This window comes from Pelobates fuscus, chromosome 5, assembly GCF_036172605.1.
Source record: "Pelobates fuscus isolate aPelFus1 chromosome 5, aPelFus1.pri, whole genome shotgun sequence".
NCBI classification, from domain to species: domain Eukaryota; kingdom Metazoa; phylum Chordata; class Amphibia; order Anura; family Pelobatidae; genus Pelobates; species Pelobates fuscus.
The window spans coordinates 169248377-169320465 of record NC_086321.1 but is presented as its reverse complement, the minus strand read 5'-3'; the positions used below and the strand labels follow the sequence as shown (position 1 = coordinate 169320465).

Genomic DNA, 72089 nt, shown 5'->3' with positions numbered 1-72089 from the left:
GTGCCCTAGATCGCGTTCCCATGCTGCCATAAAGGATGGTGGTTTGGCTGGCGCCTCTGTGTTTTCAGAGGTATAAATTAGTGAAATTAGTCTCTTTGCCGGCTTCGACTTTGCGCAGATCTCGGTTATTCTAAGCCAGTATGGGTCAGAAGGGACTGCGGGTTGTCTCTGTTTTTGGAGATTTACCCAGGATTGCAATTGGATGTATGAGAAGGTCGCCGTCGTGGGCAGTTTGAATTCGGTGCAGAGATCAGGGAAGGTTTTGAGGCTGTCGCCTCGTATTACTTGTGATAGTGTTGAAATGCCATGTCTGAGCCAGAGGTTGTGGCTGAAGTCTGGGATAAGTCGTCTGATTGTTTCTATTGGGGTTGCTGGCGTAAGGAGTGATGTTGCTCCCCTCTTCTTGCGGTAACTGTCCCATATGGAGAGGGTTAGTGCAGTTGTTGGTAGTAGTTCCGACGGTTTGGGTCGTTGGTTCGCCGGCAGCCAGGCTAGAGTAGTGAGCGAGAGACCCCCGGCATGGGCACCTTCGATTTCAACCCACGACAAGGGTTCCCCGTGCTGTGAGGCCGCAAGGAGTGGGGCCATCTGCGCTGCTCTGTAATATTTCTTTATGTCTGGCAGGCTCATCCCACCCTGGGCGTGAGCTTTAGACATCGTGCTCATAGCCACTCTAGGTTTTTTATAGTTCCATACATAGTCATTTATGGCGTGTTGTATATCCCTCAGGTATATATTGGAAAGTTTGAGAGGGAGCGTTCTGAACATGTATTGTATCTTAGGCAGGATCACCATTTTGATAGACGCTATTCGGCCTGTCCAGGATACATATTTACCCTTCCAGCTGTGTAACAAGGTTTTAATGTCTGTGAGGAGTGTGGTGTAATTTGGTTTGTGTAGTGCGGCCGTGGAGGGGGTGAAGAGGACGCCTAAGAATTTTATATGGTCACGTCTCCAATCATAGCGGAAGTTTTCTTTGAGGGTACTCATTTCCTGGGTCGGGACATTAATACTTAGGGCGAGAGTTTTAGAGACGTTCAATTTGTAGTAGGAGCAGGCGCTAAATCGGGATAGAATTTTATGGAAGTCAGTCAGGGATATGTGCGGTTGTTCCAGGGTGAGTAGGATATCATCCGCAAACAAGGACAATTTGAATTCTCGGCCCATGGCTTTAACGCCGTGTATGTTTGGGTCATCCCGTATCATTTGGGCGAGAGGTTCAAGTGCTAAAATGTAAAGTAGAGGGGACAGGGGGCATCCTTGTCTGGAGCCGTTAGATATGAGGAATGGTTTGGAAATGAAGCCTCCGTTTACAACTCTGGCCGTTGGGGATGAATAAAGCGCTGTGACGAGGGACAGAAATTGCAGGGGGAATTCAAATTTCCTAAGGACTGCCATTAGGAAAGGCCAGTGGAGCCTATCAAAGGCTTTCTCAGCGTCCAAAGATAGTAGGACGCTGGGTGTTCTGTTTTGTTGTATCTTATATAGTAGGTCCAGGGTTTTCCTCGTACCATCTGCTCCCTGCCTGCCCCCCACAAATCCCACCTGGTCCGCCTGTATCAGGGAGGGTATTATATGTGTTAACCTATTAGAGAAGATCTTTGCTACAATTTTGACATCTGTATTTAGTAGGGATATGGGACGGAGATTTTGGCACCTATTCGGGGGTTTTCCTGGCTTAGGAAGTGTGGCAACATGGGCCATCAGCATCTCGCTTGGAAATTATCCTGTTTGTATGGCTTGGTTATATACTTTCTGTAAATAGGGGGCTAGTAGCGGCGCAAACTGTTTGTAATAGGCGTTGGTCATGCCGTCTGGGCACGGTGATTTCCCGGAGGGTAAGGCGGCAATGGTTTCTAAAATTTCTTGTATGGTGACCTGAAATTGTATAGTATTTTTTTGTGTGGTAGATAGAGTGGGGAGTTTTGTGTGTGCGAGAAAGTCTTCTATCTCTGTCAGAGTCGGTTGGTGCAGCGTTGGGTCTGATTTAAGGTTGTAGAGAGAATGGTAGTAGTCGGCCATACTGTCGTTGATGTCTTGTGGGTTATGTATTTTATCACCGGAGGTGGTGACTAGGTGCGGAATCTTAGAGTGTGCTTGTTGTTTTTTAAGCAGGGTGGCCAAGTATTTCCCTGCTCTATTGCCCTGAGAGTAGGTTCTCAATTTCAGTTTAGATAGAATATGGGCCGTTTTTTCTAAGGAAATTGAGTTGATTTGATTGGTGATGTTCTGTATTTCTTCTGAGTGGGCTTGTGAGGGCTGGAGGAGATAGGCTGTCGTGGTGTCCCTCAGTCTTCGTAGAAGGTCTATGTGTTTCTTGTCCTTCATGCGCTTCAGGAAAGACGCGCGGCTGATTAGTAGGCCTCTGAGAACAGTTTTATGGGCTTGCCATATCGAGAAGATGGATGCGTCTGAGTAATCATTTGTCTCAAAACAGTCTTTCAGGCTAGACTGTAACGTCGTTAAAAAAGATTGGTCATAGAGTAGCGAGTCATTGAGGCGCCACGGTGGTTTACCTCGGTGTTGGTAGGTGGAATGCAACGTCAGTGTCAAAGGGGCATGATCCGACCATACTATGCTGCCTATGGAGCAGTCTTCTATATGTGGAAGTAGTATGCTGGAGGCTAGGATGTGGTCTATTCTTGAATAAGTCTTATGTACTTGTGAAAAAAACGTGTATTCTTTTCCCGAGGGATTCTTTGTTCTCCAGACGTCATAGAGGCTGTTTTCATGAATAAGTTTTACAAGTGCCTTGGCGTGTGGTTTGAGCGTGAGATGTCTGTTTGATGTACTAGGAGCAGTGGAGTCCAGGCGAGAGTCCATAGTATGGTTAAGGTCGCCGCAGATGATCTTGGGGTCTGTTGCATCTTCAGGCAGTTTGTTGAGGACTTTATGTAGGAAATTGCGTTGTTGGTCATTCGGGCTATAGAGGCATACTATGATGTAAGGGTGGTCATTGATTCTGCATTGTAGAATGATATAACGTCCTTGGGTGTCTGTTTTGATCCTAAGCGTTTCCACTGTCAGAGAATTGTGGAGCAGGATCGATACCCCCCTGGATTTGGAGGAGTGTGTGGCATGGAATTGTTTAGGGTATTCTCTGGATGCGAATGTGGGGACTCTTCCTGTAACAAAGTGCGTTTCTTGTACGCAAACTATGTCTGCCTTGGTTCGTTTGATATCATCCAGTAGCATACGCCGTTTATGTGGAGTATTGAGGCCTCTGGTATTGTGTGAATAGATGATCATGGTTGTGAGTGCGGGTTGTGAGTGTCCGGGGGGATGTCGGAGTATTATGATTCCTAGGCAGGTATGTGTGGAAGTGGGCTGTGTTGGCGGGAAGAGGACGGGAGTGTGTGGGGAGATGGGAGGTGTCTTTCGGTAGGGAGGGTGAGCTTTACAAGGACCTAACGGTCTGGTACGCTAGTCGCACCGTGGGGTTGAGGAGCAGGAGCTTCCAAATACGTGGCTGAGTGGGCTCCATTGTTAACAATTGGGTAGAGCTGAAATCTCAAAGTTGAAGTCAGTAAGTCAAAAAGATAAAACATAAGGCAAAGGCATAGGAACATGAAAATATAACAATTAACATTGAATGCGGAAGGGCAAGCAAATATCATATCTTTACTTGGCACAGCAGGTCTGTGTGTACCCCTTTGGTCATCCCTTGAAGGCCAATATGTCCTATCTGGCCTACTTAGGGTGGGCTGTTTACCTCTATGTGAACGTCATTTGGTTTTATACATTGTTCCGTACATTTTGTAATTTACATTTTTTTTTTTTTTTTTTTTTTTTGTGCATTTCTTTTTATCCAGTAATACTGTACAAACAATAATGCTTACAACACCACATCTATCTTACAGGCGTCTCTAGGTTAGTCACAGTTGTTTCTGTTTGATGTGTTCACTAATCACATTTTTGGTACCAAAAATACTTAAAAATTAAAGCATTGTCACAATGCCACAACTTGCAACAATTAAAAACTGCTGTTTTTGGGTTCGCTTTCTAAGCCCTTGAGTGTAAAAGGGGTTTGTGATATATTGCACATGGATAGACAATTTGGAAGGGTCTCCAGTCACTCGGAAAGAGACAAGCAAGCCTATATAAAAACGTGCTAATTAACTGTAACATGGATGGCCAGCCATGCCCCCCACCCAGAGATGACCAGGTCATAGATCATATTATACCCTTACAGCAACCCTTTAGGTTTGTCGAGCATTCATTAAAACGTATTCACAAACCTCTGGAATGCCAAGTTAGTCGTCATCTGCCTAGAACCCTGGAAGGACTGGTAACACGCCAGACTAAGGAATAGTAATTTCTCTAGCTACCAGTATCCTCCCTAGAATAGGGCTGAGTGAGAAAGCTATGCGTATGTATCCACCTAGTGTGGTAGTTAAGCCGGAGGTTTGTCATATCTGTATACAGATTTCCCATTGTGTTTTCATATAAAGGGAAAAAAAGAAAGTTAGAAAATTTGCACAGTGAAAACTCAATAGTGTAAAGAGGCATTAACTGGGTATTTGCTGATATGACCTTTAGCCTCTAAAATACAGCACTTTGGTAACGTCTGCTTCGTTTAGGTGTTTCCAAAAAAAACACCATTAGACTCCACCGCAAAATATACCACCAAGGTAGGCAAGCATCACATTATCTGTACTTAGTACTTACAAATTCAATGTTGTTTAGTTTAAACATTAATCTTCTTAGAAAGGAGTGTAGCTAATGAGAACATTAAACAGTGCTGCACTGCCTCCCGTGTGGGATCAGGTGGAACAGTGGGTTATGGTGTATGTATTTACATGCCAGATGGTGTTCCTGGTGTGGCGGGAAGGCAGTCAAAATCTCCCGCACAATATTATCTTAGGCATTAGCGTTAGTGAGACATAGAAGCACAGTACCTGACGCGAGTTGTAAGCTTGCTTTACATTACTAAAGTACTCTGCAAGGTTAAGATATGCGCATGTACAGGGGCAACATTCCTCAGAGGCGCTTAAAGGACCACTCTAGTGCCAGGAAAACATACTCGTTTTCCTGGCACTAGAGTACCCTGAGGGTGCCCCCACCCTCAGGGACCCCCTCCCGCCAGGCTCTGGAGAGAGGAAGGGGTTAAACTTACCTCTTTTTCCAGCGCCGGGCGGGGAGCTTTCCTCCTCCTCTCCATCTTGATCGCGACGTCATCGGCACAATGCTTTCCTATGGACGCTTGCGTGCTCTCACTGTGATTTTCACAGTGAGAAGCACGCAAGCGCCTCTAGCGGCTGTCAATGAGACAGCCACTAGAGGATTTGGAGGCTGGATTAACCCTTATTATAAACATAGCAGTTTCTCTGAAACTGCTATGTTTATAAAAAAAAGGGTTAATCCTAGAGGTACCTGGCACCCAGACCACTTCATTAAGCTGAAGTCGTCTGGGTGCCTAGAGTGGTCCTTTAAGGGGTAATTAATATATATATACAATTATATTCAATTAAATAGCGCCTGGTGCTGTAAAGTTAATAAAAGCAAAATTATTAGTAATCAGTTCGTGATACTTCCGCAAGTTTGCCTGCCGCTTCCAGACAACATATTAGTCCGTATTAGTTGTGCGGCCGGGGCGACGTTTGTTAGGCCGCGGGTTCTCAGACGGGTCTTCCGGGAGGTTCCATTGTTCAAGGAATCGCAGCCCTTCTTCTGGGGACGATATAACGGTCATTTTCCCATTCTTGGTGATAAGCATTTTCGTGGGGAATCCCCACCGGTAGCGTATGCCGTGGGCGCGGAGTGCCATGGTGGTTCGGGTGAAATCCCTTCTGCGACGGAGAGTGGCTGAAGAAATGTCCGGCATGATGCGGACTGTGGGGAAGTCGTCATGAGGTTCCGGCCTGTTCCTATGTGCTCGGAGGACCAGTTCCTTTATATGAAAATAGTGGGCTCTAAGCAGGACATCCCGTGGTACAGAGTCTGGCAGATTCTTTGGTTTCATGACTCTATGAATTCTGTCCACTAAAAGCATGTCTGCCGGGATATCAGGGGCATACGCCCTCATGAGGTCTCTTGCATAGGCCTGCAGATCTTCGTGGAGAACCGTTTCAGGGACGCCGCGGAGCCGGAGATTATTCCTGCGTGCCCTGTCCTCGTGGTCCGCCATGCGCTCTTCCATTGTCTCCATTTTCTTTTGAAGATCGTGGAGCTGTTCCGCGACAGTTGCCTGGCTGGTCTCCCTCTCCTCTCACCTCTCTGGATTTGGACAGCCGTCTTTTGCCAGGTAAGTATTAGTTTTTCAGCCATAGTCTCCATGGCTTGTTCGAAATGGCCCTGTGTTAGGTAGTCTGTGGGTCGGGAGTCAGCCGGCAGTATCAGAGAGGGGTTTGGAGTGGCGTCGTCCAGGCCCTCGTGCGTGGCTGCCTGCGGTGGGTCCGCTAAGATGGGGGGTTTGTGCCCGAAGAAGCTCATTTTGTCGGCTTTGGAGGTAGACTTATTTTTTTTGGTTGCTGCCATTACGGTTTGGTGGAGGTATTAGGGTTTCAGCTCAATTAAGATGAAGTGTAGTGGAGCCCTCATGCCGGAGCAGGGTATCAGACGTCCATCTTGCTCGGCGGTCGGCCACGCCCCCTAGGCTATATTATATTACAACTAACAGCAAGTTTTTGACAGGTTCATCAAAGGGAAACAGCCACATAAGCAGCCTCAACTGGAAAGGTAGTTAAAGGGACACTATAGTGTCAGTAATACAAACATCTATTCCTTGCACTTTAGTTTTAAAATCACTATTTAGACTCCCGACTCCCTCACTTTACCGTAAAAAAGGTGATTTTACTCAACTTTTTTTCTCTGAGAAGGCAGTGTTAACATTAAAAAGCTGACCGGGACAGACTGTAGACACCAGAACAACTACAGCTTAATGATTATAGTGTCCATTTAAAATCTACGCTTTACACCCATATCCAGTTGATCCATGTTCTATAGCTTTGGTTACTTAGGTATCTTCTACTAATGTACTCACATCTGCATGATGGCGCACAATAATGGGATTGTCAGTTCCCAAACAGCAGTTGTTTGTGTGCATGCTGTTATTAGTGATGTACCGAACTGTTCGCTGGCGAATAGTTCCTGGCGAACATAGCGTGTTCGCGTTCACCACGGCGGGTGAACACATGCGCGGTTCGATCCGCCCCCTATTCGTCATCATTGAGTAAACTTTGACCCTGTGCCTCACGGTCAGCAGACACATTCCAGCAAATTAGCAGCAGACCCTCCCTTCCATACCCTCCCACCTCCTGTATCCATTTTAGATTCATTCTGAAGCTGCATTCTTAGATAGAGGAGGGAAAGTGTAGCTGCTGCTCATTTGATAGGGAAATTGAAAGCTAGGCTAGGGTATTCAGTGTCCACTACAGTCCTGAAGGACTCATCTGATCTCTGCTGTAAGGACAGCACCCCAAAAAGCCATTTTTAGGGCTAGAACATCAGTCTGCTTTTTATTTATTTTTATTTTTTTTCTGTGTAATGTAATTGCAGTTGCCTGTCTGCCTGCCAGCTTCTGTGTCAGGCTCACAGTGGATACTGTGCCCACTTGCCCAGTGCCACCACTCATATCTGGTGTCACAATAGCTTAAGCTTGCATTTAAAAACAAACTGTTTTTTTCACTGTAATAGATTGAATAGCAGTTAGTTGTCTGCAAGCGTCTGGGTGTCAGGCCTTCAGCGTGTACTCTGCCAACTCTGCAAGTGCACTTTGCCACTCATATCTGGTGTCACTATAGCGTGCCTTTAAAAAGAAAAAAAGGTTTTCACTGTAAGCTAATAGCAGTCAGTGTCCTTAAAGCGGGTGTCAGGCCTTCAGCGTGTGCTCTGCCAACCTCTGCAAGTGCACTTTGTCACTCATATCTGGTGTCACTATAGCGTGCCTTTAAAAAGAAAAAAGTTTTTCACTGTAAGCTAATAGCAGTCAGTGTCCTTAAAGTGGGTGTCAGGCCTTCAGCGTGTGCTCTGCCAACCTCTGCAAGTGCACTTTGCCACTCATATCTGGTGTCACTATAGCGTGCCTTTAAAAAGAAAAAAAGTTTTTCACTGTAAGCTAATAGCAGTCAGTGTCCTTAAAGCAGGTGTCAGGCCTTCAGCGTGTACTCTGCCAAACTCTGCAAGTGCACATTGCCACTCATATCTGGTGTCACAATAGCGTTGATTTAAAAACAAAAAAATTTTTTTCACTGTTATAGATTGAATAGCAGTTAGTTGTCTTCAAGCGGGTGTGTCAGGCCTACAGCGTGTACTCTGCCAACCTCTGCCACTGCACAGTGCCACTCATATCTGGTCGCACAGTAGCTTGCACGCATAGTACCACTAATCCAAAAAAAAATGACAGGCAGAGGCAGGCCACCCCGCAGGGGCCATCGTGGTCGTGGTGCTGTGATTCCCTTTTGCCCTAGAATAATTCCCAGTTTTCAGAGGCCACGTACCCTGAACTTGAAAAGTTCTGAGGACATAGTTGACTGGCTAACACAGGACACCCAATCTTCTACAGTTTCCGCTCGGAACCTTGACGCACCATCCTCCTCCAGCTTAGCTTCGGGCACCTCTCAAGATACCACTCACCTGCCTGCCGCCACCACCAACACTAGCACCACAGCCGCTTCACTTGGTATGTTAGAGGAGTTATTTACACATCCGTTTGAAGAAATGAGTGATGCGCAACCATTATTGCCAGAGGATGTAGATAACAGGGATATATCTCAGGCAGGCAGCATTACACACATGGACGTACGGTGTGATGATGATGATGTTGTACCCGCTGCTGCTTCCTTTGCTGAGTTGTCAGATACAAGTGAAGCAGTTGATGATGACGATGCGTCCATGGATGTCACGTGGGTGCCCGCTCGGCAAGAAGAAGAACAGGGCGAAAGTTCAGATGGGGAGACAGAGAGGAGGAGGAGGAGACGAGTTGGAAACAGGGGGAGGTCGTCGCAAGGAGCTAGTGGCACAGTCAGACAGCATGCATCGGCACCCGGGGTCAGCCCGACAGCACGCCAATCAACGCATGCTGTGTCCACCACCAGAATGCCGTCATTGCAGAGCTCAGCAGTGTGGCATTTTTTTTGTGTGTCTGCCTCTGACAACAGCGATGCCATTTGCAACCTGTGCCAAAAGAAACTGAGTCGTGGGAAGTCCAACACCCACCTAGGTACAACTGCTTTGCTTAGGCACATGATCGCACATCACAAACGCCTATGGGATCAACACATGAGTACAAGCAGCACACAAACTCAAAGCCGCCATCCTCCTCCTGGTCCAGCATCTTCAGCCACGTCAACCACTGCTGTCCTCCTTGCCCCTCTCAACCATCCGCCACTCCGTCTCTCGCCTTGAGCAGTTCCCGCTCATCTGCCCACAGTCAGGTGTCTGTCAAGAACATGTTTGAGCGTAAGAAGCCAATGTCAGAAAGTCACCCCCTTGCCCAGCGTCTGACAGCTGGCTTGTCTGAACTATTAGCCCGCCAGCTTTTACCATACAAGCTGGTGGAGTCTGAGGCGTTCAAAAAATTTGTAGCTATTGGGACACCGCAGTGGAAGGTACCCGGACGAAATTTCTTTTCACAAAAGGCAATCCCCAACCTGTACTCGATTGTGCAAAAGGAAGTAATGGCATGTCTGGCACACAGTGTTGGGGCAAGGGTCCATCTGACCACTGATACCTGGTCTGCAAAGCATGGTCAGGGCAGGTATATCACCTACACTGAGCATTGGGTAAACCTGCTGACGGCTGCCAAGCATGGAATGCGTGGCTCTGCAGAGGAGTTGGTGACACCGCCACGACTTGCAGGCAGGCCTGCTGCCACCTCCTCTACTCCTCCTACTCCATCCTCTTCCATAACCTCCTCGGCTGAGTCCTCTTCTGCTGCTGCGTCGTGCTCCACATCAACGGCACCCCCCCCAGCTCCCCAGGTACTATTCCACATCCCAGATACGGCAGTGCCACGCCGTCTTGGGTTTGACTTGCTTGAAAGCAGAGAGTCACACCGGACAAGCACTCCTGTCTGCCCTGAACGCACAGGTGGAAAAGTGGCTGACTCCGCAGCAACTGGATATCGGCAAAGTGGTTTGTGACAACGGAACAAATTTGTGGGCGGCATTGAAGTTGGGCAAGTTGACACATGTGCCGTGCATGGCACATGTGTGTAATCTGATCGTACAACGCTTTGTGCACAAGTACACAGGCTTACAGGACGTCCTGAAGCAGGCCAGGAAGGTGTGTGGCCATTTCAGGTGTTCCTACACGGCCATGGCGCACTTTGCAGATATCCAGCGGCGAAACAACATGCCAGTGAGGCGCTTGATTTGCGACAGCCCGACACATTGGAATTCAACACTCCTAATGTTCGACCGCCTGGTCCAACAAGAAAAAGACGTTAATGAATATTTGTATGACCGGGATGCTAGGACAGCCTCTGGAGAGCTGGGAATTTTTTTGCCACGTTACTGGACGCTCATGCGCAATGCCTGTAGGCTCATGCGTCCTCTTGAGGAGGTGACAAACCTAGTCAGTCGAACCGAAGGCACCATCAGCGACATCATACCATTTGTTTTCTTCCTGGAGCGTGCCCTGCGAAGAGTGCTGGATCAGGCCGTAGATCAGCGTGAAGAGGAAGAGTTGTGGTCACCATCACCACCAGAAACAGCCTTATCAGCATCGCTTGCTGGACCTGCGGCAACGCTGGAAGAGGATTGTGAGGAAGAGGAGTCAGAGGAGGAATGTGGCTTTGAGGAGGAGGAGGAAGACCAACCACAACAGGCATCCCAGGGTGCTCGTTGTCACCTATCTGGTACCCGTGGTGTTGTACGTGGCTGGAGGGAAGAACATACCTTCATTGAGATCACTGAGGAGGAGGAACGGGAAATGAGTAGCTCGGCATCCTACCTTGTGCAAATGGGGTCTTTCATGCTGTCGTGCCTGTTGAGGGACCCTCATATAAAAAGGCTGAAGGAGAACGACCTGTACTGGGTGTCCACACTACTAGACCCCCGGTATAAGCAGAAAGTGGCGGAAATGTTACCAAATTACAACAAGTCGGAAAGGATGCAGCATTTGCAAAATAAATTAAAAGGTATGCTTTACACAGCGTATAAGGGTGATGTCACAGCACAACGGGAATCTAACAGGGGAAGAGGTAAAAGTCATCCTCCGGGGGCGGAGCCTGGCATCCAAACGGAGCGGTTGTGCTGCACCTCAGCTCCTGCTCAAAACGGCACAAATTGGGGAATTAACCCCCCAAATAACGACACAAAGGCATGCAGGAGAGGTGCCATTAAGTAGGGAACACCCGGGTGACACTTGGGTGCAAAAACGAAGCGTGTAACCCATCGAGACCCTGCATCAACACCCGAGGCCTACCAGAGATCGGGCGGTGGAGAGACGGCCGCTCTCCACGCTGCAGACCTGAGTATGGACTCCCAGGGGTTCCCAACGCCTACCCCCCCCCTTTGGACCGATGGGGGTTATCTCGGTCTAGCTTGGGCAACCGGAGAGACAGACGGAGCCTGAAACCACAGCTCACAGAAGAGAAACTGAAGAGCTATCAAGCACATGGCCTGCCTAAGATGGCGCCGACAAGCGAGACAAACCACACACAAGGGGCAGTCACAGCTTTATTCCCGCAGCCCGGGGAGATTACAGCGAGATCCACCGATTGCCTTACCGAGCGATCAAATTATTCTGCAAGGCTGGATGAAATATTCGACAACTTCTGGAGAAACCTGGCCCTGCGCCAGCGGCAGCAAGCACAGCCTCGGCAGGCCGACAGCCCACCTCACGGCACCAGCAAAATGGCCGCTGCGCCTAATGGTCGTCCCATACGCCTTCCTGGGCCGAAGACCACCCGGAACAAACCTCCGAGGCACCGACCACAACGCCGCAGGCTTGACCGCTGCAGGCGGCGGCAGAACACCCAAGCTGATAGTGGCGCCCAAAGAAGGGAAGACCCGGCCTCATTGAGACACCGAGTCAGTGGAGTACAGGTGCAGGCCTTCACCACGACCTGGGGCTGGCTGATGGCCATCGAGCAACGGCGCCCCGCTGCCTTCCCGCGGTCTCACCTGGATGGGGGTGTCGTCCTGCCAAGCAAGGGCATCGGCTGAGAAGGGACTCTCGACCCCAAGGACATTATATGGTTAAACTAGCCATGTTTAAACCGTGCAACCGACCATGTAACGTACTGACAAAATGTTTCTTTATCCTGGGAGCGGCATATTGTCTACCCTGTCTACTGTGTTACCAACTACCTAAATGCTTAGCACTCTTAGGCTTGTGTTTATAATGTTACTGTTTAGACCCTAGCATTTAAAGGGGGCTATCCCCCATACACTTGATCTCTAGCCTGTAAATAACCATGTCTTTCCTGAACATAACCTAAGTTGATCACGCGTTTCTAACGCTTGCAAGAAAGCTAGTATCAGCCTATAATGATTACCCTGCAAGTCGCATTAGACTACTCGTAACTGCTTATTTAACTTCTTAACCTTGTATGTGTTTGCGCACCTAGAGTTGTATGTCCACAGCCTGTAATACAACGCATAGATTAAAAATAATGTGGCGCCAGAATGGCCGATAAATCCCTTACAATTGAACGAATGCATCATTGTAGGCTAGCAGTTGACCTGTACTGTCAGTAACATTATGTCTCTTCATGTTTCATCAAGCGAAGATATACCGTGTGTTATAATAATACATACCAAGCGTTACTCATTTACATTATCACATGTTATTTTACCTCATGACACTTAACTAAACCTGTAACGTTGTGTATATTCATGTTCTAAAAAAAAAGAAAATATGGCAGTCTTTCTTAGGAGAACCATCCTGTTAGTATTCACGTATGTTATCCCTATGTACCTCCTTTCTTTATTCTGTACCCCATAACGCATATGCCATAATAAAAGAAAGATTTACAAAAAAAAAAAAAAAAGTCATCCTCCTCCTCCCACGACCACACCGGCAAGGACAGGACGCTTTAAAGATGTGTTGTTGATGGAGGACATGCGGAGCTTTTTAAGTCTTACGCATCGCCACAGCCCTTCGGGATCCACCCTCAGAGAACGACTCGACCGACAGGTAGCAGACTACCTCGCCTTAACTGCAGATATTGACACTCTGAGGAGCGATGAACCCCTTGACTACTGGGTGTGCAGGCTTGACCTGTGGCCTAAGCTATCCCAATTTGCGATAGAACATTTGGCCTGCCCCGCTTCAAGTGTTCTGTCAAAAAGGACCTTTAGTGCAGCAGGAGGTATTGTCACTGAGAAGAGAAGTCGCCTAGGTCAAAAAAGTCTAGATTACCTCACCTTTATTAAGATGAATGAGGGATGGATCCTGAAGGGACTGACAGTGGGCGATACATTCGACTAATGAGATGAGCTGCCTTGGGCTAAAAATGGTCCACATGCTGCTGTATTTTAGCTCTGAATGCCGGTTGACTTGCGTGACTTATCCGCCACCAACTAGGGTTCAAGCCGCAATGTTTTAGGGCACTTTCTGCCTGGGAAACAAACATCAATTTTTATGGCCGCTGCTACAGCAGCGGCTGCAACAATACCTAATTTTTCAGGCATGTGTACATGCCTAATTTTTCGACCCTCTGGTGCTGCACTGTGGCTTCAAAAACCGAACCAAAAAAAAGGCACATAACAGGGATTAAACTGATAGGAATAGTACTACTTAACACACCACTCCTATCTGGTAGCACATTAGATTGCACGCGCAGTGCCCCAAATTTGAAGTAGGAGGACCGACCAAGCATCTTTTTCCATCTCCCGGTTCCTAAAATCGATGCCATATACACGTCCCCTGATAGGGCGCCAGCTCGTTATTCTCTTGGGCGCCAGCTCGTTATTCTCTTTTTCACTTCACTAGGGACACTTTACTGCACTATGGGCACTTAGACCCACTCTTTGTCTTGCACAGTGTTATTCCTAGCCAGCATCTGTGATGGGAAATCAGGCAGTCATCTAAACGTTTAGATTGAGCTTTAGCTTAGAACACCCTTGAAGGTGTTTAAGGAGATTAGGGCTAGTTTAGAGGATTCTTCTTAGACCTCTCTGAGTCTTTATAGCCCTTCTACCTATCCAGCATTTCTGGAAACTAGCTAAGAGAAAGGGTGGCTGTGTGTCTGTGATACATTTAACTTTATATCACCTTATTGACACTTTATCACTCCGGTCTCCATACTCTCTGCCTATACCCATCTATTTAGAGGGAATTTCCTTGCCCCTGCCAATATTATATAATAGGTAATAGTATTACCATTATTACACAATTAGCCACTATAGGGGAATGAGTATAGTATCCCTTTGTTATTTATAAATGATACAATAAAGACTTTTGTCCATTACTCAATTTACTTTAACAAAGGGTACTAACCACGGTATTAGGAAGCATTACTCTGCTTTCCCTTTCTCCCTCAATTATACACCTATGCTCACTAGGATTTGTAGGTATCACTTTATTATAGTTGTCTAACCTTTTCCTATGCCAGTTTTAGATCTCCTTCTTGGGAGATTTTTTCTTTTTTCAGTTTATTAGCATACTTTCAGTGACCCTTGATGTTGTACGTGGCTGGGTGGAGGAAGAGACCTTCAATGACATCAGTGAGGACAAGGAACGGACATGGCTAGCTTGGTATCCAACCTTGTGCAAATGGGGAGTTTGCGGTTGTGCAAATGGACTGTTTGCGGTTGTTTGCGGTGCGTTAAACGGGGAGTTTGGTCTGTCACTGTGAAGCGGGCGTAACCCTTACACTACCTGATCGATACAACATCATACAGTAGGTCCCCCCCTCATTATTTTTATGGCCCCCACCCACCACTCACGGGTGGGGGCGGGCGGGAGGACGGTAGGCCCCCCCCCATTGTGATTTATGGCCCCCACCCACCGCGCAGGGTTGGGGGCCGGGGGGGAGGACATTAGGTCCCCCCCTTATCCTTATTTACTGAATATTCCCCTGCATAACAATGTTTGGCATTTAGTGAATATTCACTATTCTGCTTTGTGTCAGTGTGTATCAGGGTCCCTGAGGACAGGTGTCAATCCATATCTGCCAAGTGACCCTATGTAGGGGGAACAGTCCCTATTCTGCTCTGTGTCAGTGTGTATCAGAGTCTCTGAGGACAGGTGTCAATCCATATCTGCCAAGTGACCCTATGTAGGGGGAACAGTCCCTATTCTGCTCTGTGTCAGTGTGTATCAGGGATCCTTAGGATAGGTGTCAATCTATATCTGCCAAGTGACCCTATGTACGGAGAACAGTCCCTATTCTGCTCTGTGTCAGTGTGTATCAGGGATCCTTAGGATAGGTGTCAATCCATACCTGCCAAGTGACCCTATGTAGGGGGAACAGTCCCTATTCTGCTCTGTGTCAGTGTGTATCAGGGTCTCTGAGGACAGGTGTCAATCCATATTTCAAGGTGTCAATATGTCATATGTCAGGTGTCAATCCATATCCATTGTGATTTAGGAATGTTAGGTGATTTATGCCCTTTATGGATTAAAACCAGACTCTGCATCAACTGTGTAATTTTCCATGTGAGTTTTGCCATGGATCCCCCTCCAGCATGCCACAGTCCAGGTGTTAGTCCCCTTGAAACAACTTTTCCATCACTATTGTGGCCAGAAAGAGTCCCTGTGGGTTTTAAAATTTGCCTGCCCATTGAAGTCTATGGCGGTTCGCCCGGTTCGCGAACGTTTGCGGAAGTTCGCGTCCGCCGTTCGCGAACTGAAAATGTGTTCGCGACATCACTAGCTGTTATAACACACAATCAGACATCTTGATGCTAGCTAGGAGTATGCTTCATTCGGAACAGGTTTATTATTTTTCTTACAATATGGATATATAATGGGTGGTTTGCAGAGAAGGTCATCTAAGACAGGTATTGAATTTACTAATGATTATAAATAGCCTGGTGCCAATAAGATGAATGCTGAGTAATCTTGTACTTGTCAAGACCACTCCAGTGGTCTATCCCAGTCTCCAAGAGATCATGAATCTCCTAAATTCCCCAGAGACCACTAGATCATTCTGCAGAAGTGCAGTGAATTTATGCCAGGGATATCAAAGGTGTTTGACTATCTTGAACCTAAATAGTAAAACCAATAAGTATCTACTCATTCATCAACATATCAGCAAAAGAATGGTTACGAAAGAAGGAATAATTCTGTGTTTCTAAAGGACCTACTTAAAATCCATAGATACAGAGAAACAATTGTGCAGAGTTCAAAATTCAAAGTTTAGGAGCAGCAGCGGCTGCCCATCCACTACATTAGGAATCCTTACATTGCATAAGCTCCTTGAACATTCCTTTCCAAAACCACAAAACCATTGGAATTACTATGCCCCCTTTTTGCTGTAACAGCTGCCATTCTTCTGAGAAGGCTTGCGCATTCAGCCAAAAGAGCATTTGTGATTTCAGACAAGAATATTGGATGAGTCCATAGGAACTTATTGCAAAGGTGTTGGGTGGCGACACTTACCTGTAGGACCCCCGCTGCATCTCCGCCTGCGGCTTCAACAGTCTCCTCTCAATACACGCCAAGGACTCCAGTGTACCCAGCGACGTGTGCAGTCAACCAGCATCCCTGCAACACAAAGACGTGGTACCGCAGCTCTCCACACCATGCTGTGACCCGCGGGAAGCTCCAGCAGAAACCATGTGTAATTCTACTTTCAATAGGCCCGTGCAAGCTCCTGAACGATGACCTCTTAAAGGGACAGTACACCTGAAATTGTTTACAGGACTAATCACTTTTTAACCAATAGAATGTGAGAGGTGGACAGGGGCGGACTGAGAACCCTCAGGGCCCCCGGCAAAATAAATCAAGGGCCCCCTTACAGGCCCCACCCATACTCCGCAGCAAGCGCCACCCATGTCCCGCCTCCATGCACCGCCTCCAGCCAAACCCTACACAATCTTTAGACACAAGGAACAAAAGTGCAATAATCCCTTCAAGGCCCCAGTAGAGACTACAATTGAGGGCTAATGGGCCATGGAGGGGGGTCTTTCTAGCAGAGGCTATCTCAGTGTCCTTTAGAGAGTGTGTTAGAAAGAATCCCCTCCAGGCCCTATTAGAGACTACAATGGAGTCTAACAGGCTTGGAAGGGGGTCTTTCTAACAGAGGCCATCTTAGTGTCCCTGCTGGAAACAGTCGCCTCCAGGCCCCAGTAGAGACTACAATTGAGGGCTAATGGGCCATGGAGGGGGGAGCATTCTAGAAGAGGCTATCTCAGTGTCCTTTAGAGAGTGTGTTAGAAAGAATTTCCTCCAGGTCCCATTAGAGACTACAATGGAGTCTAATGGGGCCTGGAGGGGGGTCTCTCCAACACTCTGGTTCCTATTCACAATATAGCAACACAACATAGCTGATACCTAGGCCAAGTTGGCTCCTCTTACCTTAATTACTGTTGCTGGCTGGCAGTCTGTGGGCTTGCTGGAAGGCTGTGAGCTTACTGGCTGCGGCTGGCAGGCTGTGGGCTTGCTGGCAGGCTGTGGGCTTGCTGGCTACTGCCGGCAGGCTGTGGGCTTGCTGGCTGCGGCTGGCAGGCTGTGGGCTTGCTGGAAGGCTGTGGGCTTACTGGCTGCGTCTGGCAGGCTGTGGGCTTGCTGGCAGGCTGTGGGCTTACTGGCTACTGCCGGCAGGCTGTGGGCTTGCTGGCTGCGGCTGGCAGGCTGTGGGCTTGCTGGCTGCGGCTGGCAGGCTGTGGCTTGCTGGCTGGCAGGCTGTGGCTTGCTGGCTGCGGTTGGCAGGCTGTGGGGTTGCTGGCTTTAAGCCTAACTGGTGGCCTGTAGGCTGGCTGTCTGTCTACTGGCCAGCCTGTGGGCGGGCTGGCCTGTGGGTTGGCTGGCTTGCTGGCTACTGGGGCACTCGTAGATTATTTAAAGAAATAATCCATGCACAATAACCACTACTACTCTGTGTAGTCGTTATGGTGCCAGGAGGGCCGGGCCCCCCTCCCAGAGTAAGTAGTCAAACCGTTTAAGAACAGTTTGACAACTTACCTAGGGTCTGCTGGGATATGAGGCTGTAGTAGGGTATAGGAGCAGTGGTGCAATGTGTAAGGGGTGCAGTCTGTGTGAAAGGTTCAGTGTGTGTGAGGGGGTGTAGTGTGTGAATGTGTAGGGTGTGTGGGGCAATGTGTGTACGAGGGGGCTGTGTATGTGTGTGGCAATGTTAGTATGGGGGGCTGTGTGTGTATGGGTGGGCAGTGTATGTGTGTGTGTGTGAGGCAATGTGTGTAAATGTGTATGGTGTGTGTGGGGGCAGTGTGTGTGTATGGTGTGTGTGAGGGCAGTGTGTGTGTATGGGGGGCAGTGTGTTTATGGGGCTAAAGTTCACTCTCACCACTGCGACCACCAGGAATACCTGGTGGTCACAGTGTTCAGAGTGAACTCTAGCCCGTAGCTCCAGGGCTAGAGTTTACTCTTGCAAGAGCCGTAACGTTGCCGTGGTAACCGCGGCAACGATCTGTGCTCACACAAGAAGGACCCAGAGGAGCTGCAGGCTGAGCTCCCGGGTCCTCTCTTCCTCCCTCCCCTGCCGGCTGCCCGCACGGTGCCTGCGGACAGGGGAGGGGGCAATTGCCCTCCTCTTACTCCCCCCTCCCCCTCTTCTTACCCCCCTCCCCCTCTTCTTACCCCCTTCTTACTCCCACTCTCTTCTTACCCCCATTCTTACTCTCCCCTCTTCTTACTCCCCCCTCCCCCTCTCCTTACTCCCCCTTCTTACTCTCCCCATCTTCTTACTCCCCCTCCCCCTCTTCTTACTCCCACCTCTTCTTACTCCTCCCTCTTCTTACTCCCCCTCCCCCCTCTTCTTACCCCCTCCCCGCTCTTCTTACCCCCCTCCCCCCTCTTCTTACTCCCCCTTCCTCTTTTTACTCCCCTCTTCTTACCCCCTTTACTCCCCCCCTCTCTTCTTAATCTCCCCTCTTCTTACCCCCTCCCCCCTCTTCTTACTCTCCCCTCCCCCTCTTCTTACTCCCCCCTTCCTCTTTTACTCCCCCTCTTCTTACTCCCCCCTCCCTTCTTACCCCCTCTCTCTCTTCTTACCCCTCCCTCTTCTTACCCCCCCTCTCTTCTTACCCCCTCCCTCTCTCTTCTTACCCCCCTCCCTCTCTCTTTTTACCCCCCCTACTCCCCTCTCTCTTTTTACCCCCCTCCCTCTCTCTTTTTACCCCCTCCCTCTCTCTTTTTACCCCCTCCCTCTCTCTTTTTACCCCCCTCCCTCTCTCTTTTAACCCCCTCTCTCTTTTAACCTCCCCTCTCTCTTTTAACCTCCCCTCCCTCTCTCTTTTAACCCCCCCTCCCTCTCTCTTTTAACCCCCCTCCCTCTTTTAAACCCCCCTCCCTCTCTTTTAACCCATCTCTTTTAACAACCCCCCTCTCTTTTAACCCCCCCTCCCTTTTAACCCCCCTCCCTCTCTCTTTTAACCCCCCTCCCTCTCTCTTTTTACCCCCCTCTCTCTTTTAACCCCCCCCCTCCCTCTCTTTTAACCCCCCCTCCCTCTCTCTTTTAACCCCCCTCTCTCTTTTAACTCCCCCCTCTCTCTTTTACCCCCCCTCTCTCTTTTAACTCCCCCCTCTCTCTTTTAACTCCCCCCCTCTCTCTTTTAACTCCCCCCCTCTCTCTTTTAACTCCCCCCCCCACCCCTCTCTCTTTTAACTCCCCCCCTCCCTCTCTCTCTCTTTTTACCCCCTCCCCGTAGCGTGGCCGAGAGGCTCTGCGTCCGCGGTGCCGACCGGATTGATAGGAAGGTGCACACACACTGAGTGTGCACCTTCCTGTCAGTCCGGCCGGGTACAGGAAACAGAAACTCCTGTTCCGCGCGGAACAGGAGTTTCTGTTTCCTGTACCCGGCCGGACTGACAGGAAGGTGCACACTCAGTGTGTGTGCACCTTCCTATCACTCCGGCCGGCACCGCGGACGCAGAGCAGCTCGGCCACGCTACAGGGAGGGGAGGTGAGAAGCTGCAGCCGCCTGAGCGCTCTTAAGAGAGAGCGCTCAGGCGGCTGCAGCATTTAAAGGGGCGGCCGGGCCCCCTGATGGCGGGCCCCCCTCCCGGCCGGGCCCTCGGACCATGTCCGAAGTGCCCGACCGGTCAGTCCGCCCCTGGAGGTGGATACCTCTCCCCTATATAATCTCAATCTACCTCTACCTCATTGCTCAGTTTTACCGCGTTTACTGTGGTGTGAACTTCAGTGTACCTATCCTGCCTTGTTTGATTTATCTGGTATCTGATCCTTCGCCTGTTCTATCGTCTCTGAACCCGTACCGCCTGGCTTTCCTCGACCCCTGGCTTTCCTCGACTACGACTTTGGTTTTCCCTTTGATACTTCGTCTTGGCTGATTCCTGCCTCCTGGACTCCTCCTGTCAAATATGTAGCAGACGTAACAAGGCCACTCGAGTTTCTTCTTTCAAACTCACCAAATCATGTTTTCATTGACCTTGCTTTGTGCACAGTGACACAATCATGCTGGAACAGGAAATGGCCTCCCACAAATTGTTGCCACAAAGTTGGAAGCACCCAATTGTCTAAAATGTCTTTGTATCTTCTAATATTAAGACTAGTTTCCAAAAATAGACTGCAGACCATTATCCTTCCTTCACACAACTTTACAGTAGTCACTTTGCACTACAGTAGTGTTCTCCAAACATCTACCACACCCATCAGACTGTCAGATAATAAAACACAATTCATCACTTCAGATAACCTTTTGATGGCGTGCTTTATTCCTATCTAGCCGAAACTTGGAATTGAGCTAGTTGATGTAAGGCTTATGTACAACTGCTTGGCCATGGAAACCCATTTCATTAAGTTCCCAATGCACAGTTCATGTTATAATGTTATTTCCAGAGCAGTGTGAAACATTGAAGTGAGTGATGCCTCAGATAATTTGTATGAACAATTTTTACACACCACACAACTTCAACACACTGCAAGCTTATTTCGTTGCCGGGCTGTTGGTTCTCCTATACAATTACTCTTCTCATCAATAGCACATACTGTTGACTCAGATCTAGTAGGGTAGATATTTCGCTAACTTGCGGCAAAAGGTGGTTTTCTATGACAGTGCCATATTTAAAGTCACTGAGCTCTTCAGTACGACTCATTGTTTTATCAGCGTTTGCCTGTGGAGATGTCATGTGCTGCATGTTATGTATCTTTTAGCAATGGCTGAGGCTAAAACATGAACTCAATAATTTGTAGTAATGTCCATATACGTTTGGCCTTTAGTGTATTTCTATACATTTGTGTATCTGGTAGTGTACATCTGAATCTGTGAATCTGTACATAAGTGTGTTACTGTGAATGTGTTAATTGTCTCTGGGTCTGGCAGAGTGTATCTATGTGTGTCTAGAAACGTGTATATATTAGAAATGCTGTTTAGGAACAGCACCTGGTTAAAATGAAGTGGCTATAGTCGTACAGTGTGTCTGAGACTATACTTGAATTTTCATTTAGAAACTAAATGTAGAAAGATCCAGGCACACATAGACCATTAAAAGCAGACTTTATTTCGAAATCGGAGCAGGCAATGTTTTAGCACTGAAACAGAGGCTTGATCAAGCCTTGATAAAGGTTCAGTCAGTGCACCTCTTGTTTGTTATATGAATTTGCAGACTGGCAATTCAGAATTTGAGACATCAAGTGCACAGCCATGGGATATGGAATGAGGTGGGGGCTTGTCAGAACTCGAATTGTAGTATGTCACTCACATAATTTGGGAGCTGGCTGCCACTCTGGCCATTTTAGGAAACCATGCCTGTTTTCCGTACATATTTCCTTGTTTTCAGCTAAATTCCAAATTAAAATATTAATGGCAAATATTGGGTAGCTCTGACTATAGTGTAGAATAGATGGATTTTTCCAAATCGGTTATACACTTTTGCTTTTGTCCCCATTTCTCATAAGCTGAACTCTAAGACTTTTTCTATGTACACAGGCCTATTTCTCTCAAATATTGTTCACAAATCTGTCTAAATCTGTTAGTGAGCACTTCTTCTTTGCCGAGATAATCCATCCACCCCAAAAGAGGCTGGATTAACCCTGCAGTGTAAACATAGCAGTTTCTCTGAAACTGCTATGTTTTCAGCTGCAGGGTTAAAACTAGGGGAACCTGGCACCCAGACCATTTAATTGAACTGAAATGGTCTCAGTGCCTATAGTGGTCCATTCAATTTAACGTTTACTTGCTGCCTAATATATCCCACCCTTTAACAGGTGCCATTGTAACAATATAATCAATGTTATTTATGTCAGTGGTATTAATGTTGTGGCTAATCAGTATGTAGGTTTGTTTCAGTTAATGAGCATATGTTTTATTCTATAAACTACTGACAACATTTTTACAAAATAAGAATACTGTAATTTTTTGTATTTATTTGCAGAAAATTACAACAGGTCAATGTCATAAAAGAATTACTCTGCCCAATTCCAGCATGCTGAATCCAACCTAAAACATCACCAATCCTCCACCAAAACACTGTGGCTTGTAGACCTCTCCAGGTCTGCGTCTAACCATTAGATGACAATGTCAAGGGCAAAGCAGGAAATTGGACTCATCGGAGAATATAGCCTTATTCCAACAGTCTACGGTTGAAACTCAGAATGGCTCTTCTTTGCTTCTCATTGACCAAGGGCTTTTTTTCTAGTCTTCCACAACTTCCACCCAGACCCCAGGAGTTGATTTCAATTCACCCTCATAGTGCACTTCACCCTAGTTGCGATTTGTCATTTTTTTTGTTGGCCACTTTACGTCATCCTATGGTTGCTGTGTCACATTTGAATAAGTTGGTAGTCATTCCAGTCAGCGTAGTCTTTTTTGCCCTATGCAGGTCTGTACCATTGTTATCTCCCAGTGTCTGCTGCTTGACTTTGTTCTTAAGAACTGCGGTCTTTGAAATATAAAGGATGGAAGAAACCTGGCTCTCTGTTTCCAACTGCCAGTAAAATTAAAATGAAACCCATCTTTTCCTCACTCAAGACCTTTCTTTCCATCTTTTTCATGGTCAATAGTTATTTTTTTATTCTAAATACTGTGGTACTACTAACACTGTTTTTGCCATCCAGCCGGTTCTATTGTAAGAGGATCGTAATGACCACTGCAGTATTTTTTTTTATACTTTTGCTCATTAAAGGGACATTATAGGCACCCAGATTACTTCAGGTCATTGAAGTGGTCTGGGTGCAGTGTCCCTTTCCCACTTTGTCCTGCAATGTAAAACATTGCAATTCTTGCGAAACTGCAATAATTACTATGCACAGCCACTAGGGTCGCTTCTAGGATTCTAAGGGACTGAGTCCCTTAAAAAAAAGCTGGATGTCCTGACGCTCTACATGAGGACATCCACTGTCAGTGAAATCTCCATAGGAAAGCATTGAGGCTCCTGTTAGGTCCCCACCCACCCATCGGATTACGTTAAAGGCGTAGCAACGAGCCACACAGGTGCTGGTGTCGGGTTTGAAAAATAAAGTTTTTTTTCTTTCTATGCTCATAGAAAGCATAGGGCACTATAGCACTAATAGTACAGATTTGTATTCCTAACACTATAGAATCCATTTAAATAAGATTTTGGTTCAGGTGATCACCCAATCAGTACCTCATTAAGTAGAATGCCTGGAACGTTATAGCTGCCAGCCATGTAGAGATAATGATTGGGGGTGAGGCAGAGAGCTGTATTATATAAAGAAACTTTGTAATTCAGATCCAGCTCTTCTATATTTATCAACAAAAAATGGCAATACTGCCAACAATCAGACACTGGACACACAACGAGCAGTGACTGAGCCCGCTCTACAAGTACCAAGCCTCGTTTTCAAAATATTCCTCACTAATGCTTCCTGTCTATATTTGACCTATGAGCATCGAGCACACCGCTCCGCTGTCTAGAGCGAGGTTTGACACGCAAGATTTGGAACGCAAAGTTTCAGTTTCCGCATACAGGTCCGCTTGTCAGGGAAAAGCTGGGGTTGTGGCTGTCACTACGGCTACCGAACGGGACCATTTATTGTTTTCCTGTTTGAAGTCACGGAGCACCTGACCCACTCAGGGGTGGACCTTTCCCTCACCCTGCCTGTGGGCTGGTCTATTGGCAGGTATGCTGCTGTCACTGTGTGTCAGTGAGAGGTGCCGTGTCAGGGCTGTCGGTCCCCGCGCTCAGTGACACTCACACACAGTGACTGGTTATTCCAGGACTGTGTCTCCATATCACTACAATCACAATCCTCTCTGCCGTTACATGTCCCGTGTCAGGCCCTCCCCCCCCGTTACTGTGTGGTACAGTCCGGGTACCATCCTTGGACTGTACCATGTGCAGCGCTCCCAGGGGTGTCCTGCGTGCCGGGCTGTGCTGTTAGTGCCGCAGCGGGCCGGTGGTAGGCAGTGATTGCAGCGCTGAGCCTTGTATTGCCGGCAGCAGTTCCGGGCTGAGGTTACCGCTCTGTGTGCCGGCTCTCCGTCTCCCCAGTGACGCTGCTTTCATGTCGCTCCCCCGCAGGTACCTGCGCTGAGCCTGCTGTCGCTTCCCTGTTTTGAAAAGTTGTCTCCGCGGAGAGTCCTGCGTTACCCGAACCGTGAGATCCGCGAGAGAGCCGGCGGCTCCGGCCTCCCAGCTCGGCCGGCAATGATGAACTCCGAGGAAGACCCTCCGGCCGCCTGCCCTCTGCATGTCCACGTCTGGAATAACGACTACCGGGCTCTGGAGAGTGAGCTGCCGGGGAAGGTGAGGTCAGCCGCCGCACCGTGTGCCTGGTAATGGGCTGGGGTGTGTGTGTGACAGTGGGTGTAAGAGAGCTGTGAGGAGGCCATTTCCCTAATGTTACAACATGATCTGTGCCTGAACGTATGCCTATCACATGTACATAACAAGGCAACCATGACACCCTGATTCAACCATGACACTGATTCACAAACACACTGCACTCAGTCATATCTTGCTATCCTGGATGGCTCTGAACCCTTATTCTCTCTCAGGGCCCCTGACATGGCTAAGCATTATGGGAAATGTAGTTCATAAACATCTGGGGAGCTAAATGTAGCCATCACTTTTATACAGAGATTTGGATCATTATATAAGGGTTCCTATCTGGTTGTCATATATTTGTCACATCGTCTTTAAATTGGACCCATGGCAGCCTTGATGTTCGCTTTGCACTTACAATAATATGTCACATCCAGCAGTTTTACTCAAATATATATATATTTTTTTTATTCTATTTTGTGGAGGAATCATCAATGGCAACATTAGAAATTCGTGTGCTAAATGGTTTATTCACCAAACATTGTGATGAGCTGAAAGTCAAATTACAAAATCTTGTCGAAAAAAAAGCCACAAAGTGACAACAACAGAATTGGGGAAAAAAAAATAAAAATATATATATATATAAAACCATGTAAGCCTTTTGAAAGAAATATTGCAAATCTGTTTTTGGTTCAATGCAATTCAATGAGTAGTGCTTAAACCCTAAAGTCTTTTGTTCTGTTCCTGCAGCAGTGGCTTCAGCTGTTATATGACAAGCACCCAATGCAGTCAGATTGTGTACTGTATTATTGCTGTCATCAGCCCTGATTTGTATCATGAGGATAGTGGATAGGCTGATAAGTATATTATATCTGTTGCTGACTGCAGCTCATATCTATAGTATACTTATTTGTAAACATGCCATCCCCATTTAATTTTTTTTTTTTTTACAGCACTATGCTACATAAATGTAATAATTTCAAGCTTATTAGCTTAAGTGTACTAAATGCCTGAAAGTAAGTTGCATGGTTTATTTCATTACAAAAAGATGAATGCCTTGGATGGAAGTACAAATTTGGCTAAAACAATCAAATTTGCCCTTTGACTAGCCAACTGGATTTTATATAGCAAATGGTTGGTTGAAAATGCTGAATTTGAACAGCTGGGTCTTTTTCCATGCTTAGCAACCAGATCCTTCAAAGTCTCTTTTAGTTATGCCTGTTCATTGAAGGGGCTTTTGCTTTCAAAAGGTTTGGCTAAAATTGGGAGTCACTGAGGCACCCACTGCCTGACCCCTGCTTGTCAGATATCCAAATACAGACATATCACTTCTATATTAGCAATATTAGTTTTATCCATATTGAATTTGTAATTGAAACTTCCAACGAGCAAGGTCGGAACCTTGGTTACCCAAGGCTTGACCAGGAACCAGGTAACACGGCACACATCCCCGTAGTACCATCACTAATACATCAGTGTATACTGGTTGTTACACTTATACTGCTCCTTTAAAAGGACATTGTACACTGATCAGCCACAACATTTTTATAAAGAGATTATATTGTTAATATGGTATGTGTCAAATGGTGAGATATATTGGGCACCAAGTAAAGAGTCAGTCTAAGAGCCAAATAGTGATGGCTAGACTACTGGCGCAGAGCATCTCTAAAATGGCAGGTTTTGTGGGGTGTTCGTGCCATGCAGTGGTTAGTATTTCCCAAAAGTGGTGCAAGAAAGGTCAACGAGTAAGGGGCCTGGGTTCTCAAGAGTCATTAATGCATGTGGGGTGTGAAGACTAGCACATTTGGTTTGATCACACAGAAAAATGACTAGCTCAGATTGCTAAAAAAAAAAACTTAATGCTGACCATGATAGAAAGGTGTTAGAACACACCATCATAGTTTGGTGCAGAGCGGTCAGAGTGCCTTTGATGACCCCTGTCCACTGCCGAAAGCCCTTTCAATTGAGACGTGCACGTCAGAACTGGACCATTGACCAATGGAAAAAGGTGGACCTCCAAGTTCCCCAGATCTCACTACGATTTAAGCATCTTTGTGATGTGCTGGAACCAAAAATACAATCCATGGAGCCTCCACCTCGCAACTTGTAGGACTTAAAGGATCTGCTGCGAATGTCTTGGTGACAGAAATCACTGAACATGTTCAGAAGTCTTGTGGAGTCTATGGCTTGACTCATCATGTTTTGCAGCACAAGGTGGGCCTACGTGATATTAGACAGATGTTTTAATGTTGTGTGTGTGTGTTGAATCAATGCATCTCTATGAGGAACGTTAGTGCCTCCATGCAGATCGTGGAGGTGCTGAATGTCAGTGCTGTACATTGTGAAATACTGGCCCCTGAAGTCTAAGTGATTGCCACTAGAGGTATTCCTAGGCCATAATGTAAACACTGCATTTTCTCTGAAAAGACATTGTTTGAAATTTTGCACCTTCCACAGTCTTATCAAAAACAGTATAACCACCTCTACGTTGTCTAGGAATTGCAGTGAAATTTCAGGGGAATTCCAATACAGTTGGCATGAGATATTCCTAAAGATTCTATCTTGAGTAGTGACTTCACCGTGTCGTAATTGTTGCTACAAAGCTTGCATTACTCAGTATCTCAGATACAACTTCCTCACGTGATTCTTATGCATTAATGTCCTAGGGTTTACAGGAAGTAGTGCAGTAAACAAAAATCACCAAGTGAGTTTCATTTATGTGTGAGATAACCTTGTTAAAGAAACACTACAGCGTTAGGAATTCTAACCTGTCAGAGTGACAACCACTAAAGGTGGTTTTAGGCACCAGTTTAAACATTGCCAAGGCCGCAAAGTCTGTCTGTGTGCCCCAGGACCATTATTTTTACACTGTAGTGATACTGGTGCCTATAGTTTCCTTTTAGTTAGAGACTCTTTGAAGTAGATAGACAGCAAATCCTTAACCATTCTGCAAATTATGTACTTTGCATCTTAAGCAGAGGGTCTAAATAGAAACTGGAGGAATATCACATTATCCTAGCAATAAGTTCTTATGGTGCTTGCATTGTCCCTTTAAATCATGTATAGTTGTAAATTGAGAAGATTTATACAGATGTTATGTGTATGTAGTGACGATATCACATATTGATACAAAGAGACAGGCTTCCATAAAGGGATACTATTGTATCAGAAATAAAAACATGTATTTCTGACACTATAGTCCTGAAGTGGCTGTTTAGGTGACCTGCCCTCTCTCTTTGCAGTAAAAGATTATTTTACTCACCTTTTCATCCATGCCATGTTGGTCAATGATATAATTTTTCACTGTAGAGTAATAGCTTCTTGATCCAAGGATAAATCTGACTGCCATTCTGGGGTCAAGAGGGAATTTTTTTCCTAGTTTGTTGCAAAATTGGAAGTGCTTCAAACTGGGATTTTTTGCCTTCTTTTGGATCAACGGCAAAAAACAAATGTGAAGAAGGCTGAACTTGTTGGGCACATGTCTCTTTTCAGCCTATGTAACTATATGTCTTGCTGTGGCTTGGCCCGCCTGCCTCTGCCTCCATGGCTGAGATCATCAATCTTGATGATCCCAGCCAATCCGATGCTATCCCACAGGAAAGCTTTGGAAGGCTATTGTTCGACAAAACGCTGCGTTGCCTCTGTAAGCTTCTCCTCATTTAATCAATGCATCTTTATGGGGAGCGTTCAGCGTCTCCATGCAGTGCGTGGAGATACCGTCTGTGTGTCTCTGTGTTAATCTGAAAAGGCAATGTTTACAGTGCTATCAGTACAGGGACATGCTATAGTCACCAGAACCACTACATTAAACTGTAGTGGTTCTGGTGACTATAGGGTCCCTTTATAAAGGACACTATAGGCACCCAGACCACTACATCATAATGAAGTGGTCTGGGTGCCAATGCATTCTCATTTTAACACCGTGTATCTGATCTCCGCATAGATGCAGAGCCTGTCGCACAGGGGCAGCTGAACATGGGCTAAAAGGCAAGTAAAAACCTTTTTAAATCATGGGGTCCTCGCCTAACAGGTGACTAGAACACTATAGTGTTCTTTTAATAATCAAAGTTATACAGATGCCTTGAATACCCCTTTTCTGAGCAATTTTACCTTTACATCATTCTCTTAGTATAATTTTCTCACAACAGTGAAACTTAGGTCCTAGGACATTACACATAATATACGTTTATTTTTCTAGCAGCTTTGTATGCTTGAACTCAGAGCATATATTTCACAGCTGATGCAGTTCCTGTACAAGCAGTAGAAGACCTGATCACTTTAACCCCTTGAGGACACATGACATGTTACATGTCATGATTCCCTTTTATTCCAGAAGTTTGGTCCTTAAGAGATTAAAGGAACACCATAGGGTCAGGAACGCAAACATGTATTCCTGACCCTACAATGTTAAAACCACCCTCACGACCCCATCCTGGCTCCCTCTTGCCTCCCTAAATATAGTAAAATCTTACTTGTATTAAAGTCTGCAATTGCTGCTGCCTCTGCCCCTGATCTACTTGCATGCCTGACTTTCTGTCAGCCAACCACAATGCTTCCCATAGGATTGACTGAGACTGTCAAGGAGGCAGATCAGGGGCACAGCCAGCACTATTCAAATCAGCATCTCATCATAGAGATCCATTGAATCAATGCATCTCTATGAGGAAAGTTCAGTGTCTGCATGCAGAGGGTGGAGACACTGAATGGCAGTACTGCACAGTGTGCAGCACTGCCCTAGGAAGTACCTCTTGTAGCCATCTGAGGAGTGGTCAATGGAGTTATCCCTAGGCTGTAATGTAAACACTGCATTTTCTCTGAAAAGACAGAGTTTACTGCAAAAAGCCTGAAGGGAAAAAATATACTCACTAGAACAAATACAATACGCTGTAGTTGTTCTGGTGACTAAAGTGTCCCTTTAATTTCAAGAGGCCTGCCATTTTATGTACCTGGGCCTACAATCAATCTGTTAGCTTGGTCCTAGCGGGTATTCATGGTGCAATATCACAAGTCATCACATGTACAGTCTGCAGAATTGTAGTCTGCACAATCCATGCTGCTGAATAGTCTTTGATATGGGAAAATGTTCTACAGACCTCGCTGTGGCTAAGAAACAAGTTAATTCTACCAGGGAGAACAGATCACAACATTAAAAGTGAAAGTATCCAGGTCGCCCAAGGTAAACACAGGTGTGCACATATAGATAGGCATTTAAACAAAGGCGCACTGTAGTCTTCATTTCTATTTCTATGTATTTTTTATGTACGAAGCACCAACTTATTCGGCTGTGCTGTATAATAGTGTGTATGTCACCAGGTAAAAAAATAAAATAATAATAAAAAAAGAATTACATTTGGTCATACCATCAATTTCTCAACAATTCCCCCGTCATTTTACTAAGATGGTAGTTAAGAAATATACATTTGTCTGGACAGAGGAATTCCACTGCTGTGAGAAAGCAGTTTAATTAGCCTTGTATTTGTATGTGGATAGACCACTCTGACCTGCCCACCTGTACCTACCCACTGTAACTGTACAAAGTCTGCTGTTTTGCACTGCTATCTTCCAGTGCATTATCCTGAATAACAGTCATTCTTGAGGAAAAGAACAGAGTTGATGTACTCTTGAGCCTGATGTAAGGAGTTTCCAATTGCAAGGACTAGTATCTGAACTGAACATTGGCTGCAGCATTCTTGAGTGCTTGGAGAATGTGTGCAAATATTAGGATGTCACAACACTGAGTGGGAATGAATACACATTGCTTGGAGTAGGTGTACTGAAATTAAAATGTCACAAAGCTGAGTGGGAATAGATACACATTACTTGGAGAAGGAGTACAGAAATTAGAGGTTCTGTAATGCCATACTTACCTTTCTTAAATTGATTCTGCTTCTCTCTCTATCCAAATCAGGACTTCATTTTTTCCTTTCAGATGTTCTTCGTGTAAAATACATAAGACAAAATAGGAACTATTTGTCTTCTGTATTTTCCTATGTTCAAGCTCCACTTCCTTTGTCAAGCTCGGTATTCCCTAAATTTTTTACCTGTCTGTTGTGTCCCTCAACTGTATTGTCGCCAGGTGGTCACATAACCATGAATGAGTAGTCTACAGCAGGCATGTGTAGGAATTTGTATGCAGGTTTGGAGTGTGTGCAGGCGGGGCAAGGAGATTTCATCATTGAAATTGAAGTGACTTCGCATTTATTTACTGTTTTTGCATGTCCTTTTAGTTTTATGTAATTTTTTGCACTGTCACTTTTGTGTGTTGTGTGGTTGTTGTTTTTTTTTTTTTAATTATTATAATGTTAATGACGATATTTGTATTTTGGGATCAAGAATCTGGATTCACAAACCTGAAGACCGTAATAGTATATATGGAAACATGTTTTTCTAAATAGTTTTTTTTATGTGTTGGTTAATCTAATTTGCATGGGGAACTAATACATTTTCTTAGTGGTGGCAGCTTTTGATAATAGAGTTAAGTGTGGGTGGTGTTAAGCAGGATTTGTTTATCAGTATTTTTGGTGTATTGCAGACAAAGTGATTTTTAACCCTTCCACCAATAGAGCCAAGTCGCATGCACGCTTGGAGTAGTGTTTTCTCTGACCAGAATATAATAAAATTTACTAGACGTGCAAAAAGTCCTTTGGTGCAGTGCATCTGAAATATATTTCTTTAAATTTATGCCAGAACGAATTCCCAGATTTTACTAATAACATGACGTAAAGTCATGATTTTATTAATGACACGGAGGCGGGTATTATGCTATCTCTTTCTTACTTTACTCCTCAGCAGCAAAGAAAAAATATACTGAAAGAGAAAAATATGTAGAATATGAAATATATAACCGATACAACCATATCTGCCTAGTAACAGGGCAGCCAATCAGTCTCTAGGAACAGTCCATAAATCTCCATCCTTGTACTTCCACTTCCTCTTCTTTGCCTTCTGAACCGAAGACCCAAACCGAAACATCCATATTAGTAACGAGTAACTTTCCAACTGGTAACTTCCACAAAACGAAATCAAGCTGTAAAACAAAGAAATATGTGGTAAACTCCAAACTTAGGACCTGAGTGTAACATATCGTATACATAAAACCTGTACATCACGAGTATCCTAGTTAGATTAATAAAGATATATGTCACACCCGACGAGAATATGCATTCAAAACAAGTAAACCAAGTGTACTTACCATGAGTGAAAAAAAGATCACCCCGATTGAACCATAAACAGAAACTTACCCCAGATCCATGGGCGGGTGGGTGGGAATAATACTCGCCTCCGTGTCATTAATAAAATCATGACTTTACGTCATGTTATTAGTAAAATCTGGGAATTTTATTAATGACACGGAGGCTCCTATTATGCTAGTTTAAAGCTGAGCCACCACCAACGAAGAAACATGTTCAATCGGGCGGAAATAGAAATCACGGAACGTAGATTCCTTAGACCAGTCCGCCGCTCTCAAGATATCGTCCAGACGACATCCCATCGTAGAAGCCTTCGATGCCATGGCACCCCTAACCGAATGTGCCGAAAAAATCGAAGTATCAATTCCTGCAGCGGAAAGCAGACCCTTAACCCAGCGGGCTAACGTAGTCGAGGAGACAGGTAGAAACGGTGCCTTAAAGGAAATAAATAGTGGAGGCAAGTCCGTTGACCTCAACTGACGAGTATGAGCCAAATAGACCTGGAGACAAGCCACAGGGCATAAAGCCGGTCTGACGGAGCACCTAGGGTAGTCCACCGACTTGGAAGCCGACTTAGTCCTCCTTGAGATATTAAACGACACACCTTCCGGGGTGAACGAAATCGCGTTCCAATCCAGAGCTCTGACGTCCGATACTCTTTTGCACGAAAGTAAGCACAGAAGCATGACCAGTTTCCATGACAACTGTTTGAGAGTCAGGTCCTCATTACAGGGCCAGGAGTCCAAAAAACCAAGGACAACGTTAACGTCCCAGAATGAAGAGTATCTAGAGCTTGGAGGCCTAGCGAAACGGATACCCTTCAACAGTCGACACACAACAGGATGTTGTCCAATCGGAGATCCATCTAGCCCTCTGTGTCCGGCCGAAATAGCCGATCTATAAACATTAAGGGTACGATAGGCCAAACCCGAATCGAAACGTTCAGTCAGGAAACTGAGCAGAGCAGTTAGAGGGGCAGAAAGTGGATCCAGCAATCTTCCCAAGCACCAGCTAGACCACACGCGCCATGCGGACTTGTAGGCCTGCCTGGTACCTGGCGCCCAGGCATTTTCCAAGAGTCGAGCAGTCGCCTGCGAAACGTCCGTGACACACCAGGGTCCCCTGAGATCAGCCAAGCCGTGAGTTGGAGCAAGTTCTGATCCACCAATTCGTGCGAGTTCCCATCCGGGTCTAGAAGCACATCCGGCCTCATTTCGATCAACCGTGGGAAGTCTATGGCCATTTCCAGGAGACGGGGGAACCACGGTTGAGATTGCCACAGGGGAACCACCATTACCAGCGTGCAATCCTGTCTGGTCGCGTACGTCAGCGTCCGGGATATCAGATTGAACGGTGGGAACGCAAAGTGGCGCCCTATCGGCCACGTCTGTAAGAACGCGTCCACCGCAGCGGCTGTCGGGTCCGGTCTCCAACTGAAGTATTGGGGCAGTTGGGAGTTCAGTCTGGACGCGAACAAGTCCAGGTGTAGAGGACCCCATAGTCGGTCCATCCTTTGGAAGGTTGAGGATAGTAAATGCCAGTCTCCTGAATCTTTCAGGTAACGCGAATTCCAATCCGCCCATTCGTTGTCCAGTCCCGGAATATGTTCGGCCGTAACCGATATAGCGTTGTGGAGGCAAAACTGCCAGAAGTCCCTTGCCAGGTTCGCCAACTGTTTCGATTTCGTACCCCCCAGGTGGTTTATGTACCTGACTGCGGACACATTGTCCATGCGCAGTAGTACGCAGCAATTCCCCTGAGTCGGAGATAGACTCCGAATGGCGAACGAACCCGCCAGAAGTTCCAGGCAATTTATGTGTAAGGTCGACTCGACCTCGGACCATCTTCCACCGGTGGAGATACTGCCACAGCGAGCGCCCCAACCGTGTAGGCTCGCGTCCGACTCTATAACCATGTCCGGCGCGGAGCCGAAGATGGCCCGGCCGTTCCATGCCTCCATGTGGTCCAACCACCATCGTAGCTCGTCTCTGGAGTCGTCGTCCAGGGTCAATACGCTCTCGTACGAGCCCCCGGCCCGAAGATGGGAACCTTTCAAACGTTGTAGGGCCCGGTAATGTAATGGGCCTGGGAAAATCGCTTGAATTGAAGAGGCCAAGAGGCCGATCACTCTCGCCAGTTGCCGGACGGAGAGAGAGGAGGCCCGTAGTGCACGCCGTATCTCCTTCTTCATCGACCGAAGTTTGCTTTCCGGTAGGAACAGAAACTGGGTGATTGAATCGACCTCGAAGCCCAGGAATTCTATCTTCTGTACTGGTTCCACAATGGATTTTTCCCAATTCACGAGGAAGCCCAGGCCTTCCAGGAGGTTTACCGTCCATCCCAGGTGTCTGAGAAGTTGGTCGGGGGACGAGGACATAATCAATATGTCGTCCAGGTAAATAATCATGCGGACCCCTCGGGCCCTGAGGAAAGCCACCACAGGCTTCATCACCTTCGTGAAACACCATGGAGCCGAAGATAGACCGAACGGCAGACAGGTAAACCGCCATCGACGACCTTGCCACGTAAAGTGCAATAAGTCCCAGTGCTCTTTTGCCATGGGTATAGTCAAGTAGGCATCTTTGAGGTCCAATTTGACCATCCAATCCCCTCGACGTAGCAGGTCCCGGAGACAGTGTGCACCCTCCATCTTGAAGTGATGGTAACGGAGGAAAAAATTCAGGTGTTTGAGGTTTATCACCGGGCGGACACCTCCGCCTTTCTTGGCGACAAGAAACAAATTGCTCAGAAATCCTGGGTGGTCGTAAGGGATTTCTTGAATGGCCTGTTTGGCCGACAACTCCGCGATCTCCGCGGTAATTAGCTCGGACTGATCGTCCGGCAGTCTCATTTCCTGTGGGATAAAAGTCTGGACAGGGGGGGATAACAGATCCAGACGGAAACCCCTGACCGTCTCCAGAACCCATACATCTGTGGTGATCATACCCCACATTTCCAGAAATAGTGCTAACCTGCCCCCCACACTCGTTCTGCAAGACATACGTTTTGGGGTACTCACCGTAAGGGCGTCTGTATGAGGGTTGTCCACGACCTCCTCGACTTTGCCAAGGTCTCCCACGTGAGGGGAAGAAGGGTGTTGGCTTATACTCCTGGTAGGTTCGGGGGGCGGAGAAGGAACCTCTGTGGGTCCGCGAGGGACCTCGAGCTCCACGGCCGGGCGGACGGCTCCTATACCTCCCGGCCCCATGGAAAACCTTAGGGCCAAAGACCCGCTTTAGATTAGACTGCGCTTTATCAAGAGCGGTGAAGGTACGCACAAAGGAGCCCAAATCCTTGACAAAGCACTCCCCAAAGAGCATACCTTTGGCCGAGGCACCCGGCTCCTTCACAGCGAGGTTCACTAACTTTGGCTCAATCTTGAGCAAGATCGCCTTGCGGCGTTCGGCCGACATGGCCGTATTTGCGTTGCCAAGGAGGCAAATCAACCTCTGGACCCACCCAATCGCCTCATCGAGGTCGATGGGTTTTGTCCCAGCTTTAGCTGCCTCCAAAAGCTCATAGAGCTTGGCAGCGGGGCCCAGGGTGTCCAGGATCTTGTCCTGGCAGTTATGCAGTGAAAACTCTAGCCCCTTCCTGGGTTTCCAGCCTGTTTTAGCCAGGAATTGGGAGATCTGAGGGTCAACCTCTGGCGTCTTGCACGCCGCATCAGGCACGGAAGGCCTCGGGCACTCGGCCCTCAATTTATTGCGCCCCTCTTTGGAGAGAGGGGTACGCATACGAAGTGCCAGATAACTGGCAATGTGCGCGGGCGGGTCCCATTCCGCCGAGCGAGGATGGCGGAGATCATCGGGATCGAACAGGGGGTAACCCTGAGGATCACAGATGTCCTGCCCCTCACCCGGAGGAAGTGCCGAAGCGTCAAACTCCGCCTCATCGCCGGAGCCCCCCTCCTCATAGGAGGCGTAATCAGGGGGGTCCGAATCCGACTCTCCAGTCTGATCGGTATCCGATCCATCATCACGGGCACGCGCCCGTTTCCATTTTCTGGCCGATTTTGCCCGGCCAGCGGCTCTCTTGCGCGGAAACGCGCCATCTTGGACGGCCATGGGCACGTCAGTCAGGGCAGGTAACACCTGCGTCACATCTGGAGAGACATGTTTAACCTTAGTTTGAGCCTTGCGACCCGCCTGAGTCTGAACTGCAGGCATGGGAGCAGGCAACATGACAGGGGTCAAAGGCAGTGTTAACGCCTGTTGGATAGTGTGGGAGAGGGACGAGGACACGGTCCCCATGGCCGAAGCCAGAGCCCTCTGCATAGTAGAATCAATAAGGGCCTGGAACTCCTGGGAGGGAGTAAGGCCTAAGTCCCCTGCATTAGGAGTCTGAGAGGGGTCCATAATGGGGTAACTGGGGCTACCAGAACCCTCATCTCTAGCCTGCATGATAAGCAGATTAAATTATAAAATCCAAGTACTGTACCTTTAAATATTTATAACAGGTACAGGGCAGTAAACGAAGTTAAATATCTAAACTGAACAGGAATTAGGGAGAACAAATAACCTAAACGGTAAAGGGGTTGAGTAACCCACTAAGAAAAATACCTGCACAGTAAATACAGTAATAAGAGAGGTAAAGGGAGCCGACCCGTTGAACCGACCCAGCCACGTGAGTGTCGATGCCGAAAATGGCCGCCGTGCAGAGCGCGCCGCGGCCGCTCCCAAGCTCCTCCCCCGCCAATGGCCGAGGAGAGCGTGAAATACACGCGGCCGGGAACTCCCTCGCACCAGCGGGTGCAAGGAGATAACGGTCGGGTCGGCAGATAAACGCGGCCGCACACGCGGCCGCGAGGGGAAAGGGAAGGGAAACCAGAGAGCCAAAGCTCCGGTGCAAATCTCCCCTGTTAGCCGCGAACCCTGTCTGGGTGAATAAAAGAGTAACACAGACAGGGGAAGCAGCGGAAAAATGCAGGGGAGGCGAATAGCAGAATTACCAATAAAAATCAGATAATAATACCAACGCCAACATACAGAAAATGAAACAGAATAATACCAACAATAATCAATCATCAAAAAAGACACAGGGTGCATAACCCTAGCAAATAAAATCAATCACAAAAATGCAAGAGAGAAAATAATACTTAGCTGGTCTGAGGACAGCAGCAAAGAAAGAGGAAGTGGAAGTACAAGGATGGAGATTTATGGACTGTTCCTAGAGACTGATTGGCTGCCCTGTTACTAGGCAGATATGGTTGTATCGGTTATATATTTCATATTCTACATATTTTTCTCTTTCAGTATATTTTTTCTTTGCTGCTGAGGAATAAAGTAAGAAAGAGAGCATAATAGGAGCCTCCGTGTCATTAATAAAATCGTCTGTCCATTAGAAGATTTAATATTTATTTAAAACCCTTGTATCCCTGTGATCTCCAGGTCACCAGATTTCATAAAGTATTCCACTGGGCTCCACTGTAACTACGCACCCCCTTTCTTAGACTAAAGGTATAGGGGGTGCGGGAACTCTGAAGATTGGGAGACATCAGACTACAAGAGATTCTGGTCCCCTTGTCTGATATTTTCATTAAAATAGGATTAATTTAGAGAATATTATAAATACTTACCAATTTGAAATTACCTATCCTTTTCTCCAAAGCTAGAGACTTCTCAGGGCTCTCTGGTACTCACTTAGCTACTAAACATACCTTGGCCAAAAATGAATCTCACAATGCTATTTTTACTTTTTAAAATTTCCTGAACCTTGTTCATACAAAGCACAGTGGCCCACTGACCTACATAGAGAAAAAATGGAGGAGTGAATATCATCAAGAGGGCTAAAACATTGCAGTTACTCTATAAAATGGTAATGCAGGGCATGGCAAATTCCAGGCAGTGGGTTGCCTCAGCATCTAAGACTTTTGTTCTGGTGCCTGGGATTCCAGCCCACACTCATTCCTCAAAGCCGCCCTCCAGCCTGTCCCATTCCGCTGAGCGGGCCTCCAGCCTGTCCCATTCCGCTGAGCGGGCCTCCAGCCTGTCCCATTCCGCTGAGCGGGCCTCCAGCATGTCCCATTCCGCTGAGCGGGCCTCCAGCCTGTCCCATTCTGCTGAGCCAGCAACCTCAATTTAAATCCCTGCGCCACCCTTCTGAGTCCAAAAGGTAGGAAACAGGGTGGCTAAAAATATTGTGTGTGTGCGCGCGTTTGCACGTGTATCTGTTATGTTGTGTATGTCTCTATGTGCATTTGTCTGTGTGTATCTGTAAATCTTTGTGTGGGTATGTGTATCTATTTGAGTATCAAATAATAAATACTTTGTGACTGTGTGAGAGTCTGTCTGTCTGTCCTGTCTGTCCTGTCTGTCCTGTCTGTCCTGTCTGTCCTGTCTGTCCTGTCTGTCCTGTCTGTCCTGTCTGTCCTGTCTGTCCTGTCTGTCCTGTCTGTCCTGTCTGTCCTGTCTGTCCTGTCTGTCCTGTCTGTCCTGTCTGTCCTGTCTGTCCTGTCTGTCCTGTCTGTCCTGTCTGTCCTGTCTGTCCTGTCTGTCCTGTCTGTCCTGTCTGTCCTGTCTGTCCTGTCTGTCCTGTCTGTCCTGTCTGTCCTGTCTGTCCTGTCTGTCCTGTCTGTCCTGTCTGTCCTGTCTGTCCTGTCTGTCCTGTCTGTCCTGTCTTTACATTGAAAAGCCTGCAGGGACAGGCTATAGATAATAAAGCCACTGCATGCTGTAGTAGTTCTGGAGACCATAGTGTCCCTTTAAGAATATTTTTTTTGTCATAAAAAACAAACAAAAAACTGGCTCCTAACCTTTTTAGTTGGCTTCTAGATTGAAAGCAAATTTGTCAAGCCCTGTTGTAATGAGATGTTATGTTGTGCCAGCAAGGTTTTCTCATGTGTTTGGTTTATTGATACATTGGTGTTGGAGATTCTGTGGCAGTAGATGAACATATCTTCATGTGTGATGGGACTGACTCTTTTTAAAGACCCTTTGGTCTTTCAGCTGATTTCAATATGAATTGCAGTTTCTGTCCACTTGACCCAGGCATGGCTTTACTTAATATTTTCTGCTCTAATCTTCCAAAACCATTACTGTGTAATTTATTTGTAGCCACTGAAAAGCAATAGTCAAACACTGACATAGTGTCTCTATTCCCTTCCTAGCCCAATCCATGGAGATTTTAACAATCCATCGAATGCAGGAAAAAATATTTCATAGAAGGAACATTCTATAAATTCCATGAGTTTTGAGGCACCCTATCTCTGCCTTCTGATTGAATCACATACTCTGTACCTGTGTTGCCTTGGTTCTCAACCTCTTGTTGCAGCACATAATATTCAGTGTATTATTTAATTTCTGTTATTATGTTTTGAATGATTTTTTTTCCTGCCATGTTTGCATAACTCTCTATGTGGCAAAATGCATGAATGCTAAATCCTCCCTAACTTATAGCTCTCTTATCACACAATACCTGCATCAATGACAACTTTCATTGCCTAACTACTGATAAACTTGTCACTCTCTTCTGGTGTCACATCAACATTATCTGTTTCTACATTGATGCTTGAAAAGTCTCCATAAACTTTCTTCAAGTGGGGAGAAAAAACATTTCCACTGGCTAGTGATAATTTATCCCTGGGGAGTGTGACCCCCCCCCCCCCCCCCCCCCCCCCAAGCTTGCAGTGGCGAGTAACTTTGAAAGCCTGGCTAGTACTTGGCATTGGACTTTAAATTCTAAGCCTTGTTTATATTACTACATGATGATTTGTCTGCAGCATGTTCCAGGCATCGTACTTGTTACAAGAGAAAGTGACTTTAAAAAAAATATATAAATTTTTTTTATAGCATTATTCTTTTTTTCCCTACAGGATATTGAGCAGCTGGATCCCCGAGGAAGGACTGCACTGCACCTTGCTGTTTCTTTGGGACATCTTGAATCAGCCAGAGTTCTTCTTAGACACAAGGCGGATGTCACCAAAGAGAACCGCGAGGGCTGGACAGGTTAGCTACTTCATTATCACATGATCATCAAAATGTGCTAAGTAGTGAAAAACCTATTGTCATCTTTGAATTGCACAACTCCCAGTAAAAGTAAAATTGTTATGAATGATACATGGATGCATTTACTTTTAATGGGAACACTGCTTTTTATTTCCGTCCTGCAGCAACGTAAAGGGACACCATAGTCACCAGAACAACTACAGCTTAATGTAGTTGTTCTGGTGAGCATAGACTGTCTCTGCAGGCTTTTTAATGTAAATGGCTATAAGAGGTACTTCCGGTGTCAGTGCTACGCAACATGCAACACGGTACATTTCTTAAAGTGATACTTTATATTACTTTGCTTATTCAGCCCTAGCCACACCTCTCCTGGCTGAGACAAAAAATATTAGCCAGTTTCTCATAGTGTGTTTAATTTAGAATTTCTTATATCTTGCTCTGTTAGCCTGTAAAAGCCTCCCTATAAGTTCAAGTAACAGAACAAGAGATGAGAACATCTAATGTAAAATCTGATTGAAAATGTAACTAATTTTGTGTGTTTTTTTTTTTTATCTCCTGCTCTGTAAATTGAACTTTAATTACATACAGGAGGCTCCTGCAGGGTCTACCAAGCTTTAACAGAGCAGGCGATACGAAATTCTAAATTAAACAGAATTTGCAATAAAGTGCAAACATTAGACTTCACAGGAGTTGTTTAGGAAGGCTGTCACATGCAGGGAAGTGTGACTAGGGCTGCATAAACAGAAACAATGTGCTTTAACTCCTAAATGGCTGATAACTGCGCAGTGAGCCTGCATGGACGTGATCTATACACCAAAACTGCTTAATTAAGCTAAAGTTGTTCATTTGGTGACTATAGTGTTCCTTTAAACAACAAAACTTTCTGTTGGTGCACAGCTAAATGAAACCTAATCATGTATATACATATTAGATGTGCAATTTCCACCCATAAACCCTTTTATGCTGCATTTATTCTTACTTCTAGTATTCAAGCCAACAACAATTTTAAGTGAGATTTTATGTGACTAAATGTTCTACTTGTGTGAATTACATACCAACAGCTGTATGGTCTCCGCAAGAATTTTCAAAAATATTCCACTGTGTGTTTTACAGTTTTACATGAAGCCGTGAGCACTGGAGATCCAGAGTTAGTACAGATGGTCCTACAGTATCGTGAGTTCCACAAAGCATCTACAGCCCTGGGAGGTGTACCTGAGCTTCTTACAAAAACCCTACAGGTGATTTCACTTTCTTCCTAATCCATAGTAGCGTACTGATGATTTAAATTATATATAAATATAGTGAAATGGCACTAGATAAATGAGTAAACCCAGTGCAGCTGTACAACATCCGTGAATTAAACTAGTAAACTACTCACAATCAAAACAAAAGTGTAACCAAATACAAAGTGCTAGCATACTGTGAAGCACATTTACAGTTGTAAGAAAAATTATTGAATCCACATTGAAAATCTGATTTATTGTCAAAATCTACGGACTTTCAGTTGTTTGCAGTGAGCAAATCAAACAAATACAATTGCAATAATGTAACACAACAAATGTTTCAAGTGGTCTCATCAAATACAACTTAAAATGCAACTTTTAATATAATCATATAAATAAGCACAGACGTTTTGGGATTCTGTCTTGTGGAGTAATGAAACAAAATTGGAACCTTTCTGCCCAATTGATCAGCCGTATGTCTGGCGGAAGAGGAACGAAGCATTAACTAAAAAGAACACTCTGCTTACAGTTAAGCATTGTGGTGGCTTGGTGATGCTTTGGGGCTGCTTTGCATCCTCTGGCACTGGAAACCTGCAGCGTGTGTAATGCCAGATTCATTGAAGTATCAGGAAATCCTAGGAGAAAATGTCTCGCTGTCTATGAGGAAGCTGAAGCTTGGGCGTCATTGGACCTTCCAACAAGACCATGATCCCAAGCATACCTCAAATTCCACCAGGGCTTGGTTGTGTCAGGGTACCTGTGGTCTCTACCTCCGAAAGAGGTAGAGACTTAGCTGTTCCTCCATCCAGACGTTCTGATGGCTCCCTTCCCCGCGGTCTATCCGGTCATGCTAGGCCGTCCGCGAGGGAGTGACTGCCTTTTACAGCATCTAGGCAGGAAGTAGTCATCAGGACACTCCCCCGGAACAACCTGTCAGTCAATGGCTGCAGGACCAATCAGGACGCCTTGGAGGCGTGGTTACTGCTCTGAACAGGGTATTTAACAGAGCTTCTTTCATTAGCTCATTGCCCTGTCGTGGTTCTAGCTTGTTCTAGTCACTCAGTGCTTGTGTATTCTATTATCCCTTTTGGTTTTGACCCGGCTTGTTTACCTTACTCTGCTTATCTCTGTTACCCTTGATTCGGCTTCTCTCTCGCTTACCTGTCTTCTGTTACCCTCGACCTCGGCTTGTCTTTGACCATTCTATACTGTACTACTTACGTTAGTCCGGCCATTCTAAGGTCCGGTATACGTATCTGGCTACTGTTTGTACTCTGCGTGTTGGATCCCTGTCCCGATCCTGACATTACGACAGGGCCAATGGATCCTGCAAGTACAAACAGTCAGCTGGCTGCTCCTGATCCTAGGTTTGAAGCCATGGATCACAGAATGGATCAGATGGCGCTTGCGCTACAGGCTCTATTAGCTTGTGCCAATAACCCACCAGAGGAGATACGTAATACCCCTGTTTCTCCTGTCTGTTCAGGTCTAGAGGTAACCACAGTGGGTGCTTCTTCTCGCATTACCCCCCCAGTACGCTATGGTGGGGCTCCTGAGAAGTGTCGTGGTTTTTTAAACCAAATTAGTATCCACTTTGAATTGCAACCTCGCTCTTATCCTACAGATAGGGCAAAAGTAGGATTTATTATCACCCTACTCATTGAGAAAGCTCTGAGATGGGCCAACCCACTATGGGAGAACGATAACCCATTAGTTTATAACTATAACGCATTTGTAGCTGCTTTTAGAAGAACATTTGACCCTCCAGGTAGAAAGGTTAATGCAGCCAGATTACTGTTGCGCCTGAGACAGGAGAACCGAACACTGGTGGATTATGCACTAGAGTTCAGGTCTCTGGCGGCAGAAATCAAGTGGAATGAGCAGGCGTATATGGATGTATTTTTGAATGGCCTATCTGATGTAATCCTTGATGAGGTTGCTACCAGAGAACTCCCTGAAAATTTAGAGGATTTAATTTCGTTCATCTCTCGTATAGATGAACGTCTAAGAGAGAGACAGAACACTCGAGAGAGGAACCAGAGACCTTCTTTTAGGTTAGCTCCTGCTTTTCCAAGTCCTGACTCCACGATATCTTTGCTTACTGAACCTATGCAGATAGGGTATACCCGCCTCTCTGAGGAGGAAAGACAGCACAGGAGAAGAGAGGGTTTGTGTATGTATTGTGGAGCCAAGGGTCATTTACTCTCGAACTGTTCTAACCGCCCGGGAAACGCTCGCACCTAAGTCCCTCTAGAGGACAGGCCTTGGGTGTTTCTATTTTGTCCTCTACTCCTAATTATAAGGATCACAGGCTTCTGCTACCAGTTTCCTTAACTTGGGGGAAGGAAGTAGTAAGGGCTATGGCATTGATAGATTCCGGTGCTGCTGAGAATTTTATCGACCAAGCCTTTGCTAGTAAGAACAATTTTCCATCCCAGCTAAGGGAGACACCTTTGGCCGTTGAGGCCATAGATGGTAGACCACTACTAGACCCTGTTATCTTTCGTGAGACCGTACCCATTGATTTAAATGTTGGTATCCTACACGTGGAGAATTTATCTCTTCTGCTCATTTCGTCTCCTTCCGTTCCCATAGTTCTGGGGTACCCATGGTTGAAAAAACATAACCCTATTATCGATTGGGAGTTAGGAGAGATACTCTCGTGGGGCCAGGGCTGCCAGGATCGGTGTTTGTGCAAGGTTTCTCCATTAGCTAATATTAACATACCGGAGAATCCTACTCAGTCCACAGAAAGACAAATACCAGACCTTTACCTAGACTTAAGGGCAGTGTTTGACAAGAAGAATGACGATTCTTTGCCTCCACACAGGTCATTTGACTGTAAGATTAAGCTGCTACCCGGCACTATGCCTCCGAGGGGCCATGTATATCCTTTGTCTGTTCAGGAGAACTCGGTTCTAGAGGAGTATATTCAGGAGAATTTAGAAAAGGGATTCATCAGGAGGTCTTCTTCTCCGGCCGGGGCTGGGTTCTTTTTCATTAAGAAGAAGGATGGCACGCTGAGACCTTGTATCGATTACCGAGGCTTGAATAAAATAACTGTCAGAAATGCCTATCCTATCCCACTGATTACCGAGTTATTTGATCGTCTTAAGGGCTCCAAAATCTTCACCAAGTTAGATCTCAGAGGGGCTTACAATTTGGTGAGAATCCAGCAAGGTCACGAGTGGATGACGGCATTCAATACCCGGTATGGCCATTACGAATACACTGTTATGCCATTTGGACTATGCAATGCTCCTGCAGTATTTCAAGATTTGATTAATGAGGTACTTAGGGAGTTTCAGCATGATTGTGTTATTGTTTACCTGGACGACATACTAATACACTCTAAGGAGATTGAGACTCACCATAGACAGGTCAGAAAGGTATTACACAAGCTGCTGCAACATGGTCTATATTGCAAATTGGAAAAGTGCAGTTTTGATCAGTCTCAGGTAGACTTTCTTGGATACGTGATTTCTGGGGAGGGTTTTAAAATGGATCCTGTAAAACTCCAATCTATTTTAGACTGGCCCTTGCCCAAAGGACTCTAGGCTATCCAAAGGTTTATTGGTTTTTCCAACTACTATAGGCGCTTCATTAAAGGATACTCCTCTATCATTGCGCCTATTACCAATATGACCAAACAAGGGGCTGATACTAAGTTCTGGTCTAAGGAAGCTCTTGGTGCTTTCAAGACTCTCAAGGAACTTTTTGCCTCTGCTCCCATTCTAGTCCATCCTGATACGACTCTGCCTTTCTTGCTCGAGGTCGATGCCTCTGAGACAGCAGTTGGGGCTGTTCTGTCTCAAAGGTTAGGGGTGGATAAACCGTTACACCCTTGTGGTTTCTTCTCTAAGAAATTTTCTGGGCCTGAGAGCAGATATGACATCGGGGAAAGGGAACTGTTAGCAGTCATTAAAGCCTTAAAGGAGTGGAGACATTTGTTGGAGGGGACCCTACACCCTATTACGATTTTGACGGACCACAAAAACTTGTCCTATATTGGGGAGGCTAAGCGCTTATCCTCTAGACAAGCTCGTTGGTCCTTATTCCTGACTCACTTCAATTATGTACTGACTTACAGACCTGGTTCTAAAAACTCTAAAGCCGATGCATTATCTCGCCAATATGAACCTTCTACTGTACCTGAACCAGTTCTTTCTTCTATAGTTCCGAAATGCAATCTCATTGCTAATACGAATCTCAGGATTCATTCTCCATTACTGGCCGAGATCATTAAGTTGCAACATCTAGCACCTAAACAGACTCCTGCGGGCCGTCATTTCGTTCCTCCTGCTCTTCAACTGGAACTTTTACAGTGTTTACATAATAGCAAGATGGCGGGACATCCTGGTATTCGCAAAACTTACGCGTTGATCTCTAAGGACTTCTGGTGGCCTGCTTTACGGAGGGATATTGAGGAGTTCATCGCTGCATGTGAAGTTTGTACTAAAACCAAACAACCCCATACGCTTCCATGTGGATTCCTGCACCCCTTGGAGGTTCCAGAAAAACCATGGTCCTGTTTGGCCATGGACTTTATTGTCGATCTACCTATCTCTAAAAGACAGACTGTTATCCTCACCGTGGTTGACAGATTTACTAAGATGGCACACTTCATTCCCCTGCCTAAACTCCCGTCTTCTCCCGAATTGGCAGAGATATTCGCTAAGGAGATTTTTCGCCTACATGGGATACCCTCTCAAATTGTATCGGACAGAGGCTCCCAATTTGTTTCCCGCTTTTGGAGGTCCTTCTGCTCTCAACTTGGTATTAAATTAAACTTTTCTTCTGCCTATCATCCTCAGTCTAACGGAGCTGCTGAACGTACCAACCAGAAAATCGAACAATATTTACGATGCTTTGTTTCTGAACACCAGGATGATTGGGTCGGTTTGATTCCTTGGGCGGAGTTTGCACACAACAATCTCGTTTGCGATTCTACTCCTTCAAGCCCCTTCTTCATGAATTATGGTTTTCATCCGTCTATTCTTCCTTCGGATTCCCCTTCCCAGGGGGTGCCGTCGGTTGATGTTCATGTTGCCAATTTGAGGAAGTTGTGGGCTCAAACTCGACAAATCCTTGTGCACAACTCTATGTTGGTCAAGAAACACGCTGATAAACGTAGAAGGGCGGCTCCGGTCTTTGTTCCAGGTGATAGGGTATGGCTGAGCACGAGGAACATCCGTTTAAAAGTGCCCTCCATGAAGTTCGCTCCTCGTTATATTGGACCCTACAGGGTGCTGACCCGTATCAATCCAGTTGCGTATCGTTTAGCTCTTCCTAATACCTTACGCATCCCGAACTCGTTTCACGTTTCATTGCTGAAACCACTCATATGTAACAGATTTTCCTCCACAATAGCCCCTCCTCGCCCCGTTCAGGTGGAGGGTCAGGAGGAGTATGAGGTTAACTCTATTATTGATTCTCGAATCTCCCGGGGGAGAGTACAATATCTGGTTGATTGGAAGGGATATGGTCCTGAGGAGAGGAGTTGGGTACCTCAGGAGGATGTTCATGCTCCCCGTCTCCGCAGGGCGTATCACTCTCGCTTCCCATCTCGTCCCGGTTCATTCCGCCCGGTGGGCGTATCTGAGAGGGGGGGTACTGTCAGGGTACCTGTGGTCTCTACCTCCGAAAGAGGTAGAGACTTAGCTGTTCCTTCATCCAGACGGCCTGATGGCTCCCTTCCCCACGGTCTATCCGGTCATGCTAGGCCGGCCGCGAGGGAGTGACTGCCTTTTACAGCATCTAGGCAGGAAGTAGTCATCAGGACACTCCCCCGGAACAACCTGTCAGTCAATGGCTGCAGGACCAATCAGGACGCCTTGGAGGCGTGGTTACTGCTCTGAACAGGGTATTTAACAGAGCTTCTTTCATTAGCTCATTGCCCTGTCGTGGTTCTAGCTTGTTCTAGTCACTCAGTGCTTGTGTATTCTATTATCCCTTTTGGTGTTGACCCGGCTTGTTTACCTTACTCTGCTTATCTCTGTTACCCTTGATTCGGCTTGTCTCTCGCTTACCTGTCTTCTGTTACCCTCGACCTCGGCTTGTCTTTGATCATTCTATACTGTACTACTTACGTTAGTCCGGCCATTCTAAGGTCCGGTATACGTATCTGGCTACTGTTTGTACTCTGCGTGTTGGATCCCTGTCCCGATCCTGACAGGTTGCAGAAGAAATCCTGGAAAATTCTACAGTGGAAATCAGTCATCTGACTTAAACCCCTTTGAAAATCTCTGGTGGGATTTGTAGAAGGCAGTTGCAGCACACAAACCCAATAATATTACTGAACTGGAGGCCATTGCTCATGAACAATTGGATAAGATTCCTCCAGATGCTGGTGTCTGGCAATGCATCTCATTTGCAGAAGGTCATAACGGCAAAAGGGCGCTCTACTAAGTACTAAAGATGCTTGTCATGAAGGGGTTGAATTATAATGAGACTGTAGAAGTCATTAAAAGCTGCATTTTCAGTTGCATTTGGGGAAACCAATTGAAGCATTAGTTGTGTTGCACTATTTCAATTGCTTTTGTTTAATTCGTTCATTGCAAACAGCTGAAAGTCTGTCTATTTTGACAATAAACCTGATTTTCAATGGGATTGAATAATTGTGATTACAACTGCATATACAATACAGTACAATATTTATTTCTGAATTTAAATTGTCAGAAAGGCTATTAGTTCTGTGTGAATAATAAATAGGAATACAATCATAGTGTAGTGTATACCCTCAGTAGTACACATGAGGTTATGTACTACACTATGATTCCATTCCTATTTATTATTCACACAGAACCAAGAGCCTTTCTGTGTTAATTCAGCAAGAGACGTCCTGCACTATTGTATAGAAGTATACTGTATGCTTCACTGTACTCTAGCAGCTTGTATTTGGTTACAACTTAAAGGACCACTATAGTGCCAGGAAAACAAACTTGTCTTCCAGGGTCTTTGGGTCGTCGTCGTCCCCCCTCCCGCCGGGCTCGGGGGGGAGGAAGGGTTTAATCCCTTCGGCGATGGGGACTCTCCTCCTCCTTCCGACGTCATCGGCTGAATGCGCATGTGCGGCAAGAGCCGCGCGCGCATTCAGTCAGTCCATTGGAAAGCATTCTCAATGCTTTCCTATGGACGCTGGCGTCTTCTCGCTGTGAAAATCAGTGAGAAGCATGGAAGCGACTCTAGCGGCTGTCAGTGAGACAGCCACTAGAGTCTGGATTAACCCATAAGTAAACATAGCAGTTTCACTAATGTGTTTGAGAAAACACAGGATGACCATATATCGCCGTATGTGATTTCCAGCCTAATAACAATGGAAAAATTGATCAGTTTGTTGATTGATCGCTGTCTGGATGGAAACCCCTGCAGGCTCCAGATACCTTTACATCATTATATATTCGATAATGTATTCTAATTATATATATATATATATTCCTTCTTCAAAAACACTTGCATCTTAGCTTTAAACCCTTTACTCCTGATTACAAGCTGATGCAGTGTGACACCTAAAAGGAGACTTGCTCCTGTTCACTTATGTGAATAATCTTTCATAGTTTTCATTTTGAATTATAATCATTGCATTAGTCTGACTCTCATAGCACAACTCAGAACATTAAAATTAATTGAGTTCTGTGAACAATGGTTTGCATTACGTGGTTTCATTTTATGGACTTCATTGAACCAGTGATGCAAACAAATCTTATGAACCAAAGAACAGCAAGGCATTTAGGTTTCTTTACTAAATAGTCAATAATTCCATGTAAATTTTAAACTTGAGGCCAAAATAGTAAAACTGAAAACCTTACAGACTAGGAGAATTTTTCTAATTTAAATACTTTGCTCTAAAATTTGAGATTCAGTTTGAATCTCGGCTTTAGGGAATAAACGGATTGCTTTGTGTTTTTGGGTTATTGTTTTTTTTTTTGTGTATCCCATTTTATTTATATTGCACTTTTCACATGTTTTCCAAGCTAAAAAGTGGAACTTTGACTTCTGATATTCATGATTATTTCAAATTCTTCAATGTAATCTATTTTATTTATTTTCCCCTGATTTATGTTTATAACTCCTACACCTTTTGAATTATATTAACTGTTTGAACATGGCCAGCAAATCCGTATTTCAGCTCAGGAAACTAAAAGCAATCAAGAAAAGTGTTTTTTTTTTTCTCCTCTTTTTTTGTTGTTGTTGTTTGTCACTGATGCATCTGATTCATTTATTTCTTTTTATTTTTGTAGTAGTTTGAATCAGTATTTCTGCAAGTGAACGACCCATGGCTTTCCTCCATTCAATCTCTGCTTCTGTTTGTGCCAAATCATGGTTGAATGAAAGCATTGAATTTTACTGGGGAAAAAAAGATACCGCTTTAGCAATCACAATGCAGGTTAAAGTAGTATTTTATATTCTTCTGAACAATTTCTCAAGCAAGAATGAAGCAAAATATACAGTATATCGACATATTAAGTGACTTTCATAATGTTGAGATGGTCACTACAGCTTTAAATCTTGAACAAAGCCAGATCTGTGGACTTCACAGTTTACTGCAAGCATCTGGCAGGCCCAAAGGCCTTGTTTAGTTCAACTTCCTTTCCATTCTGCTAGGGGAATAATCTAATTTTAAATCAATGTACGGTCCATGACCCATTCATTGTTTATTAATTATAATAGAAGCTTGCTGAAATCTGACTCTTAAAGAGGAACTTTCAACACTGTGGTGGTTGCATGTATTTGTGTATATATGTGTATTTTTTTTTTCCTTTTATTAAATTAATGTAAAATTTTCTCCTCGGCCATTAGTGATATCCGATTTCACACATTATGTGTGTATTGGTCTATCTATTGTGCTCAAAGTAAAGCCTTGTAAAATCTTATCAGACTAGTGATGTAAACAAAAAAGTCAAGGACTAATCTGTTGCAGCTTCTTTTGATATGTTTGTAAGTTGGTCAACTCCGGACTCCCTGACCATTGCCTGCAACCTCACCTCCATTTTTAAAAAATATATATTTATTAATTATATAGATAATGCTTTGCAGCTTCTATTGTGAGGTCATAGAGATCCAGGAAGTGACTCGCCCATTGCTCCTATTATTTTTCCATGACTCGAGCTGAGTATATTCCATAAATCCTAGTTTAAAAACCTACAGTAAAAAGCCAGTTACAAAAATAGCTTGTAATGTGTTTATTGCAGTTTCCTGTTTTTCACATAATGCTATTTTACAATCCAGTGTTTCCTTCATTAGAGAAACCCTAGGAGTTGATGTGATGCATAAAAGGAGACATTTATATTATTCTGTCTCTGAAAAGAAAAAAACAAACAAATATATGTTTTTGTGGGGTTTTCTGTTCAATGTATGTCTATATTTACAGACCTCTTAAAGTTTTGTGAACATATCTGGATGCTCCAGTCTTTTCAGCTGATGATCACACATGGGTGCAGCACAATGTGATGTAGGGGCTGGTGCAGTATATGTTTTACCAGTCACTTCAGTTATAAGCCAACTTGTGATCATAAGTTGTTATGGTGCGTGGAGTGTCTCTCCATCACAACCCAATTCACTCCATTGACAATACTTTTAAAGGGAAAGACTAGGAGGTACATAAACACTTTGCTATAAGTGACTCCTAAACCTTTTGTTTGTTTTGTTATATTATAATCCCCATTGCGTGGAAGAGATACATCATGTTGTTAAGGCTTACCTGGACAGCTGCCCACAATACATTTTGCTATTTTAGCAACACTCCCTCTTCCTTTAGACAGGAGAGGCCTTTGACTTTGGGAAGAGTCTAATGAAGGTGTTTTGTTGAACTTGTTTATTTTTGCAATTTAAGAATTGCTCACTAAGCAAATATTTGAAGGTAAGGGATGGATTACTAATTTAGGTCCCTGCCTTAAACAAATATATTCTAACATATTGCTTATTAAAATTTTAGACTAAACCGGTCATACTAAAAAATAGCAGACATTGAACTTTTCCATTTGGCCTAAAATATTAATTCTCTTTGGAGAAGGTTCTCTTCGGCTGGTGACATTTTAGGTTGGTAGGGCACCAAAACTGTACCATAGTATTAACGTTGCCCACTCATTTCAGGTTTTACTCATCAATACGATTATGTCTACATGGCACTTTTACTTTAAAAATATGTAGAAAGTCCAGAAATGTAAAAGGTAATAAAGCTGTGCTGCTTTATATTTTTCAACATGCATAAAGACCGCAAGAAGAATGACACCAATAGGAAAAGGTGTGGAATGACCCTCAATCACCAACCCAATTCAATCTATTGGCAATCTTTCTTTTTAAACGGCTAGGTTTTGTTTTGTACGTTTAACTCTTTTAGTGATATAGAGTTAAAGGGACACTATAGTTACCCAGACCACTTAATCTCATTTAAGTGCTCTTGGTGCGCTTTCTCTGTTCCTTTAACCCTGCAATCTAAAACATTTGTAATTTCAGAGAAACTGCAATGTTTTTTTATTTATTTTTTATTGCAGGGTTAAGCCTGCCTCTAGTGTCTGCTGTTGCATGAGGACGTCCAGTATCTTCAAATCCCCCATAGGAAAACGCCGGATCAATTGCAATGCATTAGGTTCCCCTATTAATAGATTGGGCAATGGTAATAGCCAGGGAGCAGGTTAACTCGCTGGCAGTCACTGCCTGTCACCACGTTGGATTTTGGTCTCAGGGCAAGCAGTATCTGGGACTCTGGAAGTCCTGCTTTAATCTTATTAAGGCATGCACTGATGGGGGATAATAAATAAATATCAGAAAAAAGTATATAGTTTCATTGAAAAATAAATACATTTATTGTAACAAAAACTGGTGAGGAGCTGCCCCAGTGGGCTAGCCTTCACAGTTCCCAATAATACACTTAAGTAAATAGCTCTGTTATTGATACTTATATATAGTTTCCTTTATAGTCCTCTTTCACAGAGAATTGGATTTAAACTAATTCTTAAATATGATCCAAATAAAGTTCCTTCCTATATATCTCATAACTTTTGAAAGCTAAGTAGTTTTTTCTTTTTTTTTTTCTTTTTAATTAGGCATCTGATTTTTATGTGGAAATGAAGTGGGAGTTTACAAGTTGGGGTAAGTGTAAGATTATATATATTTCTGGTTTTATTGCTCTACTCTTTCATCCCATATGCAAGAGTGAGGACTGTAATATGGGACGGGAGGTTCCCAGTCATCTGGCACATCAAATATCCATTTTAAGGTCAGGCCTTCATGTACAGTATCGCCTAAGCATTCAAGTACTGTGCTATGAGATTCCAAAATCTATGTAACCTTGGAAGCTTTATGGGGGGGGGGAAAATGCCATAAATAAAATAGGCAAAAAGGAGAAGCCAAAAAACTCATAGATGTGTATTTTTGTATGCTTGATTTAATGTTATCACGTTTCATGTTGGCTCTTTTTTTCCTTTTTCATCCAGTACCACTGCTGTCCAGGGTGTGCCCCAGCGATGTCTGTCGAATATGGAAAAGTGGTGCCAAACTTCGAGTTGATGCCACCTTGCTGGGATTTGAAAACATGAGCTGGATTCGAGGGAAGCATAGCTTTATATTTAAAGAAGAAGGTATGGTGCATTTCTTTTCAATGCCTACTATTATTTGTCCTCAGGATCTATTGTACTGGGTGAATTAAAGCATCTTTAGACTGAGAGCAATTGGGGGGGGAGAAAAAAAAAACATCTATTTGATTTGTTGTTGTGTTTAGGTTTTTTTTTCGTTTTTTTTATATATTGTTTGTATATTGTTACGTTATCCTACAGTTTCTGTAGGAAACTGTACTTGCTTGGTATGTTTAAATGCACAGCAGAGAGTGCTTGCAAAACATGCATAAATACAGCAAGTAGATCTTTTAAAACACATGCACAGTAGTTTCCTATGGGAAAGCATTGGATTGTCAGCCATAGCAAGCACGGCGTGGGGAAAAAGGTGAGTAAAAACACATCCCATGCGATCAGAGGGGGGCCGGTAACCTAAACAGACACACTCACTGACACACTCACAAACACACACACACACACACACACATTTTGTCATACACTCAAACATAGAATGTGACGGCAGATGAGAACCATTCGACCCATCTAGTCTGCCCAAATTTATAAATACTTTCCTTAGTCCCTGGCCTTATCTTATAGTTAGGATAGCCTTATGCCTATCCCACGCATGCTTAAACTCCTCAAAAATTATAATTTTTTTCTATTTTAATTTATGTCCACTGAGTCGTCTTACCTTTGGAAGAGTTAGAATGGATCCTTTCCCTGGGGCCCAGTAGGGCTTGGGTAATCTTCAACCTCGCGGTTTAGTGATGACTTTTTCGGAGTGACGTCATATTCCGGTTCCAGGTATTACAGCAGATCACGCGGGGGAGCAGAGCAAGAGCTGCATGTCGATTTCTGCTCTCTCGCTGTCAGTCTCCATGCACTTGAGGGCTGACAAACAGCCACCGCCTGGGATTTGTCGACCCCTGCATTATATGATCACAGAAACTTGAAAAGATCTCATAAAAACATCTATGTGTAGCTATTATCTAACCTTTGATAACTTTTTTTTTTTGTAGAGGAATAGATTTTTCTGGTTTCGGCCATGCAATGCGACTTATTAGTATTGTTTCAATGTCTGTGTGTTTCTTGTAAAAGCACATAAGAAGTCAATAAAAACAAACAGTAGTCATTACAATGTATTTCTAGTTGATATGTTATAGACCTGCTTATGACCTTGACAGAGCAACAAACAACCACAAAACAGCTTTTCTTAACTTGTTTTTAACATGACACATTATATACATGACAGCTTGATTACTCAGTTGTAGAATTTGTTCAGTGGCCTGTCCTAATAATGTAATTTAATAATGGAGATTAAGACAATGTGTGTACGTCAATCAGTACCATCCACTGACCAGTTGGTCTATTTAAATTGAAAAGTTATAGGAGACTTCTTGCCATAAAATTGTTTTGAGATGTGTATTTTTGTTCCTGACTTGTTGTCTTTCTCGTACTCCACTTTAACCAATGAGAGGCAAAGATTATTTCCATTCACGTGTAAAAATTAAGAATCTGGTAGTTATTTGTCTTCCAATTTCATAGATAACTGGGCAGAGTTGATGGAGATCAATCATGATGACAAAACTGTCACCAAAGAAAGGTTTGACATCTCACAGGAGATTGAGGGCATCACTCTGGATTCAATGCAGCCAGCAGAAAGAGAAGTCAGCAAGCGCCTTACCTCTCCTGTTATTAATACCTCGCTAGATACAGCAACCATTGCATTTGAAAGGTAAATGGAAATAGGTAAATAGAATACAAACCTGCTATGAGTGATTTTGCTGACTTCCTCATTGAATAGAATACATGTTTATTTGTTGCAAATGTTTTTTTTTTTTCATGTTGTTTTGTGATATTGAAGGAAAATTAGAGCACTAGGAATATTAACCTGTATATTGCTTTAGTAACGATTTAGATTATTTAGCAGCCCTGTGGGCATTGAAAAAGCTTTTACTTAATTTAGTCCCCTGGCACACCAGTTTCCGCGAGGCCCCACCTACCAGACGGAGACTATTAATCCAGATTGCACAATGCCAATCAGCATCTCGTTGTATAGAGTCTGAAATCGGGAGCGGTTTGGATCTCTATGCAGATCGTGGAGACTCTAAACAAAGATCCTGCAATTTTTGCATGGATGAATCCAGGATATCAGAGTGAAAGTATAGTAGAAGTGGCAGTCTTTACACTGCTCAGCCTGCATGGACAGGCTCTAGTAACCAGAACAACTATATCAAAGGGAAACTATAGTGCAGTGGAGAAGGGGCTAAAAAAACCTTCTGTCACTTACCTGGGTCCAACAGCGATGTCCGTGCCCGCTCCTCACTCACTGACGTCATGTGGCAGGGGAGACCTAACATGCATGCGCAGCAATGGCCATGCTCGCATTAAGATTTCCCTATCGGAAAGCATTATTTAGTTCGGTTTTAAACCTTCTAATTGTGAGAGGCAGTGTGTAAATATTTGATTTTGGGGGTGGGGGAAGTAACTTCAGAGGTGCCCTGGTGTCCCCCATTGTAAGGAAGTTGTTTTCAAACAGTTTTCTTACCTGGGGTATGCCAGGTGCTGCACCTTGCATCCACTACTGCCTAGCTTTCAAAGCTAAGCTCAGCAGTGCAATGATAAGCTCATTGGCTGGGAGTGATTGGCTGATGCTTCCAGCCAATGAGCTAGCTCTTTCAGGAGAGGAAACAGAATATCCTGCGTAGAAGCTTCCAGCTCTCCCTAGGGCGTAGTAGAGGTGGAAAATGGTGCCCAACAGTCCCCAGGTAAGAATTCAAACTGTTCTAAAACTATACAGCTGTCTGTAGTGGTTATAGTGCTTGGAGTGTTCCTTTAAATGCGTGAAGGTTGTCTGTATTGTAATACTGATATTGCTATCTTAGTGCCCTCGATGTGTAAGAACTAATAAAGTAGTGCTCTGAGATGTCAAAATAGCCTTCACCGTTACAGTGCATCACTTCACACAACATTCTGTTTTTTCAGAACAAAGGCTGGGTTTTGGGGATGGAGGACGGATAAAGCAGAAACCGTGAATGGATATGAAGCAAAGGTAATGAAACCAGTGACCGATTACTCTTGGAGGGTGACCTGCTTGTTAAGCTTGTTTGTATGTTCAAAGATATACATTTTTAAGTGGATTGCTTTCATTATTTTTATTGATTTTAACTTTTTATTTTTATTTTGAAAGGTGTATTCGGCCAACAATGTTAACGTTGTGACAAAAACACGGACAGAACATTTGACAGAAGACGAAAAGTCTCGTTATAAAGGTAAAAATAATTCATAGTTTGCTACTTTTCTTTGTGTATAATATCATGCTTCCTTGTATGTGTTTTCATTTCCTTTGCTGTCTATTCACTGTTGCTAAAATTAGGACCTTGTTATGGTTATACTGAACATACAGATTTAGATGTTTATGGCTCAGCCTCATCGTGTGACATAAGAAATATAATAGGATAGCATCATGATTTTGCTACAGATATTGCTTTAGTTCAAATCATGGAGAACCCGTACTTTTAAGAAAGACATTACCTTAGTAGTTGGTAAAAATGCATCATATGGAATATCTGTGTGCAAGAGAGGACTGAGACTAAGGGAAGATAGTACATGGGAGCTATAGCATGTGTACTTTCCATTTAATGACAAGTGTTTCCATGCATTGTGTGTATCCTTAGCTGATAGAAACTTTTTGGAGTCCTTGTTGGGAACAGTGGAACACCAGTTCGGAGCTCAGGGGGTGAGTTTCTGCATTGCTTTAGGATTGTGAAAATGTTGATAACATTGAAATATTTGAGTTTGGTTTTAGTAACCTGCCACAGGACCCTTAATAACTTCCATCCAGATTGATTGAAACTGATATTGCTAATGTGGAAGTGCAAATTCTGCGTTATCAATGTGGCTGAGAAGGGGGTGATCTCTTAATACTGGGCAGTACCCTGGATTTGTTCAAACAGCAAAGTGATTTGAGAAAAAGTGAGACCCAGACATTATTTGGGCTTTAACTACTACCAAGTCCCTTCTGTTATTCATTGTGTTCATAAAAATAGCAGTGAAGAGTATATAAGATTGTGTGTTTTTATGTATGAAATAAAAACTGTCTAAATGTTGTGTTAATAAAGGCAGCCAGTAGTATGAGTGGGGAAAAAATAGTTGTTCCACCGTTAAAGGAACACTGCACTGCCTAAATATAAAATAAATAAAAATCAGTGTTTAATAGATATACCCCCGGTGAAAACATGCATTGTTAGTTATGCATTTTATCATTTGGGTATAACTAAAAACCTCTTGCAAAACATGCATTTATCTTGCCTGCAGCCTTTGCAAGCCCTCCTCTTTTAACCCCACCAAGACTTTCTGTGACTGTCCAAACACAGACTTCCCAATGCAGCTCAAGTCTTTGCAAGGCAGGTGCTCTGGGCAATAGCATTTGTATTGAGTTTTGCTCCACTGAGCTAACCAACCCAGGAAGTGACAGTACTGGTTGTCTAACAACCATGGGGGTGTAACCAGATAAGTTCATAAAAGTTTCAATATCTATTAAAATCTGAACTTTTTTCAAAGTGGGGAAAAAAAGAGCACACCCTCTTCACATATAAAGATTTACAGCAAGCCAAAGTACTTTGGAGGTTCAGAGTGTCCCTTTAAAAAAAAATGGGGTAAGTAATTAATTATTGTCCCTATTTCAACGCATGCAGGGCAACTTCATTACCCTATAATGCCTCAGGTGCTCTCAACAGCATGCTCTACCATTTGATCAACAATAATTACTTTTCAACTTTTTTTTTTAAATGGACACCCATGATAATATATTTTTCACTACCTATTTATAATGTTTAGTTAGTTGTAGGGTTGAACCAAAATCTCATATGACTTTAGTTTATCCCACCAGCTTGGTGAAAGATGGCATATTATGATCAATGGTAAAGCAGAAGTTAGACTCTGGGCCTGTGAAATAATGATTCAGAACCTGCAACAAAACTTAAGGAAAACACTACTTTACTAATACTTTTTGAAATATTATAAAGGTTTTGCATTAACAATTTAAGTGATCATGATATCCACAAATTGTGGATAAAATGACAATTTTATATTCAGGTCGGCATTGGTTTGTTCAGGAATATTGTATCCAGGAAAATGTATAGCTTAAAGGACCACTATAGGCACTCAGCTTAATGAAGTGGTCTGGGTGCCAGATCCAGCTAGGTTTAACCTTTTTTTTTTCTATAAACATAGCAGTTTCAGAGAAACTGCTATGTTTATAATAGGGTTAATCCAGCCTCTAGTGGCTGTCTCATTGACAGCCGCTAGACGGCTTCCGTGCTTCTCATTGTGATTTTCACAGTGAGAAGACGCCAGGGTCCATAGGAAAGCATTGTGAATGCTTTCCTATGGACTGGCTGAATGTGCGCGCAGCTCTTGATGCGCATTCAGCCGGTGACAGAAGAAGAGGGAGGAGAGGAGGAGAAGAGCTCCCCGCCCGGCGCTGGAGAAAGAGGTAAGTTTAACCCCTTCCTCCCCCCAGAGCCCGGCGGGAGGGGGTCCCTGAGGGTGGGGGCACCCTCAGGGCACTATAGTGCCAGGAAAACAAGTGTGTTTTCCTGGCATTATAGTGGTCCTTTAAGCATATACTTACCTGCAGATTGCTTCTGACTCCTGGAGCATAACATAGTCATTAATATGTAGTCAATTAGTCTGTGTGTCCAGACGTATAGAGACTTGGACAGTGCTGTCAGTCTTTGCAGAAGCTTGTAGTTGTTACTAATATTCTGTACTTAATGAAGTTGTATATTCTGCTTCTTTTAGGACCTCACCACAGAATTTGCAACCGCTAACAACCCAACTGCCATCACGCTTGAGGAATATTTCAACCCAGATTTTGATCTTAAAAACAGGGACATTGGTCGGCCCAAAGAGTTGACCATCAGGACACAGAAGTTAGTATTTGGCATGAAAATATGAAGGTAGCAAGTGTCTAAGCCAAGCATTCTCTGTGTAGTGCAAATTATGCAAAAGTAGTTTACATATCAAAGACTCTCATGGAAATGTCTCTTTTATTCCCGTTTTCAAGTTAGAATCAGATTTTTAGTTTTCAACTGACTCGCAGTTTTCCTTATATTTTCAGTTTTGTTAGGAATATGCTTCTCTGTTTTTTCTTCAGTGTTTTGTAAAACTAGGTTAAGGGCACATTTATAGCTGCAGGACTGTAACATGATCATTTTTTATTTATTTTAAGGTTTAAAGCCACATTATGGATGTGCGAAGACTTTCCCCTCTCTTTGGTGGAACAAGTTACTCCCATCATTGATCTGATGGCCAGGACAAGCTCTCACTTTGCACATCTTCGAGACTTTATAACACTCCAGTTTCCACCAGGGTTTCCAGTCAAAATTGGTACGGTTGTATTTCTGCTTTTAACAACGAGCAGTGAGGAACGCAAACATATTTATTCTGTTGTGCGTACTTGACTTTATCTGCACATGTGTGCATGAATGTTGTATGAAAGAGGAACCAATCTGATCGCTGTACCAGATTAGAAAAGTGAATAAAAAATAGCTTCCTTGCTGTTTGAACAGTTGTCAGTAGAAAAAAAAATGTTTTTAGATTACTTTATAACAGTTAAATGTACACTACCTAGATTTTGCACATGCAGTGACTGGTGTTAAGAGTGCCCCTGTAAGTAAGTAAGTAAGTAAGTAAGTAAGTGTGTGTGTAAGTGTGTGTGTAAGTGTGTGTGTAAGTAAGTGTGTGTGTGTAAGATAGATATAGATATATACACTTTTTTTCATTAACTGAGAAAGTTAGTACAATTTTTACTAGACTATGTAATGGAATCTAATTGTTTATAATAAAATACAAATACTAATGATAGCCTCATCTTCAAGCAAATAATCTGCTTCTTCCTTGCTTCCATGATCAACATGTGATCTCTGTTTACTATTTTGGCATTGCCTGCCCTGCCTTAAATGATTAGATTGCAGTTGGTTAAAGCAATATCTGTTTCTCTGGAACAGAAATTGTATTTTTGTTGACACTCTTGTGTTTTTTTATTTGTAGATCATTTTAAAGGAAAAAGTAGAACGTGTTTGAGAAGCTAATTATGTGCTGTTGTAGTGTCAATTAAAACCCATGTGTTCTTCCTCAGAGATCCCACTTTTTCACGTACTGAATGCAAGAATCACGTTTGGCAATGTGAATACATGTTCAACAGCGGAGGAGAGTGCCAGCACGCCATCCACTCCCAGAGGATCACAAGACGAGGCTAATTGTCCGCTCCTGGACCAAGGTGTGTTCATGTCATGATGCCTGTCTGTAGACTGGTGTATCCTGCAAGTAGATTTGTCTGAAATTTTAAATGTACTACAGTCCATTGCGCAATCTTGTAGTAATGGCATTTGGAAGGTATAACATCATGTCAGAGCTCTCGAGACTGTGATATCTAATAATTGTAGGTTTGCATTTGTCATGCTTTATATTTGTTTTAATTCAAATATTATACATTGTTGAAATGGACATAATAGACATTTCTCAGTGTCTTATTGATTATGAAATATCTTATCAATTGTAGATACTGCCACATATATGCTTACTGTTCACCTCCAGTTTTGTGACCCTCTGTTTGTTCTGTTTATGTACATGGACAATGTACACCAATTTGTGTGCCTAAAATGTCTAGTGTAATATCATGTCAGCTGTTACTGGTTTAATTTTTGAAACTTTCACTAAAGTTCATGGTAATGTTGAGGATGCATTTATTTCCCTGACATCCTCACCAGCAGTGAACATAAATACACTACTTTCTAGATTGGACAGAAGAACTCTGAACAGCAATTCACAATTGTTATTACCTATTTAAGGTTATTCCAGGTCATGTATTGTGATGCAGCCTGTTGACTCAACAACTTGTAAGTTCTCCTGCCTGTGTAATGTGCTTTTTATAAACTTGTTAATTTTGTATTTATTTTTTTATACATATATATTCAGCCTCTTCTGTGCCAAAGTTTGAGGTGGATCAGTCAGTCTTTGAAATCCCTTCATCTTACCATATTCAGGAAAATGGAAGGAGCATGCACATACGGGATGAAGATGATGAAATAATGCAGTTTGCTATCCAGCAAAGTTTGTTGGAGTGCAGTGGGAATCAGGTGAGAACTCGCAGAACCATCACTTCCATACTTATCCAAGTCATATATGTTCAATGAAAAGCAAGCTGACTTAAAGACCTGTTACTAGTTACATCCTTATAGTAACCTAGGCCACTTCTAGATCCAAAAAGTTAAATTAGATGTGAATTACACTTAGTTTAATGAAGAGGTTCTGCATGCCTCTCAGTTACGGGAGTTTCTGCAGCCTCACTCCCCCTTTATCCACCCATCTCAGTTTCAGACAGTCCACTAATGATAAAACAGGGCATCGTTGTGCATCAGGAGAGAAATCACTGCCACCAGAGCCTGATCTGCATAATCATACTGATCAGACTCCCTCTCCTCAACCCCGTCAGGATCTTGCAAGGTGAAGTGATTTTCCGCCTGCAATGTAGAGAACTGTCAGGCATATCCAATGCACATCTCCAGCATTCCTAGGAATAGGACACTGATTGGTTCGATCAGTGTCTCCCTAAAGTAGGTGTGAAAAGCATAACAATGAAAAAGTAGGTAAATATGAAGAAAATTTTTTTTTACTTTTTTTATTTTATTTTTTATGGTCAATATGAAATATAGTGACAACTGCATTATACAAAACTTGTCAAAAGAGAAACTGGAACTCGGGCATATAATAGTTGGCCAGGGCACACAGTCCCTCTGTCAACCAGCTCAATACCTCTAGGGACTGGAAGTTAGCACCAACCAGCCTCCAGGCAAAGGTGACATGCACTCAGTTAGGGCTTGCCAAGCACTGTGATCTGTACCAGGTGTAAAGCCTATTGCAGGCCGTCGTTCGCCCTTTTCTGTTGTCTTTTAAGATCCTTTCACGAAGCTGTGCTGTGCTGTCAGCTACCCTATAGTTCCACCAGACTCTGCACCAGCAACCTATAGGAGCCATGGGTTCTTCCCAGCATCTTGCACGTTAAGGTGGATTATGCAGGGTAGATTTACAGAGGTAAAGGAATTGTTGAAACCGGTAAATCCGATCTGGCTGTTGGGGTCTACCAAAATGAATGGCATACAGTCAAATGCCTCAAGGAGGGCTTGCTGGGATCTCAAATGACATCCAAGGTACACTTGTCTCTGCATTTACAGGAGCGTTGGCAATATTGAAACCACCAGGTAAGTGTGATGCGGGTTCAAGAGTGTATCCTAAGCATAGCTACAAATTTCCAAAGTGCAAATCAAACAGAGGCTGCGCAAAACGTTGCTATGTGCACAAACAAAGTGCTACCAAAATTTTTTGGAGGACAAAATAATAAACAAACGTTTTTTGGGTTCAACCCTTTTTCAATGCACCATGACCATGACATGGTGCATTGAAAAAGGGTTGTACCCGAAACGTTTATTTATTAGTTTGTCCTCCAATAAATTTTGGTAGCACTTTGTTTGTGCACATAGCCACATTTTGCGCAGCCTCTATTTGTTTGATTTGTACTGTGGATTGTCACTGTTTGAGCAGCAGTGAGAGGCTTTGCTGCATTTGTGAGTACTATTTTTCCTGATGTGTTTTTTTTGCTATATCTGGATTTTTTTATTCCGTTCCTCATACCTTGTTTTGTGTTGCCACACTGATAAATTACCAAAGTGATCAGTGTGGCCCGGGATAACACCACCTGCCCAGAAGAGGGGGTGAGCTCAGGAGATAACAGGAGCACTACAAGGCAGAGGTCTGCCACCTCCACTGCCTTGTTCCGTCCAGCAGGCCTCAGACATGTCCTTTGCGAGTAGCACCTGTCCCTGATAGGGAAGGTCAGTCCCAAGTAGTGTCAGGTTGTTGTTCAGGTCAAAATATGTCAGTTGCAAGAAATGGCAGATGGGCTTGCAATTTAAGCTTTATTTCCCACAAAATCTGAGGAGCTCCTCCAGTATATGACTTGTTCGGTCAGCAGCCCCTTACCTGCTTTTTTTTTTTTCAGCCCTCCAAGGTAGGCAACTGTCTCTAAAGCTAAAGTTTTTGAATGAGACAGTTGTCTCAAAGTGATGCATGTCCCATTGAGGATACAGGAAAAAGTTAGGATGGATTGATCAAATAGGGGAGGGAATTCGAATGGAACATGGGTTTACTAAGGAAGCAAGAATAGAAAGAGAACAAGGAAAGGCATACACGGTCTAAAACTTTAACTGTAACTGTAACTACAAAATATTTAACTTGAAACTGTCATCAACTAGACAAACATAAGTGTACAAGTCCCTTGTGGTCCCAAGGCAGGTGGTAAACTGTATTGTATACTTTATTAATTAATGTAGAGTATTGACTTGATGTCTGTTGTGTGCATGCTGTTTTATTTGCCTTCTAATTTCTCCTATTGATTTCTCTTCAGTCCATGTCACAAAGCCATTCAAATGGAAGTATCTCTCCTCACCAGGTGTTTGACACACAGTATGAAAGGTAATGTTTTATATTTTGCATGTTGAACAGATAGCAGAGTTGAAGTACAATCTACGACTGCAAAATTAAAACAAGGATTTGAGTAAAGTATTTTTTGTAAAATGTAATATATGTCAGAATGCTTATTATAAGGGAGTACAAAAACATGCCATACTTACGGTATTCTGTCATCATTATTAAATCAGTACCATAAACCAAAAAAAAAAATGACCTCAAAGGGAAGAAATGTATCGAATCATGGCCATTTCTGCATTTCAAACACGTTTTGTTAGAATTGTATGTCGTTTTAACCGTTCGTACAGCGCTGCGGAATATGTTGACTTTATATAAATAATTGTAATTTAGTTTTCCCTTAATGCAAATATCTCTTTGTAGGAGTTTGTTCTTTTTAATAACCTGCAGATATCCCAGAAGCTTAAAGTACTATGTAAGAAACTACACATAATTTTTTTTTTTTTTTCTACTTTACCACGTTTTGAGGATTAAATAAAGTTTTTATTGTGTTTGTGGCCGAAAGTATGTAGACACTTTACCATCACATTTATATGGGCTTACGTAGGTTGTTGTTCTTTTCGCTAGAACAGCTGCCCCCCTTCGGGAAGGCTTTCCATTAGATTTTGGATTGTGCCTTTATGACTTTGTACCCATTCAACCAAAATAGCATTTGTAAGGTCAGGCACTGATGTTGCACAAGAACATCTGGTTAACGTTTGGCATTCCAGTTCATCCCCAGTGTGTTTAGTGGGGTTCAAATCACGGTCTCCAAGCCCGACTCTTCAAAGCGGATCTACATGGACCTTGGAACTGTAGTAGCTTATACCAAACTATAAGTCTGCTTTACCAAATGTTAACGCAGATACTATGCATTCCATTAGCTAGCATTCAACACTGAGATTCTGCCATCAGAGTGCCTGATAGTGACGTGTAATTCATCATTTGAAAGAACACGTTTCACTGCTTCAAAGTCTAGTGGTGCTGTGCTTTATGCCATTGCACCTGGCACTTGGCATTGCAGATGTTGAGCTGACACTTGTATACATCTACTCGGTCATGGAAACTAATTTTTATGAATCTCCCAACTCCCAAAATTCCTGTGTGTGTGTGTGTGTGTGTATATGTAGATATATGTAGATAGATATATGTAGATAGATATATATATATATATATATATATATATATATATATATATATATATATATATATATATATATATATATAGATAGATAGATAGATAGATAGATAGATAGATAGATATAGATATATAGATAGATAGATAGATATATATATAGATATATATATAGATATATAGATATAGATTTAGATAGATCTAGATATCTATGTGTGTGCGTGTATTTTTCTTGGTAATGTATGTCTTTTCATCTTTCCCAGGGCCTTGCAGGAGAGTATTCTTGCCAACTCTCAGAGTATACAATCCAACCTCAGTAGCCATTCTCAGAGCTTTGACAAAGACTTGCAGATTGCCATGGAATTGTCTGCCAAGGAAATAGAGGAGCAGGAGAAACGTCGTCTTGAGGAGGAAGCCCAGCTGGAGGAGATCTTAAAACTCTCTCTCATGGAGAAATAGGCCATACAGCAAATCGAGAAGAACCTCTGATTATATGGGTCAGGCACTCACCTTTTTAAAACCAGCAGCTTTTTGCAGGCTTTGAGGGACAAGACATCACTCCACAGACTCTGTATCTACCAAAGAACTGAGACGTTTTTGATATATTTTATATAATTTTTTTTCTTTGCTTTTATAATACTTTCAGGCCGGAGGATATATCCTCGTTCATTTGTTTGTTTTGGGTTTTTTTTTTTGGCGAGGGAGGGGTTGTTTTATTTATTATAATTTTTTTTCCAGTATGAGGTTATGCTACCTTTTTTTGACCAATCTTAATCAGAGGACTTGGCATTGATGTAAACACTGTAACTTTTCTCATCCAATTTTTTTTTCTGTTCTTTTTTCACATGAAAATCCATGAAATGCCAGTGTGTCTTACGCACAGAAGTGCATTTTCTCTCAGTAAAAGACAAATGCCTCCATATTTAAACATCAGGTGATAATTCTGTAGCCATGGGTGGATCACATATGTGTTTCTGATCCATCTTTTTAACATTTGTGTTGTTCACAATGTCAGATTCTGTCATGGACACAGGAAGTAGGAGAAAATGAGCACAGCCTCAAATTAATGGTGTTCCTTTTGGTGTTTACAGCACACCAGTACCCTTTTGTGTGCACAAAATAAAGGTATACCATGGATTTTAGACTGTGCTTGACCATTATTACACCTCTCCAACTGGTTTTGCAGAGTTATTTAATGCAATATTCTTGCAGGAGAGCACTGTCCACTAGCCTATCACTGTCCTGTCAATGACAGTTCTGCTCTAAAATGGCAGCCATCTCTGTGCTGTAAATTATTTTGATATACTTCATATTTAATAGTTTAAATCTAGAATTCTAAATGATTGTCTAGTTTTTTTTTAATGTTTTTCTTTTTTAAATGTATAAATAGATTAAGTTTCTTAAGTGAAAGAAACTTGGACCTTAAATTGCTAATTCTTATTTATTTTTGGCTCATTGTACATATTTTTTTTTTCCCCCTTCTCTGAAATGTTTAAACTTAAAGGATTTAGGGAAAAACCCTTAGTTATTAATAAATCTAAGTATATAATTAAAGAACAGATCATAATCCTTTTAAAATTTTCAGTAAATGCATTGGTTTAGACCATTTGATATCCCATCCTGTGATCATGCAGGCCATGCTAATAACCTGATCTCTGAAAGACTGCTTTTTTTAACCAGTGATCAATAATCATGTTTGGGAAATTGACAGAAGTCATTGCACCATCTGCTATTGAATAGTTTCAGGGATGTTCTCAACATGCCCTTGGCACTAGACTGGATGCAAATACTATTAATATAGATTTGTGCTATTCCACAGTTACATGAGAATAACTATTTTGGTGCTACAGATAGGATAATTTGGAGTGCTTTTTATTCCAGACTTAATATACTATTCACTGGGAATGCACTCTTAAAAGGGAATATCTATGAAATATATTTTTGCTTTTTTATTAAAGCATGGTGGATTGCACCTTTTTTAAATAGTGGAATTAAATTTATTAATATAATGTTTGCAATATGTCAATGCAAGGTCCCCATTGAGAGGCAGCATTTACAGTCACTCTATGGTTCAGCAAAACACCCTTAAAATAATTAAAAAGGTTCAACACAACTTTTTTTATACATTTCATTTCCCCTCTCAGAATATATAGTGGTATAACATATATATTTTTTTCTGCTGTAAGATATTGATCTAATCACTGTAATGCAACTGATGGATTTCATAATCTTGATATGTAAACAAACCTCTGTTTAGGACAGGTTCCAAGCCATGCAGAAGAAATGTATATGTAAGCAGGAATGTTGTGTGTTGCTGTCAATTCTGACAGAGTTGACTAATCCAGGTGTTCAGATATGTTGTATATGGAGTGCATGGTGTATGAATAAAGTAGTTGTACAAATGTTTTAATCTAGTTCTGCCCCAGAGTGTGTCCATTTTTTTTCCCTTTATAATATGTGATTAGCACACTATCTGGGTTATTCACTTAAGTGAGCATTCAAGGTGATTTCAAAGTAAATTTGAAATTTAAGGTCAAAATAGCCAAAGTGGAAAAATTCAGTGATTGTATATATCTTGCTGCAGATTTTGGCACCATCATTATCACTGGTGGGTATGCTAATTTAAACCATCAAGTTTATTAACTAAAGTTATCTGTTGGGACTTTGAAATCTAGTCTTAAATAGCACTACTGGAATAATTATATGTCAGCGATTTTAAACTAAAGTGTAAAATTTTTAATTAACTTTAATTCCCAATAATTCACACATTAGTGAACAAATTAGTTTAACCACACAATTATATATTGACTAACTTATTATATACTTTTTTTTGCTGAGTATATTACATATGGACATTTACTTTTCTCATAAAAAAATATGAATATTTAGAACACACATGTTGGTTGGGGTGTTTAAATAAAAATATGCATTTTGTCAGATATTAGTTACGATGGAATGTTATGAAAGAAACAGTTGTGTGAACGAACACACCCACCACCCACCACCTCTATCCCATCGTGTGTGTGTGTGTATGTATATATATACATTACATACACACACACACACACACACACACACCTAAATTGTAATGGTCATTGTTCTAACCGCCTATAAGTGAATCTATTCAACCTTGGACAGCATTGATTGGTTTGTAGTGCTGCACTCTCAGCTTATTACTACATTCCAAGAATGGATGGATGGGCATTTAATAATGTGATGGTGTTACTTTTTACTGTGGCTGCAGGGAATGGGGTTAATAATGTGATGGTGTTACTTATTACTGTGGCTGCAGGGAATGGGGTTAGACAGCATGTCAGTACAAGCCTGCATATTGTCAAACTGGTCCAAATCCGTTTTCACAAAAAACATGGTGAGTGTGCCCATAGATGTATTTTGACCCTTTAATAAGTTTCAAGGTTCTGTCATGTGTAGCATTTCTGGGACACATCAATCAATGCTTTCCTCTTGGAATTTTACTGACACTGGATGTTCTCATGCTGGGTGTGAGGACGTTCAGCGCATGTAGGTGACCTGGAGTCCATTAGCATCCAGGAAGTGCCTCTAGTGGCTGTCTGGTAGACCACCATTAGAGGCTGTTTTAGTGCTACAATTTAAACACTGCACTTTCTCAAAAACTCTCAAAAAAAAAAAACGATTTACATTGCAGGACTAAGTGGGACATGGACATTGCACCCAGACCATTTCAGTTAGTAGCAGCTCAATGAACAGCCAGCAGGCACATTTTTCTTGATCACAATGTAGACAACCAATATATTCATAAAATTCATTAGTTGCCACCTGCCTTCAAGGTTCTCTGTGTTCGCGGCATCATACTGGACTCCCTTACGCCTGGCAGCAAAGAGACCATGCAAATATGGCAGTGTGGGGAAGGGTGCGGCCAGGAGATGCTTTATAGCAATCCAAAGATTGTACACGTCAAAGAAATGTTCAACAAACAAAATAGAATGCTTATGAACTTTGCCACCATGAAAGTGCACCCTAGTCCAATTTTTGACTGCGTCAGATGACTTTCCACTAACTAACTAACTTGTCCCAGCCTCCCCTTCTGCACCTGTCTGAAATACTATTATGAAGATGGTGATAACTCCTGGAAAGAGTTTCCCCTGGATGGGTCAAATTAAACAGAGGAAAACATTAGAGGGGTTTCCTTATGATTTGTATGAAAACTCTGCGGTTTCATTACTTTCTAGATCTTCTCCAACTTATTCAGGAAAACCTACAGACCGGGACCGAAAGGAGGATCAGAGCCCAACCTTTGTTTCAATCCCCAACCCTGATGTTATCGAAACCATTCAGACTATGCCCCACCTTCTGCAAAAAGTCCCACTCAGCAGATGGCGGCATGTACCCTGCAACCTGGCACATTACCACTACCACTTTAATTCATGAGCGAGTACTCCTGGACAGTGAGGAAAGATAATTCCATGAAGTATACTGCTATTTCCAGAAGACAGTGCCAGAGTCTGAGTTTCTGATCTTTGAGCTCTACATACTCCAGAATTACTTCTAGTGGCAGGAATATGATGGCAAAAGGAAGTACATGGCTCAACACCTTGCTAAAACTGAAGTGGTCTTTTTCACGGTACAGAACCTGCATTGGTTGTGGCCATTTGCAGATAGAATTTTGAAACACGAATATCTACCAGAAACGGAAGATGTTTTGACCACGCATATTCCTTTGCGGAAGAAGCATTTTTTTCCTTTTCTACTATTAAGCCTGTGGTCATCGCTTCATGCTCCTGGCCAAGGTGCTGGTTGTACGCACCATGCTTGGCAAAGCTGATCTGCGATGTCCATGTTCAATTAGCCCAAATGATCCTGAAATCTAGCTGTATGATTCTTTTGTCAATCAGCATCCCAGCATTTTTGTTATATTTGATGACCAGTTCTACCCATACTTTCTTACAGAAGCTATGCAATAGTGTTGCCTTGGACAAGTGAAGTGGATCAGTAGACAGGGTGTGGAATGAGGTTATTCTTTGATTAGAAACCTTTAATGCATGAGTTTAGTAATTAGTAAACCTGCGCCATCTTCAATGAAGCGGACCTCTGTATTTGCTTGTAGTGGACTATTGTCTGAGTTCCACTTTTGTCTCTCCCATCAGAGACCTTTTTGTGCAAATATGCCAGTCCTGGGCCAGTAAGAGACTCATTTGCATATGAGTTTCTGGTGGGTGTTTTTTATTGCTGTATCCTAGATACAATGAAATGACAACGTCAATACAAACAAGAGATTAGTGCAATGATAATGTGGAATTCTTTAAAACATGTTTGTTTATAACATCAGCATGGCTGTTGACTAGACTGAGAGTTGTTGGGAATTTCACTTTTCTTTTTTTTTTTGAATACTTTATTTTTGATGTGCATGTTGTACATAGCAATAACATACGCCACAACAGCGTGTCTGAGGGTGTGCTTAAATTGAACAGTGGCATGAAGAACTGCACATTTTTATATATATACTTATAACAATCATCAGTGTGGCTAAACAGTGGCATCTTTAAAGTAAAGTGAAAAACTTAACATTTAACAGTGCTAGGCCAGTTATACTATCAGTGCTAACTCAGTTGTGTACATTTTTTTTTTTTTAATTTCTTTATTTTTGTTCCAGCATCCGTAACGGCATCAAAAAATACAGTAGATGGCCCACGCAGGGGCCTTTTATATACATGTTATACAGTGTTTTAACAGGATGTATATCGTGCCATTACACATGAATATAAAGGATTATGCCGTTCGGCGCTGGTTTTCAGTAATCCGGGCGTTGTTAGCCCAAGTATAACATACAACAAAATAAAAAAATAAAAAATAAAACTAGATGACTATTGACATGGTTATGGAAGTTCAGTACTACATTTCACATCGTATTTACCAGTTAACTTTATGTGGGTCTGGGATTCTGTTGGTGGGCGCGGAGTTTCTGTGTTTACTAGGTAGTTCTCGTTACATTAACACAGTTGCCTCTCGCCTTTTGCGTCTTAGTGTCTTATTCTACCCAGTTGGGGCTGTCTTGCCGGTCTGGTATGTCAAGCCAGCTGAGGTACTGAGCGGTCGTTTCGGAAGGGGGTAGGATAGGGTAGGGTGAGAGTTACGGTTGAGGGGGGTGGTTATAGGAGGTGGAGGTATTTTGCCAGTTGGGGCGCCCGGCAGGCGGAAGCACGCCGAGCCGCAGCTCGCGATTCTCAGTTATTTTGGAATTATTCATTGGTGTAAATTTCCCATGGCTGCCAGATTTTTTGGAATGATTTTTCTGTGTGTCTTATTTGGGCAGTCAGTTTGTCCATCAGATAAGTATCTTTGATTTTAACTATCACGTCATTGTCAGTGGGGACCGTGGGCTGTAGCCACTTTTGTGCCAGTGCCCTTCTAGCCGCCAGTGTAAGTTTGTTTAGTAGTTGTTGTTCTTTTTTAGAAAGGCAGTCATTTGGTCTGGATAGGAGGATCGCCCCCGGGAACTAGGTCTATGTGTCGTATGAGGACCTCTTGGAGTAGTGATTGGATTCTTTTCCAAAATTTAGTCACCTCAGGGCATTCCCACCACATGTGGATGAAGGTGCCCTTGCCGCCGCATCCCTTCCAACATGTGTCTGTCGTTGTTTTCCCCATCTTATAGAGTTGAGCAGGTGTGGTGTACCACCTCATGAGCATCTTATAGGCTTGCTCCTGATGTAGCACACATATCGATGTCTTTGATGTTGCTTCCCATATGTCTACCCAGTCCTCTCCTTCTATTGCTCCCCCTAAGTCTGTTTCCCACTGGCGTATGTAATTTGGGTCTGCGGCTCCCCTGTCTGGGGCACTGAGCTGAGCATAAATTGTTGTAATCATCCCTTTTTGGATTGTTTCGGCGTCGCATAGCCGTTCATAAAATGTCATAGGGGTCTGGGCTGCTTTCTTTATGTTCGGGAGTTTGGCAAAGTCACGCAACTGCATGTGGCGGAAGACGTCCTTGGTCGTTAGGGGTGCAGTAGTTTGTAGGGTTTCAAAGGATTTGAAGGAGTCCCCTATGTACATGTGTTTATATCTTTGCATTCCTGTGCTTTCTATCCCCCTGAAGTCTCGAGCGCTCAGCCCGGGCCCAAACGCTTTGTTCCGTAGGTACGGAGTCAGCGGTGAGGGTGTATGTTTCAGGGCGAATTTAGTGGCTGTCAAGTCCCAGATCCTAACAGAGTTGAGGATCGCGGGGCAAGATGTTTGTAATGATGGTCGGTCCTGTTTAGGCACCCAAATCCAAAATTGAGGGAGGTCAGTGTGCATTAGTTTTGTCTCGAGGTCGACCCATCTATGTGCGCCCTCCGGTGTATGCCATGCTACTATCTGGGCCAGTTGGGCTGCGAGGTAATAATGATAGAGGTTCGGGAGTCCCAGTCCTCCCTTCGCTTTAGGTCGGTATAAAGTCTGTCGAGCTATCCTGTGTCTTTTTTGTGCCCAGATGAAGTTGTCTATGTGTGTTTGTAGTGTTTGTAGGTTTTGTTTTGTGACTTTGGTTGGAAGGGCTTGAAATAGAAACAAGATACGTGGGAGCAGCGTCATTTTGACTGCATGCATCCTACCAATCCACGATATGGGCCTCTCATGCCATTTTTCTAGGTCCCTACAGAGCGCCTGGATGGTGGGCGTGTAATTGGCGCTGAATAGCTTCTCTGGGTCTGCCGTGAGTTTTACCCCAAGGTATTTGAAATCAGATCGTGTGAGTTTGAGGGGGTAGGTGTTTTTTATGTTGTCCATCCCTG

The 72089-nt window shown here is 43.7% G+C and overlaps 1 protein-coding gene across 1 annotated transcript; it reads left to right on the top strand.

Annotated features, from left to right (window-relative positions):
• Positions 1-24195: 24195 nt before the first annotated feature.
• On the top strand, positions 24196-66749 carry ANKRD13A (ankyrin repeat domain 13A). The gene is made up of 15 exons (XM_063454651.1): positions 24196-24744; positions 39766-39898; positions 41012-41136; positions 52167-52212; positions 52557-52700; positions 54219-54408; positions 55659-55725; positions 55864-55945; positions 56351-56412; positions 58479-58609; positions 58909-59066; positions 59818-59958; positions 60657-60817; positions 63142-63209; positions 64599-66749. The coding sequence occupies exons 1-15, from the start codon at positions 24646-24648 to the stop codon at positions 64792-64794; spliced, it is 1803 nt and encodes a 600-aa protein (XP_063310721.1). The 5' UTR covers positions 24196-24645; the 3' UTR covers positions 64795-66749.
• The last annotated feature ends 5340 nt before the right edge of the window (positions 66750-72089 follow it).

Coding starts and splice junctions, on each gene's coding strand:
- ANKRD13A (XM_063454651.1), top strand. CDS start 24,646: ATGATGAACTCCGAGGAAGACCCTCCGGCCGCCTGCCCTCTGCATGTC. Junction 24,745..39,765: donor AGAGTGAGCTGCCGGGGAAG/GTGAGGTCAGCC, acceptor TTTTCCCTACAG/GATATTGAGCAGCTGGATCC. Junction 55,726..55,863: donor TGAATGGATATGAAGCAAAG/GTAATGAAACCA, acceptor TTATTTTGAAAG/GTGTATTCGGCCAACAATGT.